The following is a 72,089-nucleotide window of genomic DNA, read 5'->3' as shown; positions in this document are numbered from 1 at the left end:
GCATTAAAGCTTTAGAAAAGTAATATTCATTAAAAGGTAAGAAAAATAGCAGATTATGAAAATAAACTGCATTCAAACTTACCATTAGGTTCCAAAAGAGTGAATTGAATAAATACACATAAAAATGCAAGATGAACTAAATATATTTCCCATCACTAATTGTTCTAGTACTAGCTAATCTTTTTCTGTCTCTCTCAGAAAAAAAAATTATCACATAACAGTGTGTGTAGTAACAAAAAATGTGCAATAATTTTATAAAAATTCAATTAGCTTACAACCCATATTTTGGGAGGTTTTTTCCCTAAATCTAAATTCCTTCCAAATCTGAAGATAAAAGCTACCAATTTGGTATCTTCTATATGCAGGTAATAACAGTGATACTTAGTCTATTTGTCCAGCTTGATCGTAAAATGTGCTACTGCTCTAATCTTCAAATCATGATGCCTGCTGGAGCTAATGTTGTTGCAGCACAACTGTCACATCCTGCAGTTACATTTTACACCACGGAGTGCTTCTATTACTCATTCTAATTTCAGTACTTGAAGCTTATTTCTATGTTTATGGACCTATCCCTCTCTCGCTTTTTCACAGATGTTTCCTATCTTTATAACTTATATAAAAAGAATGTTTTATGCTTTAAAAAAGATTACGGTAGATACCCACATTCAGAAAGACTGTGAAGTCAGTTTGATGGTGTGAACAGAAATGGTAAGTTAAGGTTTGTTTCTGTGCCTGAATCAGAAAAGCTTTAAATATTGTCCATTCTTTGCTGTTTTCTAGTTATAAATCCATGTACAATTTATACAACATGCATCAGTACTACAAGATTTCACACATATTGTTTGAAGGTAAAGTATACACCAAGGAACATATATAGCTGCAATAAACTACATCAGCAGAAAGACTGCAATAAGACTGTCAGCATGTAACAAGCTTATTAAGTATGTGATTTTATTATAAAGATATAAATTATACAGTAAAGCTTACATAAATTAAGGCTGTGTCAAAATTACTCTGAAGAAAAAATAATAATAATCCCCAACCTGTAATAAAAGGGTAAGCAACAATGATAGACAATATATAGAAGTCCATGGATTTATGACCAGGATAGACAATAAAAATAAGCAAATACAATTTCATTCCAACAGGAGACAGCTAGAGCTGTAAATTTATTACACATTCTACACAAATGAAAGTTTCAGCATTTCAGCTACTATATGTAAATTGAAACAAGAATGAGTTATTTTAGCTAAAAGACAAATTCTCATTTAATGTAGTTCATTACTTCAGTCTGTATATTATTCTGTGTAGTACCAGGGTATGCAAACTTCATTTTTACAGCCATATGGCCAGGATGCTTTATAGTAGTGGTACTCATCACTCTGTGGAAAAGGACAAAGAAAACTGGGACCTTAATTCAGTGTTCAGTTGATGTAACGATTATTTATACCATCCATTAGAGCACAGGTGTCAAACTTGCCATGTCATGAGACGTGTCGCTACATATCGCAACTTTTTTTGCATTGCCGGAGCTGGAGTGGGCACGGCCTCTGCATGATGCAACCGGCCCATGGGCTGGCAGTTTGCCACCCCTGCATTAGAGAAATCAGTCCAGAACTGATTTTATTTGTCTATTTATTGGTTTATTTATTTTTATCTTTCCTTTATTATTTGTATAAACAATCCCAGGCAGCCAATATACCTAACCTAAATCGAAATAAATAAATAAATAAATAAATAAAACAGTCCTTCCTCCTATTTTTCCCACAACAACTCTGTGAGGTAGGCTGGCCTACGAGACTGACCCATTGTAATGTGTAGCACAAAGTGACTATATTTTAATGCTTGGAACCATTTCCTTAAAACACTTTTTTATTTGCTGCCAAATACCAGTGGGATTATCAAAGACTTAATAACCTGTTTTATCACTTTTTGTTTTCAAAATAAAGACTTTTTTTAAAATGGTGGTGTGATCTTAGGTGAAACATCTTGGACTTTTAATAACCACTACTTACAGAGTTCAAAGTTTTCCTCTTTTTTTCCTATACTAAGTCTTTTCATGATCATCCAGTGCAAAAAGGGTATTTACATATAAAATAAACTTGCAAATTTGAACTCATCTTGCTAAGTTGTGATATCCACTGTAAGCTCTTAATGAGAAAATATTGCATGCTTAGTACTTAGGTGGAACACTTGTTTGCATAATTAGCAGGAATCAAGCTACACCTGAAGAAAGTTTAAAGTCATCACAATTACTAATAATTGAGTACAGAAATCAATTATAATGATCAATTGATTATGTGTCATCAAGTTGATGTCGATTCTTAGTGAGACAGATTTTTTCCATGATCGTCTGCCTATATTCTGATCTTTATGTATGCCGATTGGTGTACATTCAAAGTGACAATAAAGTTATTATTATTATTATTAAAGCCTTCCAATGGAATAGCCACTGATAGCCCCTGTAATGAAATTCATCCACCTTGATTTCAGTCATCTTCCCCTCTACCTTTCTTAGAATTACAGCTTTCCTCAGGCAGCTAGATCAGTCTAGGTTGATTTGTTCAGTGGTTCATTTGTTTGTTTCTTAACTGTCCATTATATTATTGGGAGTCTTCTTCATCAAGCACCACTATTCTTTCTATCCTCTTTCTTCAAGGTCTATTTTAGCAACTTTTGTTAAGATTTTTCTTGAAATGTTTTGTCATTCTTGAATTTGATTTCTTTTCACTTTTTGGCAGTTTCCACAATTCGTTGTTATATCCAGTTTGCATTCTTGTGTTTCTTCATCTTTGGAAATCTGTTCACACATTCATTCTTAACAACTTATTTAAGTTCATTCCACAGTTCTTATCAATTAGGTTCAGGACTTCAAAGTGATTTTTGATGTATTCTTTGAAAATGATGTGTATATGTTCAAGATCATATCATGGAAATTGACTGACTTTCTTCTTTAGCTCAACTTGGAGCTTGCATATGTGCAGCTCATGATGTCTTCAACAGTCAGTACTTGGCCATATTTTTGATATTACATTTAAACTTCTCAACAACCCTTTAGCAATACTATAATCAATTTGATTTCTGTATACTCCATCTGCTGATGTTCATCTATAAAAATATTGTTTTAAAATATTTTATTAAAAATTACAGTTAGAATCTATTGTTAACATGTTTATTCATTCTGTAGTAGCATGTCAGATCTGAGTATTCTTCTCCTTTAATTGTATTTTTTTAGTTTCTTCTGGTTTCCTCTAATAGCCAACATTCAAAGTCCCATCCTACCATGTTTTTGTCCCAAAAAATGAAATAATCAGTTTCCATGGGAAGGATCCCTATAATTAGTTTCAAATTCTTATTTTAAATCTATCTGAACCTTTAATCTGCTTTTATTTTTCCAAAATCAACATTCTAAACATCCTTTTACTGCTTATTCAAAAGTATTTTTCTAAATCCTTAAACTCATATTTAAAACTTCTTCTGTGATAAATAGATTCACTCAGTGAATGCAATAAAAATTTGCTGTTCCAAAAGTTCTTAATATTTCAAAATCAATAAGAAGTGATTCCAGTGGTGATTAAAACTCAGTTGAACTTTTTGTCCATAAAGATTGAGTTATGACTATGAGCTTAGACTGCCAGCCACTCAATTCACAAGCTACCTCCAAAATCTCTGTTCCTGCAGTCTACTCATAAGAAGAAGCTGTCAGGAATGTGCATGGATAATAATCTTGCTATATCCTTCATAGCTATAAAACATTCCTTCTTTGTTTTTTTCATATCCTGAGTAAAAACTGATGTGATTTTCTGGCTGCAAGTGTCCAATCCCATTCCACCTCAATACACCGATGTCTAACTTGTCAACTTGCAGTAGTTTCATTTCATCTTTCACTGTGTTGAACTTTCCTGTCTTCATGCTTCTTATATTCCATGTCCCTACTGTAATTCTGTCTTTGCAGTTTCAGATTTTCTTTTTCTGTCTAGGAACATCAGGAAAAAGCATCCTGAAGGCTTTAATCTAGACATGTGGTAAACTCCTTTATTATTCCAAAAATCATCCTAAACATATTGAATGTCATCTGACCTGAAAAGTCCATCACCCAGTATTATATTGTTTATCATTTTATATTTTCTATCCAGTTTTGGCAAAAATGCAAGAGTAGTTTAACATTGTCTTCTCCTGTGCACATGAATCAATGTCTTTGTCACTGACATTAAATCTGATTCTTGTATCTTCCTCTGTTGCTGCTGCCCAATATACAGTAGGCAGCTACTTGCTTTTATTGGGCAGTTGGGCTAACCTTCATTAGTTGGGTGACCCTGCCGGGAATATTTACTTTTGGCATACACTACCAACATTCTTCATTCATCCCTCTTCCCCATTATGAGGAAGCAGAACTAGATTGGGTGTGCAACCAAAAGACTCTTTTTAAATTTACCCTACATATGCACTGATTTAAATGGCCGTAGGATTTCAAGTGTATGCAATACAAATGTAATGTTTATTAGCCAGATAATTAAAAAAAACCAGACTATATGCAGGTTTCTATTCCAAATTAATAATGCATAAACTACACACACAAGCACACATACCACACACCATACAAATACTATTTACAAGTAAATACATATAGGTCTGCCTATATCTACGTTTTTCAAAGAATGTCCTGAGTAAAAATGCTACCAGTATAATTTGGGTTTCCAAAAAAAGAAAAAATCCTGGTAATTCACAAACTTATTTACTTGAAACAAGAAACTGATGTAGAAAGAATATTGCAGAAGCTTCTAAAATGAAGTGATTGATTGAGAATATAGCAGAAGAAAAAGGAGTACGATACTGCCACCTGTTGGTCAATAAAATATGTCCTTCATCTAATTAGATTGAAAGGGACTGGTTTATGGAAACTTTTAGTTCTGGCAGAATTGGAATTTGTCTCTCTCTTGACTGATACCTCCACACAGATCAAATTAAGTTTATGTTATTCCCAGGTAAAAGTAATAGGCCATATTGTCTGGAATTAAGCTTTAACACATATAGAATGTACAGCACTGAAAAAGTGAAATTCCATGTGTCCCTGGTCATTCAACTATCGTGTTTTATAAATGTCCTCCCATTCCACAAACTATTTTGTGTTCCTAGTGAAATTATTTTTTAAAAAAAAATTCTAAATGACAAAACTTGAAGAAATGAAAACTGTAGCAATAATATACATACTTATATGGATGCATTGAGTTACATAGATTTTATATACATTTGTTTAGTTATCTTTAAAGAGATAAAATATGAAAAAATAACCTTTGAAATTATATATTATTATACGCCCTTTTAAAACATAAAGATATAATATATAACTATTTGCCATCTTGGTACATATAAATCTGTTGATGACTAAATTCTTTAATTTTTATTTTTCTATTCATACCCAATTTTATAGCTTTGACTTAAAATCAATGATATATTTGTGTAATTAAAAGACTCCTATATTTTGCAAGCAGGCTGTCAAGCCCCGCCGGCCTCCCGTCCGCCCGGGCCTCGACAATGCCCGCGCCGCCGCAGCCGGAGCCCCGCCGGCCTCCCGTCCGCCCGGGCCTCGACAATGCCCGCGCCGCCGCAGCCGGAGCCCCGCCGAGCGGCCGGCCGGTCCCCAGCTGATCGGCGCGCCCGAGCAGCAGCCTCCTCGAGCCCTGGAGGGCGTGGCCCCGTATCCTGCCGGGGCAAGCCGCCGCAGCCCCGCCGAGCAGCTGGCCGGTCCCCAGCTGCTCGGCGCGCCCGAGCAGCCGCCTCCTCGAGCCCTGGAGGGCGTGGCTTCGTATCCTGCCGAGGCAAGCCGCCGCAGCCCCGCCGAGCAGCTGGCCGGTCCCCAGCTGATCGGCGCGCCCGGGTGGCACCTTCCCCGAGCCCCGGACGCTTTTTCGGAGGGCGTGGCTTCGCCCGGGCATCGCGGAGCACGCTGCCGCAATCCCGCCGGGCAGCTGGCCGGCGCTCAGCTGTTTGGCGCGTCCGATCCCGAACAGCCGCCGGGCGCGCGCTCGCCTCGTCACCGGGGACGGCGCCGGGCACCCACCGGTCCGGCGCTAACGTTTGATACTCGGCGGCTGGACCCTGGACTGCGGATGGCGCCCGGGCGGCAACAGGCTGCACCCAGCGAACAGGCGGACACGCCCCAGCAAACTGTGGAGGGGTGTGTGGCTGTGCCTGTTTTGCCACCCTCCGTTACTGGACTCGGGGGGAGCTTAACGTCTGCAACGCCAGCACGGACTGGGGCGCGCGAGGGAGCGGAAGGGCAGAACTCACCTGGGAGGGGGCTTGACAGGCTGCAGCAGCGCACACGTTGGGTGGTGGCTATGCACGGTGATGGGTGGGGTCTTTATGGGGAGGCGGGCGGATGCCGGTTTGCTTTGAAGGGGTGGGGTTAGGGTATGGTAACATGATAAAAGAGCGTTGAGGCTAGGTGCCTCAACGCTGACTTTACCGCGGTTTGCTTTGGAGAAGAAATAAACCTTGTTACCCGTTCCTTTTGAAGTGCTTTTGTTTCCTGGCAAAGGACGTCGTGACACAGGCATGATTGTGATATTCTAACCTCTAGAACAAAATCCACCAAAATTATTGAGGATCTCACCATTGATTTCCAGAGTATGGATATAGTTCAAAATCAACTGTATCACAGGGCGAAATGAATAAATAAAACTAGTCATCTTAAATATCTCCTTTTCTAACAGTATGTATTCTATTTATATATGTATATTTATATATACATATATATTTATATATGTGTGTGTGTATGATATTTTAAATTTATTCATTCAGCTGTAGCTTCTTTATTTTTTCCCAAGGAAGCCTATTAAGGAGCAGAAGATGGAATAGCTTTATAATAACTTTTTATTCATATTACTAGAACAATCAGTGAAAGTTGATTAGTGATTAGTGAAAGTTGAAAGTGGCAGTGAAAGTTGGACCATAAGAAAGGCCGAGCGCCAAAGAATTGAGGCCTTTGAGCTATGGTGCTGGAGAAGACTCCTGCGAGTCCCTTGGACTGCAAGGCGATCAAACCGGTCAGTCCTAGAGGAGATCAACCCTGACTGCTCTTTAGAAGGCCAGATCCTGAAGCTAAAACTCAAATACTTTGGCCACCTAATGAGAAGGAAGGACTCACTGGAGAAGAGCCTAATGCTGGGAAAGATTGAGGGCAAGAGAAGAAGGGGACGACAGAGAATGAGGTGGCTGGATGGAGTCACTGAAGCAGTAGGCATGAGCTTAAATGGACTCCAGAAGATGGTAGAAGACAGGAAGGCCTGGAGGAACATTGTCCATAGGGTCGCGATGGGTCGGACACGACTTCGCAGCTAACAACAACAACAACAACAACAGAACAATCCACCTAAAAGCAGGTTTTGCCCCAATTTGTTATTTGAACAGAATAAGGATGCCATTTAAAAGTCTAATCTAGAAAACTTTTCAGCTAGAGTGAAGTTATTATATCTTTTTAGTCCTAACATAAATGACTTTATATTAGCATCTAAATATACAGTAGCACAAAAATCATTCATATTTGACTCAAAATAGACGTTATCTATTTTGTACCAGAGAAAATAGATGTAGGTTTTCAGTATTCAGTTCTATATCTATATAGCCATGCTATTGGTTATATGATATATTTTTCAGCAGAAAGGGACCTAATCATTTCTTTCCAGAAAGTTGCAAAAGCTGCTTCTAGATAGTAACAACTCGCCACTTACCTATCCATCCTTTTCTTGACATCAATTCTACTAGCCTGCTAATTGGTAATAAATCCATTCAAAGGTAATGAATAAATAAGGCAAGAAATGTTAACTGTAATATCAATATTTATCATTCATGTTTTCATGTTTTATATTGTAATTTTATCTTGTTGTAAGCCATCTAGAGACACTTTATAATGACACGGGTGGTATACAAATTTAATAAATAAAATAAAGCTATTCCGTAAAACTCTATACTCCGTAAAACTTCCGTAAAACTCTACACTTACTATACCCTCACCTGAGCTGTCTATAATTTTTCATTGTGCAATGCTTCATATCATAAAGGAACCAAGTACATCTCTTTCATAACCTTGCATTATTCCATGTTCCACCATGATTCTTTATGGAAGAATTTGCACACGGTTAAATATATATCCAGAATCTAGTGTGTTATATTCAAAAATCTATCTTATATATCTTCAAAAAGGGGGAAAAAATAGATCTAGGAAACTACAAACCTATCAGCCTGACCTCAGTAGTTGGGAAAATTTTGGAAAAGATAATCAAGCAACGAATTAGTGAACATCTAGAGACAAACAAAGACTAGATCAAAATCCTTACCCTGCACTATCTTATTTTTATTTTATTTAGAAGGGACTAGGGAGCTTTTTTTTAACAAAAAGAAATGGTAAGTAAATTAACTTTATTTTAGTAAACTAACTTAACCTTTCCCATTTCTAATAAATTTGAGGGTTATTTTATTAACTTTATATAGCCACCATATCAGGCAGGTACTCTTGAACTGGATTTCAAAATAAAAATGGATAAACAGCAATTATTGGAGGTTTCTCTTTCTCTTAGAAACAATTTAACAGACTAGTCCAATTCTATCCCAGCATCCCCTCTGCCCCCCACCCCAATCATCATCTTTCAGTCCACTCCATTAGCTCCCTAAGGTAAGGATCGGAGAAGCTCTCTTAAATGAATACAGGTAAAACTCAAAAAATTAGAATATCGTGCAAAAGTTCATTTATTTCAGTAATGCAACTTAAAAGGGGAAACTAATATAGGAGATAGATTCATTACATGCAAAGCAAGATAGTTCAAGCCGTGATTTGTTATAATTGTGATGATTATGGCTTACAGCTCATGAGAACCCCAAATCCACAATCTCAGAAAATTAGAATATTACATGCAATCAATAAAACAAGGAGTGTACATAGTACAATATTGGACCTCTGAAAACTATAAGCATGCATATGTACTCAGTACTTGGTTTGGGCCCCTTTTGCAGCAATTACTGCCTCAATGCGGCGTGGCATGGAAGCTATCAGCCTGTGGCACTGTTGAGGTGTTATGGAAGACCAGGATGCTTCAATAGCGGCCTTCAGCTCTTCCACATTGTTCGGTCTCATGTCTCTCATCTTTCTCTTGGCAATGCCCCATAAATTCTCTATGGGGTTCAGGTCAGGCGAGTTTGCTGGCCAATCAAGCACAGTAATCCCACGGTCATTGAACCAGGTTTTGGTGCTTTTGGCAGTGTGGGCAAGTGCCAAGTCCTGCTGGAAAATGAAGTCAGCATTCCCATAAAGCTCGTCTGTGGAAGGAAGCATGAAGTGCTCCAAAATCTCCTGGTAGATGGCTGCATTGACCCTGGACTTAATGAAGCACAGTGGACCAACACCAGCAGATGACATGGCTCCCCAAATCAACACAGACTGTGGAAACTGTGGTTCAATGACCGTGGGATTACTATGCTTGATTGGCCAGCAAACTCGCCTGACCTGAACCCCATAGAGAATCTATGGGGCATTGCCAAGAGAAAGATGAGAGACATGAGACCGAACAATGTGGAAGAGCTGAAGGCCGCTATTGAAGCATCCTGGTCTTCCATGACACCTCAGCAGTGCCACAGGCTGATAGCTTCCATGCCACGCTGCATTGAGGCAGTAATTGCTGCAAAAGGGGCCCAAACCAAGTACTGAGTACATATGCATGCTTATAGTTTTCAGAGGTCCAATATTGTACTATGTACACTCCTTGTTTTATTGATTGCATGTAATATTCTAATTTTCTGAGATTGTGGATTTGGGGTTTTCATGAGCTGTACGCCATAATCATCACAATTATGACAAATCAGGGCTTGAACTATCTTTTTGCATGTAATGAGTCTATCTCATATATTAGTTTCCCCTTTTAAGTTGCATTACTGAAATAAATGAACTTTTGCACGATATACTAATTTTTTGAGTTTCACCTGTATATTGCAAACAATGTTTGTTCATAGTACAAGCTGTCATTTCAATGTTTGAGCAATTAGCCTTCATTAAAATAATCTGGATCTGTTAGAAAAGTGACTCCAATTTTTTATATAATAGCATATAGAAACACTTTCTGCTTTTACTGAAGCCCAGCCTGGATAACTTGGTAAAGTAGCATCTTTCCAAACTAAATGCCAAAAAAGGCCAATACATTTGTTAATGTAAAACTTACAGAGCAGTTAATAATGTTACCTTCTCAAAACTTACTTTCTCCCTACAATTAAATCAGGGAATCATACATCTTAAAACAGATTTAATTCCAGTTGCTGGGCCTCCAAAACAGTAAATGTCACTTCTTTGAGGCAGCTTCTTCACTGCCACTACCAGCAAGTAGATTTGTGCATGGTTTGGTGGTTCATAACCTCTCCTGGTAGCAAACACATCTTACTGACTTCTAAGCAATCCACTATACCTCACATGTCACTTAAAAATAAAGCCATTTGTTGGCAGCTTTGAAATTCTCTCAATCAGAATTTGTTTTACCATGGAAAGGAACACTTTGTTCTCTTCTGTTGCTATTTTTGAATTGCATGGTCCTCCAGATAATAAGCCTGTTGTTAATAATTATTCCCCCTCCCTTTTTGTCCTTGGCTAAGCTGGGCCATTAAACTCAAGATATGCAGAATAATGCCAGATTTGACATTGATGAAACTATACTTATCAGTGCCTTGGATTCTTGCCCAAGGTTGAGCAGAAAGATACTTTACAAAGGCTGGATAGCTTGTTCACCACTTTTGCTAATGTGGTCTCTCGTTGAGCTTGTGCCATGTAAAATTTTACATCATCAGCTTTAAATGGATGAGGAGTTGGATGGATTCATCTGGCAGATTAATGGGAAATGGTCACTATTTGGGTGATTTCCAACACAGAAATAAATTATTAAATGAGCATAATTGCATACAAATCATAATATAATCCATCACACTTGCTTTTTTGGTGCCTTAGAAGAGAAGTGAGAAACTATGGGGGAAACTGCAGGGATCCTCAGTGGACAAAAGATTGCTCCTTCTTATACAATCTCCTTATTCGAAGATTTCATTGAGAGTCAGATACTCCATTGGAGGTATCTTTCTGTATATGTTTCTATCAAAAGAGGGTTAAGGCAAGGTTGCATTCTAGTCCCCTTAATTTTCACTTTCTATATTAATACAATAATTCAGTCTCTTTCATCTTCTAATTATCACTCTCTGATTTTAGCTGATTGTGCAATTCCTTGCTATATGCAGATGATGTAGTAATTTTGTCTGTCGCCTTAGGAATAAAAAGGATATTGAAGGCATTGGCATCCCGTTGCCTAAAAGAACAACTTTATTGCTTGGTTTATGGTTAAAATGGATCCCCTATTGTTTTTCATATTTAAATCACCATTTTAAATCAACCTGACTAATAAGAGCTACAGTAATGGCAAACTCCAGTTCTTAGGTCTCTCTTTGGAAAGTCTGGGCTTTGAAAATGTCAGTAGTCATCTAAATCAGGGGTGTCAAACTGCCAGCCGGCGGGCCGGATGTGTCATCAGGAAACCACGCCCACTCCATTGCCGGCAATGGAGAAAAACCTCCAATACGTCGCACGACATCACGTCACATCGCAAGTTTGATTTGTCTGATCTAAATCATTGTATCTGGTACATTGATTTTGAAACCAGTGTCTAATTTTCAAGCCTAGTATCTAACTGTATAGTTCATAGATTTTTCTCAAATGGCATGTGCCCTCATCTCTCCTCAATTTTAATTCTGAAATGTTGTTGGGCCTTCACCTTAACTAGGTTGGATACATTATCCTCTGCAGTCCTATGAGGGTGGTATAAAACATTACTTTCCAGTATTGTTTTTCCCAGGTGGAGTACCTCTGTAGAGTTCCCTAAATCATATGCTATTTCTGGCTATCTTTATAGGGAATTTCAGAAGACATACACCTAGCTGATTTTAAAGACCTACCCTGGTGCTTATCTGTCACCTGTACCTTGGCGTATCTTTTCATATTGCCTGGTTTTATGTCACTGTTTGTGTCCCCTGTCCTACCTATGACTGAAGATTAGAGCAAATTTGAGTGGTTGCCATTGTTATTGGTATTACTGTTAATTTATTTTAGCTAATGTTGTTGTATTTTATGGCTACTGTTAAGTTTTATTAATTATATGTTTATGTATTTTACAATAGTGTTCTCTGGCTAAATGCAGTAATAAGGGTTTTGATTTGATTTGAATTATCTCCCCAGTGAAGCACAGCTTACACACATATCATTGTATTATGGCCAGCCTTTCAGCAGCCATCATGAATCAATTATTTTATTTTCAGTTGTTTAAGTAATCTCACTAGATAACAACAATAAGCATGCCTCCAGAGTATAGCTACAGTAAACGTTCCTATATCCATACCATTAATCTCTCTAATCACTTCTGTCCAGAATCTTTGTACAACTTCACAGGACCACTATACGTACATATAGGTGCCCTTACTTGTAACAGTTATATGGGTTTTATATGAGCGTTCTGTAATAGAAGGAGATCAAATCAAGAACTAGAAGAAACAGAAAATCCCTTCTCTTGCTGTCCTTAGTCAAAAGAAAGCAAAAGGTTTAAAAGCTCCAGCTGACAGAAGTAGAAGGAGCCACCCACAGAAAGGAATGTTATAAATAAGCAATTAATGCATCCCATTTCCAAGGGATAGGAAAGTATAGTGGGAGAGGTGGTTGAAGGGTTGAAGCTGCCCAGATAGGAACAATTATATAAGGATATCTCACTCAAAGTCACCCACGTGAATTTTTGAATTTACTCAGAAATCAAAAGTTTAAATTCTGGTACAGAAGTACACAAAGGATTTAATTTTTTTGCTCTGCAACTGGCAATCATTGATGTTTTTAAATGAATTGTCTGCAATACAGTTCAAATACATGCCTTGTTGTACAATTCAAATCTATCCCATGTCTGAGAGTTTCAAAACTCAATGTTGAATAAGGGGTTAAATGTTTGTTAAACCATGATTTACTGAGTCCTGGTAAGATTGTCATGATGTCCCTTAATTCACATGATTTATATAGAAGTCTAGCAAGTGAAACCTAGATAAAACTGGACCAGGATATCCGTACAACATAAATTTATTAACAGCAACATCAACCTCTTGGTGAGAATCCTTAGGGAGGGATCCCAGGTGACATTAACCACATTTATGATGAAATATATCAGTAAAGTTGTTTGAGGAAGAAATCCTTTAAAAGTCATAAACCTCCCAGAGTTGTTGGGAATTAGGTGGTTTATATAAATAAAAATAAATAACATTTTTTGTTAAAAACAAAGCTTATTGAGGGATGTGAGATATTAAAAATAAGCAAAAAGATTTTTTTAAAAAAATCAGAAGAGATCAAATAAAATTGGCTGCCCTGTAAAACAGTCCTGGTTCTGATGTGCCTTATGCTGTTCATTATTATTGTAACATTCTTAATACATATATGAAAAAGAATTCCGATCACTATTATATATAGCAAAAAACTATTTTGGAGCATGAGATATTACATGGTCAGTGAGTGTTTTCATTATAAATAGTAACTTTTAACAATTTGAGAAGAAGTAAATTGCTTTCTTATAGCAAAAATAAGCATTTGTTAATTTGGGAGCAGGTTTTTGTGTATTTTTCATCCTCAACCATCTATATAAAAAATTTTTGGAGTACAATAATTATAGGCAAGTAAAGTATAGAATAGAAAAAAGTTATTGTCATCATTATTATTTAAGATTTAATCTTCAGTTTGATTCTCAGTTTAGGAGTGGTAAAAACTCAACAGTTCAGGTCCTAACCAAGAACCTAGCTAAGGTAATCTCTACGTCAGGGGTGTCAAACTGCTGGCCCACAGGCCGGACGCGTCATCCGGAAGCTGCATCCACCCCATTGCCGGCAATGTCAAAACTCTCCTGATACGTTGCACGATGTCACGAGTTTGACATGTCTGATCCTATAGGAAGTTCCATTTTTTTGCAGTCAGAATATTCAGGTCTAATAAATTCAGAATTTCCTTATAATCTAGGCAGCCCTTTGGGAATTGCTCCAAGGGCTCCTATTACTATTGATACAACCATTGATTTCTTCCTCCGTAGTTGCTCAACTTCAATTTGCAAATCACAATATTTCGTTATTTTTTTTCTAGCTGTTTCTGTCAATTCATGCATCTATTATTGTTGTTGCTGTTGCTGTTGTTGTTGTTGTTATTATTATTATTATTTAACATTTAATATACACTTCCCTACCCAACACAAACTTTCCTACGGTGCTTAATAAAATGAATGTGTAGCCCTGGCACAAACCTCTAATCCCTCCATTAGATGGTATCATGAGCAAAACCAATTTATTTTCAAGAATTCCAAAGAATATTCTACACATGCTGTATATCTGCATATATTCTATTTCTATTGCATAATTATGCTATAAGTGGTTCTCAGATGTACAAAACCACCTCAGAGCAAGGGAGAAAAGAAAACCAGTAAGCCATAACTGGTTTTCTACTTTCATCACATCACTTTCCAAAGCTAATTTACAACACACTGTTTTTACTTTATGATGAGAAATGGTAATATTTTTCTTTGTGGACAAGATGAAATCTGAAGGGATGTCCTACTGAAGGACTAACTCTCCTTAATGCCCTTAGTCTTCCCTCATTATGCTTTCTGGTCCCATGATAGAAGCCTTAATTTGACACAGATGAGTAATGCTACCTATGTTTCTTGAGCAATACACTCAGCGCCTGAGGCAGGGCTTCCTCCGTTTGAAACCGAGGCCAGAAGACTATCCATAAATCCAGTGCTATACAAGCAGCAATTAAGCTACAAGTTTTCTTGCTGTGAGCAGTTTAGCAGATGTGCCTAATAAATTATTTTATTATATTTATTTCTTTTTGGCTTTAGATAATAGCATTGACTATGTTTTCAGGTAATTAATAGGTGCTAATTCTGTAATTCTAAAAACTATGTTGTATTCAAATACTCATACTCTCTGCATTAATCTTAATAATTTTCCTTTGACAAACAATGGCTTAAAGATGAAGAAGTAAACAAAGATTATGTTCACTTGCTCAGGTCATTCATCAATTCAGTAACATAAGGGAACTGGATAAAAGGGCATCCTGATCTCAGCCCACTTTTTGTGACTGACAAACTGTACTTTGTCAAAAGTTTGTTTTGTGTCCAGAATGACCTTAAATAATGTAAATTAAACAAATTGTTCAATGAAGGAATTTATTCATTTTATGAATAGCTGCTCCTTAATCTACAACAGTCCAAGTGTTGAACACTTTCAATTGTAAACTATTTTTGTGACCTGTGGGTTGGCCTGGAAAAGATATCTCTCTAATCAGAATTTAAAATGTTGTCAATGGTCATTTTTTAATTTTATTTTATTTTTGTATTTAAATATTACAGAACTTTAAGTTGCATGGAATTCAATTTCCCAGAATTCCCCAGCCAGCATGCATAAAGTTCTTGAGGTTAAGAAACACTGAAATATAGGAGAATACCTTATAGAATCATAGGATACAAAGGTATCTTGGTGGCCTTTTACTCCAACTTTTTGCCTACATTGTATCACAGACAAATCTATGTCCAATCTTCTCCTGAAAACGTCCAGAGATGGAGTACTCACAACTTCAGGAAATAGGCTATTCCACTACTTCATAGTTCTTCCAGGCAAGAAATTCTTCCATACAGGAATAAAACTTGCATCTCTTGATTTTTGTCTTATACTCAGAATACTACAGAAAATAAATTCCATTGTCCTGTGTCACCTCTTCATGTATTGGAAGATTGCTTTTAGTCTTCTCTTCTTTAGGCTAAGTTCCTTTAGTTATGCTTCATACTTTTCATAGGATTTAGCTTCCAAGGCTATCACCATCTTTCTTGCTCTTCACTGTACACTTTCCAACTCCTCAGCATACTTTTTCTATATATTGTGTTAGCCAGAATAAGACACAGAATTCTAGATCTGCTCAGTGTAGCATACTGCACTACTATCATTTCCTGTGATCTTTAGCCTGTTGATATAGCACAAAACATCATGGCAGTCCTGCATATTACTGACTCACACTTCTATAATATTTAAAATAAATATACTGTCAGAATCCATTTATATCATATTCATAAATGGAATGTTTCAAACATATCCCATGGATTCTGCCATCTCCCGAAGAGAAGAGGATAGATGTGTATTGAACCGGCAATAGGCATTTCAAAGGAAAGGAGAAGCCTTTTGAACTGGGGAAACAAAAGGGGGGGCTAGCATCTGGGTTTTGTCACGGTAGACAGCAATAAACAAAAGGGTCCTAACTTCCTTTTTCCCACGAGATGGATGATACGAGAGGAAGGATGGGGGACTGACCAAATGGGGATTAAGGGGGGTTAAACCGGGAACTCTTTATAAGGGTTTACATCGTGGAAATATTAAGCCCTGTCTCATTTCCTACAACCAAGCATGTCATAGTAAAGATTTCTTTTGGACTAAGATTTGGCTCCAAGAGTTTTTGTCTTCCTAAGACGTGGTTTGGGGTGGGTCCTGACATATACTTTTTAAAAAATCAAACATGAAAAGTCTTTGGTCTATGGGCCAGATGCTATATATGGAGATCTCCATTTACCAATTGAATTTACTGGAGGGTATAGGTAAGATGTTTTCCCAGTTCAGAAAACCTTATACTGCTAATCAGGATTTGATCAAAGATATGTTGGCATTTTTTCTTCATTTAGAAAAAGAGAGCAAACAGATAGAAGTAAGTTAGTCAGGATTGGCTAAGTGCTATTTCCTGTGGTGGAGGCTTTCCCTCTGACCAGCTTCAGCTGCATGCCTTCTCCACCCTGTGCTTCCAACAGGACCTCTGAGCTCTCCAGCTGCAGCTGTGTCTCACCTTTTTCTGTTCCAGCTAGTATTTGTCTGGTCACTCCTCCAGTGACCTTTCCAATGTACCTGGCCTCTCCACTCCTGGCTCAGAGCCCTCAACAACTTCCTGGAGCTCCTTCTCACCTCCACCTGAAGTCCCTGGAGCTGCGTTGGCTCTTCCTCATCATCCAAACTGTCATCCAGGGAAGCCATCACAATCGCTTCCCATATGAATTAATAAATACAGCAAAGTAAGAACCGTTTCAGAATTTCGCTAACCAAGCAAGTAGTAATGAACCTAATTAGGCAATTATCAACGAAAGAACTGGGTGAAATATCTTACTCAGCAGAAATGTGAATGAAATGTTTAGTTCCATTGCTGTAGTAGCACTACAAAACAGTTATTTTAGCCTTCTCCAAACTACTTTTATTTAGACTTAATTTCAAAAATCCCTAATGAAATCCAAATATTGGATATTGAATTAAAAACAAAGTCATATATATATATACAAATACTTAACATATATTTATTATATGTTTTTTTTATTATATTTATTTATTATAACATATATTTGCCTTGCCTTGGAGCTAATAAAAAGAGAGAAAGAACCTGTGGCTCAGCAAGTTAAAAACAACTGCCTAAGATACAATCAGCCCAGGTTCGAATCTCAGATAAAGGGTATGACTGACTGATGAGAACATAAAGAGTTCGAAATGGCCATCTCAGCCTCCCAAAATTCTTTATTAGCAACTTGAATAATTTGCACAAATAATGAGCTGTCATAGTTGACTATATCCTGTGGATAAGCCTTGAAGATAGGCCAAAACAGGAATGAAAGAGTTAATTAGCAAGGTGCTTTCAAAAAGCCTTGACAAATACTTAACATATATATATATATATATATATATATATATATATATATATATATATATATATATATATATATATATATATATATATATATATATATATATATATATATATATATATATATATATGTATATGTATATATATATATATATATATATATATATATATATATATATATATATATATATATATATATATATATATATATATCACAAAGCTACAGAAATAATACTCAAGGATCTATTTATTAATGTTTCTGCACTGCACAAATAATACATTTGTCATAAATTGTTTGATTCAGCCTACATGGACTTTTGGTGTCAAAAAAAAAACAAATCAAGATGGAGGAAAGCTGTATTTTATCATTCTTTAGGGTCCAATCCAATCCCAATAAAATTGCCTGATTTTCTGGTTCCCCATGCCATGGGAGCTTATGTTTAATGATTTTCAAGGCTTTATATCAAGTTTCCAGGCAGACATAGAGCATGTTATTGGACTAACTCTGTCAACTGGCTCTTTACTGTATACTCTTAATTGGCTGTAAAACTGACGAATATTAACCAATGTGATAGAACAAAGTTTTAAGGAACAGAAATAACAAAAAAATCCCTGTTGCTATTTTTTAAGTATTAATAATTCAAAGTCTGGGATGTTTAGCTGCAGTTTTCTAATTTGAATAAGCTAGCTTTTATTGCATTGAAGTATTGCTTTAATGGTTTATTTAATAACTATATTATCTAATCAGTACCTTCTGAATTAAGCTAAAATCCTACGCACAGTTATTTGAAGTATGATTCTATTATTAGGATTAGGATACTATTTTATATTCTAAGTATTCCATTAAATCTTGCATATTATAACAATTCCTTATATTATTTAAAACAAAAGTTCATATGGAAAGATTACTGGTAATTAAATAGATCTTAGAATAATACAAAGACATAATAGTTTTATATAGCTCGGAAGTAGCTTAAATAATTAAGGAAAAAAATAATGATATATTTAAACTAAATATCTACAGTGAAGATTAATGACATGGTCAGAGATGTAATGTCTGTTAAATATGATGATATGTACAAATGAAGCAAATGGGTAGAAATAAATGAATTTTACTTGAAAACAATTTCTTAAGTAATCTGTTAAAATGTAACATTGGACTATACTTTATTTCTAACACTTAACACAGAATATATTCATTCATATAGCATCAACTACTATACAAAATACAACATCTCCTAACTATCAAGGGTAATATATTTTGCATATTATTTCTGGGAATTCTTCCAATCCCAAACCATTTTTAGTGTGCAATTCTGTATAATTTATTAGACATGGTTGGGCAGAATTTGCTGTATAGCCAAAAATCTTCAATTTTGCATCTTCCATCCCCCATTATCTCTGCATATAAAAAGTCAAAAAGCTTGAGGCTAAAATTACTCAAGATTGGCTATTATATTTGTTAGAGCATTTAGGAGCAATCCCAGTTGACTCTGGAGTATATAATAATAAATAATTTCATCTAATTTATCTATATCATTTTTAAAAAATAAACCTTTGCCTTAAGGATATTTTGAAGCTGATGATGAAATACTAACAATATTTAGTTTCTGAAGTAGCTAGCCACCCCTGATATCTATTCTACCTTGGGCAAAGTCATTTAAAGATAGAAAGTTTGCAAGTTAAATGCCTTTAAAATATAAGCATCAGTTTTTATAAATGCCCTCAAGAAACATATTTCCCTACTTTCCTTGGTTGATGAAGCTAGACTTAGCTGAAAGCCTTAAACTACTTCTCTTTGGCAGGAACCATTTATTTCAGTGCAAACACAATATAGGGAAGATTGTGCAAATCTTGCTCACACAAATAATGCTGCCTTTTAAATGTATGTTTTAGGACTATATCTTCATATAGTTAGATGAAAGGTTATGTCAAGTACATTTCATAGCTTACTGTTTTTCTTCACTATAAATATTAAATGAGACATATATTAAACTTTGTATGCATAGAGAATGAAGGTAGTTTATAAAGAACATAAAAATAAACAACTTGTCTTCTGGTACATTTGTCTTGCCAACAACATTGTAAGCTCCTGCAGAAAATCAAGAAAGAATAATTGTTTTGGATATCATTTATTGTTTAAAATATTCTCATAGGATCCTAGACAAAAACCTTACCTATTTTTTTACCATTTCTAAAAAAGATTCTAGTAAGATTGTAGTAAGAAGTATAAAAAATATATATATTTGCTTCCATGCCTGTTAAAAAGGAAAAATATTGATTTAGATCTCCTATGAGTTTCTGGTATACAATTCAGAAATATTTTTTTAATGTGTTTGTTTTGTTTCCACATATCTATCCCAGTATAAGATTGTCGGAGTCCCATGGCAAACATGAAAAAAGTAAAATGCCTCCAGCAGTTATTGTTATCAAGATGGACATGTATGACCAAAGTAAAATGCTTTTCCCATTTTTTCTACCACTGTCCTCTCCCAAAGTCCTGTGAATTGCATTATGTATTTTTTAAGGATACATTTATTGTTATTTGTCTTTCAGAATTTATCTCACATATAAAAGAATTGTGAATAAGGTTAATCCTTCAAAGCCCAAAGCAGACCTTGCATAATTACATCTTTTTGTTATATAACAACAAATTAGTATCTGGAAGGAAAGTTTAATCTCCCCTTCATCATACTTTCAAGGGAAACCTTCCCTTTGTTACCAGAGAATTAGCCTGCACTTTCAAACAATCCCTGGTTCCAGAATGTTAAAAAAAATTTCTCAATTCTTATCCTATATGTACAATAAAAAAATATGCAAGTTAGTTACATTCAATTAATATTATGTAGAGTAATCAAGAGTCTACCAGGAGTTCAGGGACATGAAAACTGCACTTCTGGTTTTCCAAAATAACATGTTACGTTCAATCAACCAAAGTTTAACCTTTCCATTGACCAAAGAAAAAACTGTTAGGAGGTAACAAAAAAAAATCATTACATTCCAACCTATCTCCAACTTATCTTTACCTGTCTCCTCCACAATTGATCAGGCTCATGCTGCAGTCTGATCATTAGAAGAGGGATCAAGAACTACTTAATTGTATGCAAAAAACACCATGTTGCCAATTGTTTTTATGTTGCTTTGTTTGTATTTATTTTCATCTTTGCTTCAAAGAAGAACTATTTCAAAGGGAAAAAACATTTAGTCATTAGCATACATTATCAGCATCACTATTATATCAAATGACTGGAAAACATTAAAAATATACGAACAATTTAAGACATAGGCATGTATAACTCCTCCATTCTATTATGGGGTGATAACAAATTGAACAAACAAAAATGAAATAATTTAAAATCTGATTCCTCTGTCTTATAAAACTTACCCTATTCCCATTCCTTTTATAGTAAACATTAAACCTCCCTCGACACTCTAAATGGTAAAAGAAGAAGAAAAACAAGAAACATTAAATCAGTTAGTAGATGAATGCACCTCCACTGAATTAATTACATACTGCACTAATTGGCTGGCACAGAAAATTTAGCCTATAAACCATCAATCAGCTAAACACTGAGAATATATTTGGTATCATCTATCACAATTTAGCATATTTCAAATAACCAACTTGAGAAAAAAATTGTATTCAGGATAAAATGGTCATTACAAACTTTTTAAATTCCCCTTTGCAACATAAGGGCAAGGCAATGCTCATATTACGTTTTCAAGTATTTATCTATTAAAATTTCAATGGGATAGGTATTAAGAAGCCAAAATAAAAGTTTAACATTGTTTTAATTTGAACACATGGGACAAATAAATAAATACTATGAAGTTGTTCTTAACTCCAATCATTTTGCTTGCAACAACTTTTTTTAGTTAAATTCTCTTGATCATTATAAGACCAAGAAGCCTAAAATATTAAGAATATTTGCAATGGTAATTTTCAGATGCAATGGATAATGAATAATAGACATGATTTTTTTTACTTAGACACTTAGTGCATTTTAATATGTTTCTTTACAGTTCATGAGCCAAGAACAAAGTATGCCAGCAAACTTTGCAATGTTTTCATTGCCAAACCCTATTTGCCTCATTAATGAGACTGGCAACTGGTTCTCTCATTACAATTTAATATGGCACAAGCTAAGGAAAGGGGTTGTCACAATGAAGAGGGAGTCAAATCTATTCTCCAGATCCCCTGAAGGCAGGACAAGAAGCAATGGATGGACACTAATCAAGGAGAGAAGCAACCTAGGATTAAGGAGAAATTTCCTGACAGTTAGAACAATTAACCAGTGGAACAACCTGCCTCCAGAAACGGTGAATGCTCCAACACTGGAAGTTTTTAAGAAGAGACTGGACAACCATTTGCCTGAAATGGTATAGGGTTTCCTGCCTGAGCAGGGGGTTGTACCTTCCAACTCTGTTGCTGTTGTTGTTGTTGTTGTTGTTATGCTGGATTTCTGGCCTTGCTTCCCTTCCCTCAAAGCATCTTGTGCCAGGCTTCACTCTTCTGCTTTATTGGGAAGCACCTCAGCATTAGTTTGCAGCTGACTTGCAGGATGGTGAAATCTTCCTAGAAAAGCAAGAGAGCTCTCACCAAACTAGAGGAGTGAGAGATGAAAAGTGGAGAGCACTCTGTACCTATGACCTGTGATTTTGAGGATTCCTGACCATTTGTCTAACACTCTTGGGGCCGTAAACCAATATACAAAATAATTTCAGTGAGATGAAAGCTCTCTACAAAGAGTCCAGGGATTCTCTTTCAGAAAATGCTAGATTCATGTTCAGAAATAGCACCAGTGATAGGTCATAGAAGTTAGCATGACGGCTTTGAAGAATGGTTTGGAGATATTTGGGGGATTTCTTTGCTGCTTTATCTCATACTCCTCCCAAGTCCAGATGAGAGGCACAGGGTAAAAAAAAATAGGCAGTATTCAATAAACAGTGCAATTCTGAGAAAACAGGCTTCCTGAAGGTGTAACGAAAATCAATATGTAATGTTAATATGGAATATTAATAATTTTACATACTCATTTCAACCTTCAGGGCAGTTTACAAAGAGTTAAAACAAGGTAAAAACAACTAACAATATAACAATGTACAGAATACAGGTAGTCCTCGACTTACAACCATAACTGAGCCCAAAGTTGCTAAGCAAGACATTTGTTAAGTGAATTTTACCTTATTTTATGACTTTTCTTGCCACAGTTGTTACATGAATCACTGAATTTTTAAGTTAGTAACACGGTTGTTAAGTGAATCTGGCTTCCCCATTGACTTTACTTAATCAGGTCACAGAAGGGGGTTACATGACCCTGGGACACTGCAACCATCATAAATATTACTCAACTGCCAAGCGTCTGAATTTTGAACATGTGACTGTGGGATGCCTCAATGGTTGTAAGTGTGAAAAACAGTCATAAGTCACTTTTTTCAGTGCTGTTGTAACTTTGAATGCTTACTAAATCAACTGATGCAATTTGAGGACTACCTGTAAAAGACAATACATAAAAATCATAATAAAAAAACTCATAAAATCATAATAAACATCATTAAAAAACCCTCATAAAATTCCCAGCAAAGGTAGTCACACCTACTAATACTATTCAATAAAGCCATTGTGTCAACTCTGCCACATTCCCAAATATTTGTGCCTGTTGGCAGAAACCAGATGGGATAAATAGTTAAACAGTTTAAATTGTGTGAATCTGACTAGAATTTCTAGACATAGATGTGCTTCAGTAACTTTGTTCATTTTACACAGAGCATTCCTGAAGAGATGGCAAACATTTCCCGTCTCTATTTACAATACTGAGAATTTGCTATAATAATAGCATTGTGAATCTCTTATCAACTGGTCTGCCTTTTGAAGACACTTCATTCTAATTTTGCTAATGTGATTTACAAAGATCATTATTTTTCAGTGACCATTTGATATTTTTTCTGTATGCTTGCCTGATATAAACCTACCAGGCAAGTGAACTCACCATAAGCCCTCATGACAACTTTGTAAAATAAAAATTGCAGCATTTAGTTAGATTTTCACAAATTGCCACAAAAAACATATTTATGGTTTTCTCAAGCCACATTAAAAATATATATTTCAACGAGGTTTGAATTTCATTATACTTCTTAAGAGTTTCATTAAATAGGAAATGGTTATTATAAATCCTGTAATTTATACTATCACAAGTTCCATATTAGATTATTTTTAAAAAAAACTAATCAGAGAGGAAAAGAAGGGAAAAAACGTTAATGGAAATATATTTCACCTAAATGTTTTTCCTAATAGCTACATAATGTAATTCTAGTAATTTCAGCAAATATTGTGTGTTTTCTTCAAATAATAACTCTTAAACATCTTTGAATAAAAATATGCAGCTGCATGGAAACAAATCCGTAAGGAGATTGATATCAAGATATAAAAAGAAAAGCAGTTTTGCAAAAGCAATTTTGCAGTAATGTTCATACTCTCGCAAATTTGAACACTGAGTATGAAGAGTGTATACTTAAAAATCATGAGTTGATCACTATTAGAAATATACCTATTATCACTTATATTAGGCTATAAAACAATTAACACAATAGGATTAGCTTCTTTATAAATATTCAAGCTACTTACAAGGATTACAGATATCTATATATCTGCACTAATCCATATTTATCAATTAGTAGTCCTAATGTATACGTACAATTACCCTATGAAATAGATCTGTCACATGGCAAGTATTATAACCTAATAATTTCCAATATATTTTAAAATCAATTTGTATTACTGTATGTGGATTCAGAAACTTCAAATGTTTCTAGCCTGATACTATCTACTTGATTGCAAATTTGGAGTTTGCAGAGATACCTTATTTGCCAATTGCTGAGCAGAATGCCAACCAATCAATGCACTTCTTTTCTGTTTCAAGATAACTAACTGTTCTGTACATAGCTGCTCAGCCTCGGATTGGCTAATCCAACTGGCGGGAATCCCTGGACACCAGGTTGGGTGCCTGAGGCAAGGTGGGAGATTCCAGCCAGGGGTTTGGCTAGCGTCCAGCGGCTGCCGGACATATATAGTTTCCCAGGGCTTGCCAGCCCAGTCCTCTCCATGTGCAGTTAAATAAACAGTTCTAACCCGGATCCGTCTCCGTGTTATCTGTCGCCGGTCCGGACACAACACTAACTAGTAAGACGTACAGAACCACTCACATACAGAAACACATTTTAGTGCTCTATTGAATTAAGAAACAGATTTTTATGCTTTTTGACAAGAAAAGTAATACGTTTCTAGCATTCCTGACACTGTACACACAATATTCATGCATTATAATAATAGTTGCAATTTGTCCAGGTATATTTCTGCAGATTTGACTGGTAGTTTGCTAAATGACTCTACCAATAGGCCGGAAGGGGAATATCATTTTAAAAAGCAATTAAAAAAAACATATTCAGAAGCCACAGGAACTTTTCATACACCAGAGTGCCATTGTGCGGTAAAGCAACATTCTGACTAGTCCAGGGAACTACACACATATAGCAACCCATCAAGACTAACACAGCAGAAAAAAAATCAGGACTTTTCGCCAGGACCAAAAGTCCCAGCAGGATACTAAAATGGGCTATGTAAAACATAATCTATTTGTTGAGAAGAAGAGACACAGCATTAAGTATCTTCCAACTGGAAAACAGATGCCTATAAACCCAGGTTGAAACTGCTGGATATCAAGTTTCATTCATCTCGGAAGCAAGTCAGAAAAAATCAAAATAGATTATCTGAGGATGTTGGGGAATTGGAAATTTGCATCGCATCAAATCACCATCTGGAAATGTTCAGTACTTAGCCCAAGGGCTCCAATCAACTTCATGGCTAAGTACATTTGTACATAAGTTTCTGTGCTCCTAATAAAACACTACATTATTACAATATGCTAAGGAACAAAACAGCATAAAGCTCTCTCTATATAAGTGTTAGCATTATCTTGTAAAGAGATATCATTTCATCCTTGAATGTGAATATTCTGACTTTAAAATGTTTCACAATGATTAAATTTCCAAAATTCCTTTTTTCACACTACAGTAGAAGATTCAGGCAGAAGAAGAATTGTTTAGCAAGCACAGCTTAACTGCAAGAAAGTATGAATCTGTTGTAAGAACACTGAAAACATAAGAATGCAGGTATAGGTTATCTAACAGAATAAATGGTAAAATGTGGATAAAATGTTGGCATGGTATCTTTAAGACTAGAGTAAAGATTTAAGGTGCTGGTACTTACCTTTAAAGCCCTACATGGCCTAGGCCCGGGATATTTGCAGGACTGTCTGCTGCCGGGAACGACCTCCCATCGCCCAGTACGCTCACACAGAGAGGGCCTCCTCAGGGTGCCGTCGGCTAGACAATGTCGGCTGGCGACCCCCAGGGGGAGGGCCTTCTCTGTGGGAGCGCCAGTCCTATGGAACCAACTTCCCCTTGAGCTCTGGATGGCCCCGGATCTCCGGTCCTTTCGCCACGGCCTTAAAACATTCCTTTTCCATCAGGCTGACCTGGACTAAGGACAGGGATTTTAAAATGTTTTTTAATTTTTAATTTCAATTTTAATTTATTTTATTGGGGCTCTTAATTTAATTCTTTTTAACTTTTGTATTGCTGTATTTTATTGTTGTTAGCCACCCTGAGTCCTTCGGGAGATAGGGCGGCATATAAGTCCCAAAAATAAATAAATAATAAACAAATGAACTTGTGTCCCTTGATAAAATATTTGCTAACACTGGAGAAATTTTCAGATGCACAAACGCTAGTGGAAAAGTAGTGGGTAGTATATGGCATGTTGTGAGAGATTACTACTGGTCAGAAAAAATAAACATGGTTGCATGTGAGGATGCTTCTGCCCACATTGTAGCTGGAATACTTGGGTACATCACACACAAAAAAAGTCAAACAAAATGCAATGTTTTTTTGTAAAAACTTCTCATGGTGGAACAAAAAATTAAGGATCTTAATCCATGGATGCTTACTAAATGTAGTTTGAATATAAAAATATAAAAAAGTACATTACAGTGGCTTAGTCATATAAGAAAATGAGTGAAAATCAATCTCCAAAAACGAAAAAACAAAGTTGAGAGAAAAGAGAATAAAAAAGATGTGAGAAAATTAATAAGGGCAATGTATTAGTATGTGTATGGGCATAGTGGAAATGGAAGGTTTCCAAGGATAGCGAGGTTCCATTGTACTCAGGACTTGTCAGTTCTTTATAAGAGAACTGTAGAAACTATAGATTATAAAGATTGATTCAGAAAACACAACTTATTAAAGAGGATTTGACAAATGGAACACCAAAATGACACAAAAGCCTATGGTATTTCCTTTAAGTAAGAGCCTTGATTATCATGCATTAGCTCACTGTTGTTACGTAATAGCCTTTATTGTCACATGTGCAGCGTCACATCATGCAAAGCAATGGAGCTGAAATGAAGTAAGTATTAGCAACTCCTTTTTAAAGTAGTTGAGTTGGCAGTTCACACATTTTGAAAATTCAGGAAGTACAACAAGAAAATGCAAGTATAATTTGCGAAGCTAAAGAGTACTTCAGTGGTTAATACTTTAACTATCGTGAAATGGTTCCATGAGGCTGAGACATAATAGGAACTGAAAAAATATGAAGACTTGTCCTGCATATCTATTGGAGTAGCTGTCTTGGTGAATGCACTTCAGCATGTGTGGAGTTGGCAATACAAATCTTCAGGCTTACACGAAAGATTCAAAAATAGGATGACTATCTATTAGATATGAATGTTCAGAATAAAGCTATCTACATAGCTACAACCTCAGTCAGATGCTTTCAGAGGATGCTGCAAAATAATACGAAGAGTTCAACTTCAGTTACAGACGAGAACCAGAAATGTCATGAATTATCAAGAAAGCAGTCAGATATCGGAACAGGAAAAGACTACCTATTATTAAAGCTGACTTCAAACAATATATCTAATTCTAAGGTAATTGTGTTATTATTTGATTAAGAATAGAGTCTTGTTCTCAAGGTATTTGAAAACATGGCTAAATGCTTATTTAAAAAGATGAAAATTTGCAATGATTTTTAATATATAGATTTAAAAGTATATTTTTAAAAATAAAGTATGTTATATTTAAAAATTACTGCCTTTTTGGAATATGCCTGCATATCAGTGGATGTTACTCAAATGTGGTTGTAATTATTGCAGAAAATATGTATTACAGTGAAAATTATGATTCTCTTTAAGACTTTATATTTATTAGCTATTTAATAATAATAATAATAAGTTGGAAGGGACCTTGGAGGTCATCTAGTCCAACCCCCTGCTAAGGCAGGAATCCCTATACCATTTCAGACAAATGGTTGTCCAGTCTCTTCTTAAAAACTTCCAGTGTTGGAGCATTCACCACTTCTGGAGGCAGGAAATACAAAATATATTTATTTATGAACATACTGTCATTTAAAAATAATTATTTTCCTTTCCTCAAAAATACTGTATGATAATTTATATTTGACAATAATTTATATTAGGTGATCTTATAAATTCATCATGGCATTCACTTCATGATTCTTCAGTAACATATCATCCCAAAGTGTAACGTTTTTCCTTGGTTATAATTGATCTATTTGGATGAATTAAGTGACTGTATCATCACTTTAAATCAATTGGTTTGTTGAATACTATATTGTTTGTATAGATTCATGGAAGTATTTACACAAATCATTGCCAAAAAAGGTGGCAAAAGATAAACAAGAATCTTAATGCCTCTAGCAATAAAGTTGGCAATTCCCAGCATCATATAAACTGTATTCCTATTTATAAGTATAACAGAAGGATTTTTTTTAAAAAAAAAGTCCACCTAGCCATTTGTCAAATTCTTTTCTTTCAAGAATGTGTAGTCAATACAAGATTACCTAATGCACAAAATATTTATATCACCAGGCAGAATAGTTGCTTGGATTTTGCAGTCTGCATTACCATTATAATCAAGCTGTGCATAACTGTTACCTTCAAGTATCTTCTAAGCCTATGAATAACCATGAATAACCACATTTAAACATCTGGAAAAAAATTTATTATACAATCCTTCTCTTATGTAGCCAAAGCACCTGAGAGTACATTAAAAAAGAAAAGACAGTTTTGTATAGGTTAACTTCTAGTTCCTGGTAAACATGGAGCTGGAAAAGGCTATTTCTTGAAGCCATCATCTACCAGCTAACACTGCTATTTTTCTCAATCTTTAAGGTGTTGCTTGTTTTCTATCTTCAAGCTATTGCTTTAGAAGAAATTGCAAACAAGCCTGGCTTTACAGGTTGTGTTACATTTTCTTCCCTTGTACAAAACGGTCAGGCGAACGTGCCTTTCGATCCTTATTTCCTCTTCAGGACGGAGAGCGAAGTTAAAAGAGATGAGGGTGCTCGGGAGCTACCCAAATGCGGGTAGCCTTTCCCCACACGCGCTGCGCTGGTACAAGAAGCGGGTTGCCGCCGCTTCCCCTTCAGAGGTGACAGTTCTGGGGGGAACCAACAGCCGCCCGGCTGACGCTTCAGCGCGCTCTTATCACGCCAAACTGCGCGCAGCTGAAGCCGCAGCCCTGGGAAAGGCAGGCGAGAGGCGAAACGCCTCCCAGCCTAGCCCAACTCCAGCTCCACCTCCAGCGCTGCCGTTCGCTCGCTCGCTCCCAGTCGCTGCGGCCTTGGCGTTTTTCAGAGTAAGGGAGGCGGGAGGCGGGTTTTTTTTTTCTTCTCCTCGTTCCGTCTCTCTGCGCTGAAGCAGCTTCCTGGTCACCTGAGAACTAGGAAGGAGGCCGGTGGCTCGACTCGTTTCGGTGCTGGGACGCCGCCCGCCATGGCTTCGCTTTTCAAGAAGAAGACGGTGGACGGTGAGGCCGAAACCTGCTTTTTTATTATTATTATTATTATTGTTGTTATTATTTTGGGGGGGGGGGGTTGCCGCGCCTTTTGCAATAGAGGTTCCCTTAATTTCTCAAAGAAATTACCCCTTCTTAGAGCTCTCCCTTCGGTTAGGTAGCCCACTTCTGATGTTAAGAGACGCACAGGTCTCCAGGCTTTTCCTAGGAAATTCAGCTGCATTTGAACGAGTTGGATCTGCGAGTCCTGGCGAAACTGCCCGGTTTTTATTTTTATCGTCATTACTGTACGATTCTTGCGAAATTCTGTTTTGGTTCTCTCTCTCTCTCTCTCTCTCTCTCTCTCTCTCTCTCTCTCTCCTCTCTCTCTCTCTCCCCCCCCAAAAAATGACTGTCCATTCTACCCCTCCCGCTCAGCCCCGTGATTGTCAAAATATTCTGGATGTTAAATAGCAGTCATGATACTTTCTGAGTTGGGTTCCTTGCCCTTTGGTCTACATGTTTCTGACTTTCAGCTTGACCTGTAGTAAGATTTAAATAGGTAGGTGGCTTTGAGGGTTCATTTGCATAGTTTAAAAGGTAGAGTGGAAGTGGAATGACTCTTGTTATATAGATATTGTTGAAATAGTTTTGTAGAATTAGTGGAAACAAAAATATACCAGGTTATTTCATTTTGGGGTTTGTTTTATGAGTGTGAACCCTGTTGAGCAAATGAAAGTGAAATATTTATTTATTTATTTATTTATTTATTTATTTTAATCCCATTTATATCCCGCCCTTCTCCGAAGACTCAGGGCGGCCTACAATCTAAGCACAAATCAATGTACATTTGAAATATACATTTAGACTGGGGGAAAAAATTCTTACGGAAGCTAATTTAAATCTAAAGGAATTTGAGGAAGCTGTAATACCTTTCAGATAAATGCTGTATGCACTTTAAAGTAAATTTGATAGAAAACTAAGCTGCTCAAATGGAAAAGAGATTATTTAAAGGGATGGTGAGATACTCAAAAGTTGCTTTTTACAGCAAATTGAAAACATTGCTAGAAATAGTCTAAATAGAAGTATTTTTTTAAAAAAAACTGAAAAATGTTTCAAAGTGTTTTTTAAAAACAAAACAAAACAAAAACCCTTACTTTGGAATTTGATGGGCATAAAAAGTAGTTTTAGAAAAACTTTTTTCAAGACTCAAGAGAGATTAGTATCCCAAAAATAATGATTTGTATTAGCATTGCTATATATTTCTTGAAAAAAGAAAAAGTATATCTTCATTTTCTTCCAGATATTTTTATACGAAGAGAACACACAGATGCACACACATACACGGTGACAAGCTATTTATAGTTATATCACAACTCAAACAATCACAGGATCAAAAGGCAGAAGTCTCTGCATTTCAAATGAGGGTTTTTTTTTCTTCCTCTACAGAATAAGTAACTGCAGGAGAATGTTTTGAACTGCTTTGAAGCAGGAGATTTATTGTGGGCAAAAGGGAATTTTATTATGACTGAAGCAACTGTTGTTATAGTTATTGTGAACTGAGACTTAAATTATGATAGTGATGGAACTTTGGAATGTGTTTACTGAATGCTCAATATTTTTTACATACCACGACTATTTAAATCTAAGTTTTCTACTTTCCCCAATTTTCGTATTGAATTAATTTTAAAATATATTGTGGTGAAAGACTAGCATCTGTTTAACAATGTATGAATTCTTGTTAAAGATAACCTTTCAACTTGTACATTTAAGTCTATTGGAAAATATATTGACAGACAAATCCAAACTATCCCTGATAAACTCAAGTGGCTTCTGAAAGCTAGTGATTGTAAAAAATAAAAGTAGGGGAAGCAATGTTTTTCAGATTCCATTTTTTAATGTACTTGCTATCATTTCACTATACAGATATTATAAATGGTTCACAGAACACTTAAATTTTCTACCCAAGTTCTCTAGGAAATATAAATTTCTGTGATTGCTTATTAAAATTTAGGCCAGTCAGGTGATAAAGCTGTCCTATATTATGCATCCTTCTGGCATGCAAAACAGTTATGATAACAAAACAAACCCAATATTAAAGGTAAAAGTAGGAACGGTATAACAGTATCAGTAAGAATGAATAAGCAGAAAATCTGAAGACCAAGTAAAATTGCTGTGTTCTCATGAGAACTAATTAAAAAGATATAATAGTTGTCAAGACAATTTTCTTATTTTTAAATTTGTATTTAATGTAAACTTCACAACAATCAAACAGCTCTCAGAAATTTGCACAGGGGTATAATATTAGAAAATTAAAACATCAATACAGTTAAAATACAAATCATTGCTCTTGCTCCCCAAAACCATATCAATAACAAATGAAAATAGTGAAAAGTAAAATAAGGTACAGAGTTTAAGTCAGTAATTATATAGGCCATTGCATTTTGGAAAGATTACAATTTCCATTAAGACTTTAAAGATAGCTGTAGGAAGTGTACTCGGTTGTATGATTGGGTGGCATGTTAAGTCATAAAATGCATCCATGAAAATTACACAAAGGTCCCACTAGTCATAGCATCTTCCTGGTCAAGCATGATTCATATGTTCAGAAGGATCTCTAAATCACAATTTACCTTCTTCCTGGCATTGCTCGCCCATATAGAAATAGTGCTGGTGTTGACAGGTTTCAACATACAATGAACAATTCTATGTTTCATGTTCAGTCTGTTCTCCAGGAGTTGAGATGTGATGTATCCCTCCTTCATCCAAAGATGGTAATATAAAGTTCTGTATCATAGTATTATAGGGTTATAAGGGACCTGAGAGGTCTTCTAGTCTTTGGTCATTTTTTTCTCACTTGCAAATATATTACTTGCAGGACCACCTCCCATCCTATCAGATCAGTCAAGAAAAATATGCTCTGAGTCCCTTGGGTAAAGCATCTGTCTATCTAGGTCAGGGGTCTTCAAACTTGGCCCTTTTATGACTTGTGGACTACAATTCCCAGAATTCCTCAAGCAGCGTACCTGGCTGAGGAATTCTGGGAGTTGAAGTCCACAAGTCATAAAAGGGCCAAGTTTGAAGACCCCTGATCTAGGTAGACAGGGGAGAGATGCCCTCTCTATCACAGCTTTTAAACAGCTTTCATCCCAGATGGCCTTAAAGTTCCCCCAACCCCAGACCTTATGGCCAGATTATTAGTGTAACTTGACATGTGTGTTGTGACTTGGTTCATAAAGTGCCATAACTGTACAACATTTTTTGTTTGTCTTATGTTTTTTATTTGTGGGCCATCCAGAGTCATTTGCTTAAAACATACATAATTTTCTAACTAAATTAAGAAATAAGCAGTTTTGATGTATATTTGGCCAGAATATATAAGTCTACTTTTAGAATGTACATAGAACAGAACATAGATTCGTAGAGCAGGAAGGGACCTCAGAGGGACCTCAAGGCAGCAGACCTTACACCATCCTGGTCAAATGGTTGTCCAGTCTATTCTTGTGGAACAGCCACAATTCTGGCAAGAAAGCTATTCCACTGATTCTTATGTCCAGTTTTGATATCCCTTTGATGAGCTTCTAGACATTGCCTTTTGTCCTTCCCTCAAGTGCTCTGGAGAATAAATTGACCCCCTCTTGCCCATGATAGCCCTTCAAGTATTGGAAGACCTGTATCATGTCTCCCCTAACTTTTTCTTTGCTACACTAAACATATTTAGTTCCCTTAGTTGTTCATCAAAGAATTTAGCTTGGGGACTTCTTATTATCTTCATTGCTCTTCTCTGTTGTCTTTCTAGGGCTTCGGCATCATTTTGTATCATGGTAACCAGAACTGGGTGCAGTTTCCAAATGTGCAATATAGAACAGTACTATCTCTTTCAGTGATCTTAATGCTATCCTTCTGTTGATACAGCCTAGAACTGTGTTGGCATTTTAGCAGCTACAGCACACTGCTTACATGTCACCTACATCCTCTCAAGGGGATTGTTGAGCCAGGTACTACGTATCCTGTACATGTGCATCTGGGTTTTTTTCTGAGTAAGTTCAGGACCTTATTTTTCTCACCACTGAAATGCATCTTGTTGGATATCATACTGGATAGCCAACAAAAGCATTCTGATGGTACCACATCCTGAACTTCCCAGTAGTTTCATATAAAAGTTGAAGAGTAGAGGAAGTAAGACCATTTATTGTGGCATCCCTGGTAAAAGGGGCAAGAAGCTAACCTCTCACTTTCTCCATCAAACTGAAACCATCCACTGAGAAATAGCACCTCCAACTCCTGTTCCTAATAGTTTTGGTATCAAAAGCTGCTGAGAAATCCAATAAGACCAGGAGAGGCATCCTTTTCCCCCATTGTCTTGGTATATGTTTCTAATTAATTTTGTCTTGTCACTCTGAATTTGTTTACAATGGTTTCTTTAATATATCAATATAATAAAATCTTGATTTCATCTCTCCTTCTTTTAATAGAATAGAAAAGACTTTGTGTCAGATTTAAGATCATGTCAAAAACAGGATACTTTTGTTCTAATGAATTCAAGGCTTCCCATGAAAACCTCATTTAATAGCCAACCACCAGCATGATTTCCTAACCTAAACCTAGTCAGTTTTCAATAGGAGTTTAATTGATTTTATAGTTTGCAAAATCAGAAGTTAGCGTGGTAATACTTGTTTAACTTTGACTAATATAAATTAAATTGAACTGCAGGTTTTAAGATGATTGGTTTTATGTTTGTCCATGTTTGTTTTCAATCTGGAATATGTTGCTTTTAAAACCCTTACTTTATTTTGTAGCACCTGTTTGTTCTCATTGTTTTATGACAGGCCACCTGTTTGTCTTTTAATTGTTTAAATGTTTTACTTATTTTTATGAATTTTGTAAGACCTAGAATCTTCGGAGTTAGACGGCCATGCTAAATTGAATAAATGAAGTTACTGTATCTTGGAAAATAAGTTTCTTGGAGAGAAAGATGGATGCCATCACTCCTAAAACTAAGTCCAATCATTGCAAGCTAGAAATATTTATTTACACATTATTATTGAAATAATTTTATTCTGGACTATTTTAGAAATGTTACTGATGTGGAAAACCATATTTCAAGAAGGATTAATATAAGCCCTAAAATAAATCTGTGACTACAATCCATACTTTATTCATTTTTCACAATCTAGCTTGGGGGAAGCAGGAGCACTTCCTATCATTATTGATTGTCCTTTTCCTTAGATTGTGAAACCAAGATGGAACTTACTTTGGAAATATTTCATTTTCAAAAGAAATGGGATTTTTAATAGAAAAAGACTGCCCTTTTCTCTGTAGAAGAGGAAGAAATTGTCTGTCTCTTGAACAGCTGCAAATGAATTATTTTGGTTTTATTGTGTGTTACTTTGAAATAGCCTTAGGGATAAAAAGAAACCTCCACAAACTATTTTTACAAAGAAATAGATAAATGTAATCATTGACTGGCAGCTGTATAATTTAAAAACTTGATTTTCTTTAGAAGCTGAACCTCTGCTTCTAATCTGTGAGACTGTCACTTGATTTTATTTTAGTCAAAGAAGATACAGTTTTCAGTCAAAGTGTAACAAGTGATAACACTGTAGGGTTTTTTTTTTTAAAAAATCTTTGTTTAAAAATAAATCATTGCCAGTATTCTTACCTATTCTATGTTTATAATTAATAAAATACCACCTCATCTAATTGACAGTTACAAATGAGTTTCCAGTAGCATCTCTAAATGAATATATATATTCTGACAAAATTTTTCATAAATATTAGGTTAATATTGCATTAATTTCAGAAAACAAATCTGTTTAGAAGTAACGAGTTATTTACATAGTAAAATTACTGTAATAGCATAAATTAATCCATGTAATTCATTAATTTGCAAATAAAAACAGGGAAGAAAGTTATATTTCTATGTTTAGTATATAGTATTTAATATACTGCCATATTCCACATGGATTCATAATGATGTATGTGAAAACCTAAAGTATTTTTATTTATTTTTAAGATTTTATTTTATTTTTAAGTTTTATCAGCTGCCTTACTTCAGAGGCTCTAGACAAAATACAAAATCAAGCACAAAATAAAGCTTATTATAATGAAACAATGGAACTCTTATAATACAGGACAATAATAGTGTGTGTACCTTACCAGCTTAGTCACAAAAAGACAGGTTTTCATTGTTCTCCAGAATACCATAAGAATAGGGATAGACTATTCCAAAGACCTCAAGTCCATCTTTGTGACACCCCCCCCCAATTATATATTCTGTTAAGAGGAAACTTCACCAGGTATTTCCTATTTATCTTAGTTAGTGGGCATAATAGACCACCAAGCCCCAAGTAATTGGCAATAACCAAAGAAGCAAGAATGATATGGATTCCATTAAAGTAATAGCCAATTTGTGACCGACTGAGTCATTGTTTCAGAGAGAAGAGATCTTTACTTATCTAAACAGAGAAACAGAATGACACACGCAAGCAAAAAAGCAGTGGAAGTAGGAACAACTTCCGGCTTCCCCATTGACTTTCCTTGTAGGAAGCAGGCAAAGAGGGTCATCGCAGGAGCCACAAATTTGTTAAATTTCAATCCCATACGATTCATGGTACCAAATTTTGGATGCATTATGTAAAAAAGAAGCAGAAGTGAGTGTTTTTTTTCCATCTTAGCACTTGGACTGTTTCCTATTCTAAGACAAATATCTAGATCAGACATGTCGAACACAAGGCCCGGGGGCCGGATGCGGCCCGTGAAGTGGTTTCATGTGGCCCGCGAAGCCATCCTGGAAACAGTGAGGGAACGGCCCCCACTGCCTTGGCCCTGGCCCAGAGACCCTCCTCCTGCCAGAGACCCTCAGATCTGTCCCACTCCTGCCCAGGCCCCCATAGGCACCCTTGATGCGAACGAGGTAGAGCTGGCCACGCCCACCCAGTAGGCCATACGCACTCTAACCACGCCCACCCAGTAGGCCATACGCACTCTAACCACGCCCACCCAGTAGGCCACGCCCACCCAGGACACACCCACCCGGCCCCCTGAGGGCAACTGCAATGCTGATGCGGCCCTCAGTGAAATTGAGTTTGACACCCCTGATCTAGATGCCTCTTTTTTAGCTTTTCCATAATCTCTCACCTAGTCTTACAATGGGATACACTGATCCTAAGTCATATAGGATGATGATGGTGACAATAGGTTTAATTGTACTCCAGAGCCAAATAGTAAGCAATGTAGTTTTTGTAGCAGCAATGTTGCATGGCAACACATGGGCAGTTAAATTTTGCACCAGTTTAAATTTCTGTGTGGTTTGCAAGGGCAGGCCCATATAATACAAATTGAAGTATTCCAGGCGACAACGACATCATCTTCAGCTCAGGTTTTCCCAGTGAAAAATGGTTTGGTCACAGATTTCACCTACTTTTCCAGTAGGAGCCATGGGTCCGAGAGGAGCCCCAGACCTTCTCTTTCAGGGAGATTACAACCCCATTAAAATTATCTACATACCAGAATTCGTAGGTTTTAGAATCAATAGGCATGCTATCTTGCCTCGGTTGAGCTTGAGCCTTCAGGTAGCCCAGTTACTAGATCCTGCTGGGACGCCTAAGAGCACCAGAAGTGACGTATTTGCTACCTTGAGAACCAGTTTCAAATCCACCAGTATGACCAGCGCTATTTCTACCCATGCCCAAGCTTGAACCTGATTAAAAATGATCCATGTACTTTAGAGTGCTTTATATGTGAAGATCACTATCCTTTCAACTGTCTTACTCATAACTAAAACTGTATGGCAATAGCACTTAGATTTATATACTGCTTCATAGTGCTTTACAGCCTGCTCTAAGCAATTTACAGAATTTACATATTGCCCCCAACAATCTGGGTCCTCATTTTACCGACCCCAGAAGGATAGAAGGCAGAGGTCAGAATTGAACTCCTGGAGTGAGAGTGAGTTAGCCTGTAGTACTGCATTCTAACCACTGTGCCACCCCAGCTATGATAGTTATTTTACATAGCTGGGTCTAGGAAAATCCTGTTCAAGAGAGCAAACACCACTGTGTCTTTCAAGTCAGATGGTATTACCCATTTCCAGATGCAGAGAGATGGATGTATATATGTTGTGACCTCGGTTACGATATATAAAAATTGTAAAAATTGAGAACCTCCTTCCCCCAAGCTTATGAAAAGGAAGATGGACTGTATCTATAATTCTAAAATTAGTCTTCCTGTTGCTGAAATACTATTCTTATCTAAATTATTATTTAATCTATTGCGACATAGTCTGACTATTCTATTGAAAAAAATTATTTGTTTACAGACATTAGCCAATTATAGCAAATATAAATAGTTAATATTTCATTGGGGTTATTTATATACGTAATTATGTTGTACTTGAGCAACAACAGAATAAGGAGGCTGAAAAGATATCTGCTGACTCCTTACATCCTGTACATAAACTGCTTCAACTCCTCCCCACAGGATGGCGCTACAGGGTATTGCAAACCAAACAAGTTGATATAGGAACCGGGCCATCACTCTGCTGAACACCTAATTTTCAACTCTGCTGTCTAATGTCTATGTGTATTTTCCCATGTAGTAATAGCTGTAGTATTATTACTTATCCTTATTATCTTTATTTCCCCTTCTTATTAGGATGATGATGATGATGATGATGATGATGATGATGATGATCATTATTCTGTAATTTTTCATGTATACATGAGAGCTGCTGCACTGGAGACAAATTCCTTGTGCGTCTAATTACATGGCCAAATAAAGTATTCAATTCAATGTATCATTTTAAAAAGAAAAAAGAAAAAAAGCATCCTTGATTAGATAGACTGAGTGGAATCCTATTCCTTGCTTTGAATCCACTATATAATTTTAATTTTAATTTTAATGTTTACTTTGTTTTAAAGGATGTCTATAATTATATGAGTGTATGCCAAATATGTTTTTTTTTTAATTTCACCGATCTTAATGCAAGAGAAGTTGTGCTTGCCTGTTTTATGGTGAGTTGTCTTATTCTGGTTAAGGTTTACTGTATGAAAATTTGTTATACTAATTTAAATTGTATCTTGTAAAACATTCTTGTAAATTTTGAATCTGAAGACATAAAAACATGATATGCATGCTAGTTGCTATTCACAACTTCAAACTTAAACAGATACACCCCACATATATATACAACTCCTGTATTAGAAAAATCACTACTTTTAAAAAAATTAATTGGTTTGTTATTCAGTTGAATATACTAAAATTACTGGGAATAAATTGAATATTCAGTTTTAACTCTTTCATCAAAATACATTAGAACATGTTTTCTGGCAACAGTCATATTTTGCTCAGCAGTCAGTTGGATTATTATAATACTCTTATTTAGGGCTGTTATTGGGGGTAACTAGAAACTGCAGCTGCTACAAAATCTGATAGCCAGATCTCCTGAGGGTAACCCTCCCAGGCTAGAAAAAAACTTACTTTGAAATCTGTTTTAAAATACCGTATATACTTGAGTATAAGCCGAATTTTTCAGCCCACTTTTTGGGCTGAAAAACTCCACTTCGGCTTATACTCCAGTCAACAAAAAAAAAGAACTGTCCCTTCGTTCGGAACAGGCTGCTGAGAGAAGGGAGCGGCAGAGCCTTGCAGAGGTGGCGGCAGTCCAGCGTTGTTTCTCCCCCTCGTGCGTGCGTGTGTGTGTCAGACCCACGGGAATGGCTGGTAGGGAAGCGGCATTCCGGCATTCCCCCCCTTCCTGTGTGTCGAGCCCACGGGGCTTGACACACGGAGAAACGCAACTAGCCATTCCTGCGGGTCTCACACACACACACACACGCCGCCGGGCTCGGCTCCTCGGCAGGAGGGGCAGCCCCCGCCGCGCCCCCCTCCCGGCCCGCAGCGCCGCGCCGCCGCCGCTTCCTCCAGGCAAGTCGGGGGGGCTTGCGGGGCGAAGGCACCGGCCAGGGGGCAGGCAGGGCGGGAGGGCACGAACTCACCGCCGCCGCCGCTTTCCCCCCCATCTCTCGCTCGCCCGCTGCGCCCCCAACTCACCGCCGCCGGCGCTTCCCCCCCCATCTCTCGCTTGCCCGCTGCCTCGCCCGTTGCGCCCGCAACTCACCGCCGCCGGCGCTTCCCCCCCCATCTCTCGCTTGCCCGCTGCCTCGCCCGTTGCGCCCCCAACTCACCGCCGCCGGCGCTTCCCCCCCCATCTCTCGCTTGCCCGCTGCCTCGCCCGTTGCGCCCCCAACTCACCGCCGCCGGCGCTTCCCCCCCCATCTCTCGCTTGCCCGCTGCCTCGCCCGTTGCACCCCCAACTCACCGCCGCCGGCGCTTCCCCCCCCATCTCTCGCTTGCCCGCTGCCTCGCCCGTTGCGCCCGCAACTCACCGCCGCCGGCGCTTCCCCCCATCTCTCGCTTGCCCGCTGCCTCGCCCGTTGCGCCCGCAACTCACCGCCGCCGGCGCTTCCCCCCCATCTCTCGCTTGCCCGCTGCCTCGCCCGTTGCGCCCCCAACTCACCGCCGCCGGCGCTTCCCCCCCCATCTCTCGCCCGCTGCCTCGCCCGTTGCGCCCCCAACTCACCGCCGCCGGCGCTTCCCCCCCATCTCTCGCTTGCCCGCTGCCTCGCCCGTTGCGCCCGCAACTCACCGCCACCGGCGCTTCCCCCCCATCTCTCGCTTGCCCGCTGCCTCGCCCGTTGCGCCCCCAACTCACCGCCGCTGGCGCTTCCCCCCCATCTCTCGCTTGCCCGCTGCCTCGCCCGTTGCGCCCCCAACTCACCGCCGCCGGCGCTTCCCCCCCCCCATCTCTCGCTTGCCCGCTGCCTCGCCCGTTGCGCCCGCAACTCACCGCCGCCGGCGCTTCCCCCCCCATCTCTCGCTTGCCCGCTGCCTCGCCCGTTGCGCCCCCAACTCACCGCCGCCGGCGCTTCCCCCCCCATCTCTCGCTTGCCCGCTGCCTCGCCCGTTGCGCCCCCAACTCACCGGCGCTTCCCCCCCCACCGCCACTCCGTCCGGTCAAGCTTAGGAAAAACACCCGGCGCTACGATTGCGCTGCCGGGCGGGCGACCGGGCAAGCCGGGCGCAATACCTAGCTAGCTCTCAGGGTTTCCGAAAGAAAGGCGGCTGCTTACCGTAAGTAAAGGCCGGGAAGGAAAGCGAAACGTAAGGCGCTAGAGCGCATGAAGGAGGCAGGCGCGCGCCCAGTCCCGACGGGAGCCCAAGACACGTGAGGTCAGCAGTCAGCACGAAGCCATCCCGGGGCCAAGGGGGAGGGGACCAGCAGCCGCCCAGGGCTGCGCGGCGGGCGAGTGGGAAGCCAGCGCGCCTCACGCTCCGAGAAAGCCTCAGCTCAGACGCCGCCGCTTCGCTGCCCAGAGCCCCAGCCTCCAGGTTGGGCCGTCTTCCCGGGCTCTCCCACGCCTTCGGGGGGCGATTCCCGGGACCCGCCGGAGTCCGGCCCGCCAGACTCGACGCTCGTCCTTCGCCGGTGGGGAGCCGCTGCCATGTTCAGCCGGAGCTCTCGGAAGCGCTTCTCCAGCAGATCGGTGAGGGGACTTTAACCCCCCCACACACACACACAGACTCCCCCCGGCGCTCGTTGAGGGGAGGCGCGGAGGGGAGGCGCGGCGGGAGGGCCGGGTGGAATCGAGCGGCAGGGTTGCGAGGTGGCGGGGAATCAATCCCCCTTTCCCGGAGCCGCGCGTCCCGTTTGGCAGCTCGGCTCCCTTTTTCAGACCCCAGCGTTGCGTCTGGGCACCTTCGGGACAGGACGCTGCCCTGCCCTGCCCTGCCCTGCCCTTCCCCCTCCTCCCGCCCCGCCAATGCCTAAAGTCATTCGCTCGCCCGCTGCCTCGCCCGGGACCAGCGGTGGCGCAGCAGCCCAGCCAGCCAGCGGGCGGACGGGCGGAGAGAAGCCCGGCCGGAGGGGAGGGGAGGGAGCGGAGTCGCCGGGGCCCACGTGGAAACAAGGCTTTACTGCCACACACACACACACACACACACACACACACAGAGACGGAGGGAAACAAGCTTGACTGAGGAGGGAAACAAGCCCCTCCCCCCCTACACACACACACACGCACGAGGAGGGAAACAAGCTTGACTGAGGAGGGAAACAAGCCCCTCCCCCCCACACACACGCAGGAGGAGGGAAACAAGCTTGACTGAGGAGGGAAACAAGCCCCTCCCCCCACATACACACACACACACACGAGGAGGGAAACAAGCTTGACTGAGGAGGGAAACAACGCTTGACTGCCACCCCCCCACACACACACACCCACGAGGAGGGAAACAACGCTTGACTGCCGCCTTCCTAGCAGACCTCCCCATTCCTGTTAGAAATGGAACCCAGTACTTCTAGTACTCCTGCACCAATGGAGGCCAGTACTTCTAGTACTCCTGCACCAATGGAGGCCAGTACTTCTAGTACTCCTGCACCAATGGAGCCCAGTACTTCTAGTACTCCTGTACCAAAACAAAGACGCAGGTCATACGAAGCTGCTTTCAAACTAAAGGTTGTGTCAAGAGCAGAAAAAAGCAATAACAGTATTGCAAGTAGGGAATTTGGTGTTGATGAAAAACAAGTGAGGGAGTGGCGGAAAATGAAAGCTGAGTTGGAAAAGATTCCAAAGGCAAAAAAAGCTCGACGTGGTTTAACAACTCCATATGTGGCTCTAGAGACTGAATTGCATGAATGGGTTATGGAGTGTCGTCAAAATGGTTACTGCGTAACACGCATGGGAATTCGCTTACGTGCCCTTCAAATGGCTAAAGATGACAAATTAAAAGTACCAGGCATTGAAAATTTTGTTGCGTCAGCAGGATGGTGTACTGGCTTCATGAATAGGTATGGCCTATGTTTGCGGCAAAGAACAAAGATTTCACAGAAGTTGCCAAAAGACCTTGATGAAAAAGTGATGTCATTCCATTCATTCATCATAAAACAAAGAAAGATCCATAACTATGACCTGGGAGATATTGGGAATATGGATGAAACACCTATGACCTTTGATCTTCCAAGCAACAGAACCGTGGCAAGTTTGGGAGACAAAACTGTTTTACTCAGAACCACAGGTAATGAGAAAAACCATTTTACAGTTGTTCTGTCATGTTTGGCTAATGGAACTAAGCTGCGGCCTGTCATTATTTTTAAAAGAAAGACCTTGCCTAAAAAGGTCAAATTCCCACCACGAATTACAGTGCGCCCACATGTTAAAGGCTGGATGGATGAAGATGGAACAAAAAAGTGGCTGGAAGAAGTTTGGAATGGACGACCAGGAGCAGCCTTAAAGAAAAAACCATCATTGCTAGTTTGGGATATGTTCAGAGCCCACACATCTGATGACATAAAAACATTGGCAAAGTCTTCTCAAGTTACTTTAGCCGTTATTCCAGGTGGGCTTACATCTGTATTACAGCCCTTAGATGTGTGTTTAAATAAACCTTTCAAAGACCGTGTGCGAAAGATGTGGTGCGAATGGATGTCATCTGGTCAAGCCCGACTAACAAAAGGTGGAATTATGATGAAGCCTGACATAGAACTGATAGCAAAGTGGGTTCGTGATGCATGGGAAGAGATTCCAGAGGACATGGTGAAGCACGCCTTCAGGAAATGTGGCATAAGTAATGCTATGGATGGCAGTGAAGACACTGCTTTGCATGAGGAGGACAACTGTGATAGTGATGACAGCGAACTCTGTGACAATGTATATGATGATAACCTCACACCAGCTACAGCTGAAGCTCTGTTTGCAGATACAGATGAGGAGGAGGAATCCAGTTTTGAAGGATTTTGATGCTTGTGTTTTAGCTTGGTTGCTTATTGAGTTAAGGTTTTTGTACATTTAAAGTTATTGTTAATACTTTAATATTATATATTGTTTTTGTTGAATATACTGATAATATATTGTTTTTGTTGAATATACTGATAATATATTGTTTTTGTTGAATATACTGATAATATATTGTTTTTGTTGACCCTCTTTTCCACATGCCTCAATTAAAGCAATTTTATTGTTATCTACCTGTATTTTTATTTTTGAAATTTACCGTGAGCTGCTGCATTTCCCAGCCTCGGCTTATACTCGAGTCACCAACTTTTTCCAATTTTTGGGGGTAAAATTAGGGGTCTCGGCTTATAATCGAGTCGGCTTATACTCAAGTATATACGGTAACTTTGGTTACATTGGTTGCCAGCAGGCTTCTGGACTCAAGTTAGAGTGCGAGTCATTACTTTTAAAGTCCTTTGGGGTACAATGCTACATATAACAAAGTAATGCTATGCCAAGTCAAATCTACCCATCCAATCTGACCATGAAAAGAGTCCATATAGTAATTTGTAAAGTACAGGAGGCATGGAATAGTCAATAGTTTTGACCCCTATTCTGTTGAATACCTTCCCTCCACAGAAATCTGCCTGGTCTTCATACTATTTCACAAACTAGTCATAGCAGTACTATTTCAGCAGTTGTTTAGCCTTTAAGGTAGTTTATGTTACTCAGTGCTTATGAGGGTTTTTTATGTTGTTGTTTCCTGGGGTTTTGAAAAATTGTATGTTGTATCTTTTTTTTGCTTTCCCTTTTTTCTCTATTCCACCCCATCACCAATAATGTTATTATGTGCTGCCATTTAATATGAACATTGGACGAGAATTGTCATCTATCTACTATGTAAAACCTATTTGGGTTACTGCTCCTATTTATCTGGGAGGCAGGGGAAGGTAGATAGCAGTTGATCAGTTGACAAGTTTTCATAATGGTAACGACACCCAACAGAATTTTCTGTCGATGTATCAGAGTACAGGGCTATTTGAACCTTTAGAGATTGGTGAGCATTAAATGTTGCCGCAAATTAAAATTTAAAAAAAATGTAAAAGGAAGATTTATATTTGTGGTGAATGTCATGCCAGAGCAAATGGGACCAGAAGTTGGATAAGAAGTTGGTCTCTTTTCCTTTCTGGAAATCTAAGAAAAATTGTTGAGGTTCTGTAATGAGTAGGAAGAGCAACCCAGCTAAGAATACTCTCTCACTGTTAGAAAATCTATGTCTTATTCATGTCGTTAATGTCTGTGAATAAATGTTTTGGTTTTAGATATAATTAAAGAACAAAATAAGGAATTAAGAGGTACACAGAGGGCTATAGGAAGAGATCGAGCAGCTTTGGAGAGACAAGAAAAGCAACTGGTAAGTGTATCATATAATTGTTCATTGTTCACAAAAGCCAATTTATAAAATGATATTTTCTACTTTCCTAAAGTTTTCAAATACAGTTGCTAGTTAGGCGTCCGTGGCTATTTATTATAATAATTATATTGATAGTTGATAAAATATAAATACAAACAAATTTTAAAATCAGCTTTGTTTTCAATCAATAGGAATTAGAAATAAAGAAAATGGCTAAAACAGGAAACAAGGAAGCTTGTAAGGTTCTAGCAAAACAGCTTGTGCAATTGAGAAAACAGAAAACTCGAACCTACGCTGTTAGCTCAAAAGTTACATCCATGTCAACTCAGACAAAACTGATGAATTCTCAGATGAAGATGGCAGGAGCAATGTCAACAACAGCAAAGGTAGGCAATTGATCCTAACTCACCCAAGTTCTGGGAGTCTGGTATTTAGGAAAAACCTCTGTCTGAAAATTTAGTGCAGTGTTTGTTTGTTTTTAATCTTTTTCATCTCAGAGCACACATGTTATAGTCAGGACTTTAGATTGGTTAGCAGAGGTCCAGTGACATCACAGGTTGTTGGGACCCAGAAATTAAAATGGAAGCAGTTTAGCCAAGTGATGTAATGGAAGTGGGATTCTGACTGTGCAGCTGCACAACAGCACAGCACTTCCTGTCATTTATTTTGCCTTGCTGACGGAGCATGGCAACTGACCTTTCACGGCATACAAATGTGCTGTGGCACAGAAGTTGAAAACTGTTGATCTTGAGTATTTTGGTTGATTGGAACAAAGTGGTACAGAAAACAATTGCCTAATAAGTTTAAAGGCATTTTTTTCAGCTGGCAACTAATTAAAAAAAAATCTAAAACTTTTCTGGCTTTTTGCTATTCCGTTATTTTGTAAGACCTGTACATTAAAAATACTATGTGAAAGCTTCACTCATGCCACAATGTCTCTTAATGCTTATTAGTTTACTGTGGGCTGCCATTACATATCCTTAAACTTGCCATTTTCCAGCTCCTGAACAAACAATGGCTATTCTTATACATACTTGAAACAAGCCAACCATCAGCCATTGTTTGAAGTTGGATCATTTCAGTAACCATAATCAAAATTAATGCAATTTTACAATCAAAGTGAAATTCTCTACCCCAGAAAGAATATATGAAGGAGATGGTTGATGAATCCAGTATTTGATCAGGTAATATTATGCTGTAGCATTGATTAGAGTACCCTGATTACTGTGTCCAAAACTTTAAAAATGACAAACTTCATCAGGCCAATAAAGATGTTCAGTGTCTGGAAACAAAATCATGTTTAAAAAAAAAGAAAAGGAAGGAAATATATATTTTTGCCATGAAAATGGTAATTTTATGACAATATGCTAAGATTCTCATATGCCTGAAGTGATGTCACAAGGAAAAAGGCCGTGACCTGTTCTCAAACATCCTAGTAGGATATGGAATGATAGTCCTCAATTCAGGGCAGCAGATTCCAGATGGATGCTCGGAAAACCTCTTGTCAATAAGAGCAGTAAAACCAATTCATTAAGGAGAAAGCAAGTTCTCCTTTGCTGAGTAAGAGGCATAAATGGACATTTGTCAGGTATATTTTAATCTGAATTTGTATACTGACTAAACATTGGACTTTGTATTCTGAGTAGTCTACTCCAAATTTGTGAATCTGTCATTCTAATTTATTGTTAGATCAAGCCAGATCAAAATTAGAAATAGGTATTGTTAAAATCTGGTTTGCAGATCTAACAACTCTTTATGATGCTGAAACTGGGATTACAAACAAGACAAGACTTTTTTAAAACGTATAAAATTGTAATGATGGGGTGATCTTTATATGATATTAGACCAAAATATGTTTTAATATGAAATGGCCTTTTCTCTGTACTGGTAGACAATGCTGGCTGTCAATAAAAAGATGGATCCACAGAAGACTTTGCAAACTATGCAGAATTTCCAGAAAGAAAATATGAAAATGGAAATGACCGAAGAAATGAGTAAGCTGTTTTTTCATACTGGGCTAAACCTTTTTCTTAGTTCTACTAAGAAAAATCTATAATTGATTTCATAGATTTTAAACTGATTTTGATTGAAGTTATTAAACTCATCATCATCCATGCTTTGAGAGAGAATGATAACATTCTGGAAAAGATTTATGCAGCACGTTGAAATGAAAACTTTCACTGTCCTTTCAGGAGGATGAAATGGGAATAATTGAAACATTTAGTATATTCCTGACATTAGCTTTAAACATTCTGTGACATAAAAGTGAAAAGTTATGCTGAAGTTGTCTAGTTACTATGCTCAGTCTTGGCTTTGACTTCTCTTTCAAGTCAGCGATACCCTAGATGATATCTTCAATGATTCTGATGAAGAACAAGAAAGCCAGGATATTGTTAACCAAGTTCTTGATGAAATTGGAATTGAAATATCTGGAAAGGTATGAAGAAATCTCCTCCCCCTACCCATTTTAATTTACATTGTAATAGCAGTTTTTTTATGGATGTATGCTTGCAGTTGATAAATGTTATCTCGGTTACATAAATTTAACTTTTCATATTATTTTTTTATTAGATGGCAAAGGCTCCTTCAGCTGCGATAGGCATGCCGTCTGCATCTACATCAAAAAATGCTACAATTTCAGATGAAGAGATTGAGCGGCAGCTTAAAGCCTTAGGAGTAGATTAGCTTTATGCTAATATGAAGCCTGACTTCTACAGCAGTTCCAACATTGGCATATGCACAAACCTCCAGTACAGGTTTCAATAAAAAACCAGATTTCATTGCAAATCTCGCCTAAGCCATTATTGGTAATGGTCATTTCTAAAGACAGCTGGAAGAACTAAACTTGAGAGAGAAAGAGAACAGAACAAATATATGTGATGAAGAATTTGTATATCTTTTATTAAATTGGGATGTTTTATTAACAGACCATTTATTACATATGGTTTAAATTTTGATTTCTTCAGTTTAGTTTTTGGACAAAAAGTATTTAGCTTGATAACTATTCCATTCATCTTTAGATTTCCACATTTTGTAAATTATTACAAGCAGCCTTTCTGAAAACATTTCAGCTCTGCTTCAATTGTAAACACTTCTTAAGAAATAACATGACTTAAAATGAAACCTTGTTTTTTTCTGAATGGGAAGAGACAGTTGTCATCTTCAGGAGAATGATTACAAAAATTTCAGTAAAAATTTAGTGAATCTTTCGATAAATACTTTTTAACAATTTAGTTCAGTTTAATGTTAAAATGATACATGTGTTCCCATTATAGATTCTGGAATAGTATTGATATCCAACTAGTGAAACTTCTGGAGACAGGGCTATGGTCTAAAATAATTTTCTGTTAGCAAAGATGTTGGAAAGGAAAATATTGAATAATTTCCATTGTACTGTAATATAGCTGACTTGAAGAGGAGTCTGTGCCTTTGTGTATATAATGCTTGGTTTCTTTTAATTAAGTTTTGAATTGTGAAAAAAGTAATGTAAGCCATTAACTTAAGTTAGCACTGAAATTATGTGAACTCCATGATTGGTGTGGAGTATATAACACCTGAAAAAGATAATCTTTTTCCTGCAATAGCATTTGTACATAAATACCATGCAGCATTTTTCATTAAACAAATGTTACTTTGCAAAATATGTTTTATTGTCCAATATAACATGCTCTATATCCATTTTTACACTTGAATGTTGTACACTGGCTTAACTGAAGTTAATGAATTTATTTGAATTTAAATTGAGCCTAACATGGTTAAGTAACACATGCTATATGTATTATAGCAAAGGTCCTCAACCGTTTGGGCACCAGGGACCGGTTAAGTGGAGAGAGGTTTTTCCGCGGACCAGAGGGTGCTGTCTGCATCCTGCAGATGGGGATTTGCTTGTTTGTGCAGCCCGGTTGCTGGCATGCCACGGCTCGGTACTGGTCCACGGCCCGGAGGTTGGGGACCCCTGTGTTATAGGACAGATAATTCACTTGAATTGTGTAGCAATAGAAAAGCAGGTTGTAAGAGTATTTTGTATTTTTTCAAACTGCATTGTAGATTTGGCACTAATCTTACAAATGCAAAGGATGAGTCAATGAATAACATAACAAAATAATTGCTGAGGCTATATTATTTGACCAACAATTATATGAAAATAGAAAGTTAACAGCAATGAGAATGTAGCATTCAATTTTAAAAGGAACCAATTATTTAATTATGCATTGTGTCAAAGCGTCACATCACTTAATTATCATGAAATTGGATTTTATAACTACAACAATGTTTAGTACAGTATATCCACTATGATAAGGTTGTGTAAGCTTTCATGGTTTAAAAATAAAAGTCTTTAACTATTGCCAATTAAATCTGATAGATTTAATTTGTATTACTGCATAATAAGGATCTAAAATCTATCAATTAGTTACTTTGGCTGCAATTTACGTACTAGTACCTAAAAGTAAGCTCCATTTAACTTAATGGAACTTCAGTGCAGGCATGAGCAGAATTGTGTTATACAACATGTGAAAACTAGATGTGACCTTTTTAAAAAAAAATATATTGTTAATCTCATCTGTACTTCCCTATATTCAGATGCTTGATATTAGTTAAATTACGGTAATAATACATTAATTTTTTGAAAAACAAAGCAGTTTTTAAAAATCTGTTTTTTTGCTTTGAAAACATCTGTAATAATTTGAATAGAATAAACTTAGTTACTAGGAGAAATAATTCATCTGGTGAAAAAAAATCTTAAAAATACTACCTCAGCTGAAATATTGAAAATTATGTTTAAAAATTAATTATTCTATAACTGCAGATTGCTGAAAGGGAACATCTGAAAGAAGTAGACAGGAAAAATGCACCCAATATGAGACAGAATTTAACTTGGCAACTTTTCAATTTCAGTTTGTTGTTTTCTCATCTCTCAGTTCCTGCTTTAGGAATTTCTGCAATTTTTTTTAGCCCTCCTTCAAAATCTCACTCTCATAGGAGAGCGAAATACTTAGTGTTAAAATGTACTACACTAATTTATATTACTATAAATGGTGCTAATAAAGTATTGGATTAAACAACTAAGGTATAAGATACCATCATCACATTCCCACTTTGTTTTGTTTTACCTGATTTGGGGTTGGGATCAGGGTGATGTAGTTTTCTGATAGCCATTTTGTGAATGAGATGGAGACTCCCAGGTTAACCATCTGCTAATAACTGGATGTCCAAATTCCAAATGAGACCTGGCATAATGCTTCCTATTTAATCACCAATATGCCATTTTCAAAAAAATCTCTGCTTAATTAAATATAAAAACATATTATTTAATTTATTGGTATATTTAATTGATATTTTTAACAAATGTTTACCTTTTCAGCACCAAAAATTACTCCTTGCAAAAACTAAAAATGCAGGCAATAAAGCAACCAAGCAGTCTTCATAACAGGAAAAAAAATGCCTGTTTTTGAATTTTCCAAATATCTTGTCTTTCTGCACTAATATGGTGAGATTTCCAGAGCAATAGACCCTTCACCAATGAATTTGAAGAATGCCCTAGAAGTTGCACAAGCCCTGATAATTCAAAGTTGATACTACCTTTAAATAGCTAGACTTCTTTTTCCAGCTGGTGTAGAATCCTGAAGAGACAGGAGTTTCTTAATGAATAGCAGGGAGGTGTGAAGTGTTCCTGAAGTGTTTGAAGCATGCAGTTTTAATGCCTTCTATTAAGTAAAGGTACTTACGGAAATACATAAAGTTAAACTTCCATTATTAAATACATTTATAAAGGTAATATGCTACTTTCTTTGTTGGTATGGTGGGGCAAGAAGTTTTTCAAACAGTTAAAGCTAAGAAATCCATTTGTCTGAGGAAAGAATTCTACTAGCACTCTTGATGGTCCTTAATAATGGAATTAAAGGTGTTCTGGTGTAAACTTGTCTTCACTCTCTTTTCTCTTTGTCTTCGATTGCAGAACCAAACTCTGACCACTTCCTTTTCCAGATTCAGCCCCTCTGCCATCCTCATGATCTCCTGAGATGAAGGCTTGCTTTGTTCTGTAAAATGGCTTTCCAAAGCTTCTTTCGCGGCAATACTGAAAAGAAAAATACCACATTGCAATCATAGTCCTTTCTTCATGCTGTCTTCATGCTACGTTAAAACAGTGGGCAGCTTATCATGTATACTCATTATCTCAGTTTTCGAAAGGACATGAAATCATGTAACTTTTATATGTCTAGGTACATAACAAATAAACTATAAAACGACTTCTGGGCGAGAACCCTTCCATGTTCATCCCAATCAATGCCTAAAGTAGCTTAAAAAGAAATTAGCAAGGAAGAACCACACCATCTACAAAAGAAAAGGACATGACCAGCCTCAAAATGATACTGATAAATGAGAACACGTCTGTTATGTACTGGGCTCATTAGTAATACCACGTGGGTTGCTGGAGCAGCTAACGGCTCTCCAGCAACCCAGACTACAAGTCTCCAGTGCTATAATTGGCTATCCCTAGGCGGCAATGGTTGCTTCAAACCTATTGGCTGCCGCCTAGGGGGTAGACTATATATTGCGGCTAGTTGCAGCCATTTGCCAGTACAGATTCTGCACGAAATAAAATATGAGTTTCCCTGTACTCAGTTACCTCGTCTTCATTCCTGCACCAAAGAACCTGCTATTTAACAACTTCAATAAAATCTCCCTTTTGATTTATGACACTCTTAAATGTGTACTTGGTAACATCAAAAGTACTATGGTTGCCGCATCAACTTAAGTTGGATCAGAATTCAATAATTATAAACAGCATTCTGAAATAACATGGACATGGCATACATGTCTAGTTGGGTAAGCCAGGTGGACATACATTGTGTGCATTATCTCATTCACTGAAAACAATTGGTGGAAATCTAATACCCTATGTTGCCATTTGTCCCCTTACCAGATTGTATTCATTAGAGTGGCATTAGATTTAAAATTGTAATTCAGTAAAGTTGCAGGAGGGACGTGGTGGCTCAGTGGGTTAGGGTTAGGGTTAGGGTTAGAGCTTGTCGATCAGAAGGTCGGCAGTTTGCCAGGTCGAATCCCAAGTGCCGTGTAACAGAGTGAGCGCCTGTTACTCATCCCAGCTTCTGCTAACCTAGCAGTTCAAAAGCACGTAAAAATGCAAGTAGAAAAATAGGGACCACTACGGTGGGAAGGTAACAGCGTTCCGTGTGCCTTTGGCGTCTAGTCATGCCAGCCACATGACCACGGAGACGTCCTCGGACAAACGCTGGCTCTTCGGCTTGGAAACACTGGCCCCTAGAGTCAGAAATGCAGGGCTTTTTTTCTCATAGAATGCTCAGAATGGCATTCCGGCACCTTTTTTTGCAAAAAAAAAAAAAAAGCTCCGTCTGAAAGCCTATTGCAGGGCTAGGCAACCTTGGTCCTTTTTTATGACTCATGGACTTCAACTCCCAGAAATCCTGAGCCAGCCATGCTGAGGGGAAAGAGAGGTTTCCAAGCTGAGCCATGCTAGCTCAGGAATTCTGGGAGTTGAAGTCCTTGAGTCATAAAAGAGCCAAGGTTGCCTACCCAGCCCTAGAGGAGGAGATTAAAATTATTTACAGGGTTACTTCTTTAGGAACTAAACTTTTAGAATCAAAACTAATTCAAAAAAGTCAACAGGAAAGAACCTCACATTTTTCGTCTGCTTCTGTCTTTTGGAAGGTAAAATTAGATAACAAAATAATCTGTTTCCTATGTTAACATGTCTGCAATGAAATCAATTAAAGGTAACAGGAAAGAAATGAGAAACATTTTTCTCAATGTAATATGTTAGCTGATGCTAGAAAAAAATAGTATCTTTTGTACATACTTTATTACAACTAAATCACTTTAAACATTTCTTAAGAATGAAATATTCTTAATTTGGACTTTACTTTTACTGTTTGGACTGTTGTGTGTTTTGAAAAATAGATTATTTAGAATCTAGTTATGTTGCACTTCAGTCTTTAAATAATTAACCTAGTATATACATAACAATATATGATGTTTTCCATGGTGAGCTTAACATCAATAACAACATTTATTAAAAAGGCTAAAATAATTTATGGTGGTATTATCTGTACATTAAAATTTTGTTTAGTCACAATCTTTCACTTTTCACATTCTGGACAAGCAACCTAGCAAAAGATGTTACATATGTGCATAAACGTAGTCAGTAGCATATGCCTTTTTAATAATATCAAACATGCAAAAAAACAAAAATAAGTCCAAAATATCTGTATTACATCCAGAAATGCCAACTTTGCAACCAATATTTCTCATCCATAACTATGGCAGCCTAAGGATACCTGCATACATGCAAATGCTTCTCTGGTATCAGTAACGCAGCAGGGATTGCTTTTTTCCTTCCAGTAACAGATTGCTGGGAAATACCAAACATGGCCTTAAGAATTCCAATGTTTGTTACAAATTTTTCTGGATGTGGTTGGAAAGAGGCCTAGAAATGCCAGCACAAATACATCACACTTGTTGAACATGCACACACAACTAATTACAATCTTCAATTATATGTGATACAGTATATCTAAAATGAGATGTCTCAACTGCAACTTGCAAACTTCTGTTTTGCGGCAAAACAATCCAGGACAAGCTGATCAGCTGAGCTTAGGGAGGGCTCATTAATTTCATACAATTTCTGGGAAGGAAAGAAACAGAAGGACAGTTTAACATCTTCCAGTTGATGTTATGTTATGTAACATCTTCTGGGAGTTGAAGTCCATGAGCCATAAGAGCCAAGGTTGCCTACGCCTGGCCTATTGGCTTGCTGCTGAGCATGCCAAAAGACCTGGCTGACAAACATTGCACAGGCAAGTTGTCTGCAGCGAAGGCAGGAACTTTGCACCCCTTCCTGCTGCCCAACTACACCATCTTAACTAGGTAAGTAAGAGAGGACAAGGAGTGGGAAGTGGGTTCTGCTGAGTCCACGTGCACTCCTTCCTTGTGCTCACCCATGTCAGCCAGGCTGGTGGCCTACCCAGTGCTGGACCTGCACCACCGTCGCCTCGCCCTGCGCACCTAAGTGGCTGCCCTGCATCGCCTGGTCCGCACTGCCTCCACTGCCCACCGCACGCAGTCTCGCCATATAGAGTGGGCCTTGCTGCTCCCACAGCACCAGCCGCGCTGGCTCCTGCCCCGGGGGGCAGCACGCCGCCAACACCGCTCACACCCATGACCCCAGCAGCTCCAACCCCACACCTCCTGTGCCCACCAAGGTGAGAGTTCCGGAACCTTTTTTTTTTTTTTTTAGAAAAAAAGCCCTGCGGAAACGACTAGCACGCATGTGAGGGGGAACCTTTACCTTTACCTAAAGTTGCAGGCAGCTTTTCCATAAAGAACTAAAATTCTAGTACATAAGTTTGAATAGAAGATTAATTGGATATGATTTGGATAATGTGCTTATATTACTACTGCCCAAATTTTAAGAAGATTGCTAGTGCTAATGGCAATTGTAAGCATTATTGGACATAGTTGAGAGCTTTAGTACTAAGGTGCCCGCTGCTGCCCTGCTCTTGGCTGCTGCTTAACTTTGTCAGTTCTTGTTTAGCAAGCTTCAGTGACAACAGAAGTCTTCACATGCCATATGTTCCCCCTTATGCATAAAGAAAGAAAAAGTGACAAATTACAGGAACCAAAGAGAAGACCTTTCTGGGCAGTCTGAGGAGCCAAGACTTATGGTTATTTCAGTACTTCTAAATGGTGTATATTTAGATCATCATTCTTTGCTGCTGTTCCTTCCCTCTGCTTTTGCTTTCATATCATTATTGACCCATTTTCTGAGTTATCTTCCTGGGAATAATGACTATGAACAGTTCCGTTTATTCAAGGAATAGTAAGGACAAATAAGAATGAGGAAAATGTCTTAAATCCAATAAGCAAATACTTCTGCTTCCTATTGTGTCAGTTTGGTTCACAAGGATCCTTTTCAGCTTTAATTATAGTTGTCTTGATATTGCTTATAAATGCTATAAAAGATTCTATACAGTTATACATTTTTATTTTTAGTTTCAACAATTTCAAAATGCAATATAGGTTTAATCAATAATTCTGATCACAAGAGGGCAGCACAGTACTTGAGTTTTGATATCAAAGCAGTATTCTGTTAAATATTAGTGACAATGATGTTGAAGTTTGGGGTGATCAGATAAACTGCGCCCATTTTGTGCAGTTTATAATCTGATAAAATTACATACTCCATTCAGATATTACAAAAATAAATATGGATATAATGTAAGCAACATTTGTGGCTTTTGTTTTGATTGTTGAAAAGATTTAGTTGTTTAGAGTCCCCTGATTAAAATATGTCTTTCAATGTATCCTTCAGAGAACACTTGATATAATCTCAGTAAGGTACAAAATAAACAAGACACTTTTCTAAGAACATGAACAAATATTTAAGTGTAGTTGTTTAGAAACTCAAAATTTGAAAAATATGGTAAGTAGAGAAGTTTGGACATTCTCCAGTCAGTATCAAGTAACTTTTTTTTGTAATTATGAACAAAATAAATATTTTTCAACCATCCGTAACCATCTAAGTCTTTCCATTCTTGCTTTGCTATTTTTCCCACCCTGCCTTGCAGAAATTTTGTAGATCCGAAATATTCTCAGGTGCCCTCAGGATATTTGAGATCTCCTAACATATTTTTAATAATATCCAGAGTTAGGAAATAGTTACAAACCTTCTGCCTGCCTAGCTGCCTGCTGAGCACTTCATAGTTTATTTATTTTATTTATTTGGATTTGTATACCGCCCTTTCCCGAAGGACTCAGGGCAGTTAACAGGGTAATTAAAACAAGAAATACAAAAATTAAAAACAATTAAAAAGATTATAACAGTCCCTGAAAAAGTAAAAAAAAGTAAAAAAAAAAAGTAAAAAAAAAGTAAAAAAGTAAAAAGTAAAAAAAAATTCCAATTAAAATTAGAATTAAAATTCTCAGCCTGGGCCAGAGAGCTCGAAGAGCCAGGTCTTCAGGTCCCAGCGGAATGAACGGAGGTCATTGAATTGGAAGTACATTTTGGATTGTTGTATTGCTGCAAAATCCAACTTTTTAACTTCAATTGTTCATAGTTTTAACACCTCATAGAAGTGTCAGCCTCTGTTTATTTAGAACACGCATGTCACACTGCTGGCCACGGGCCAGAGGCGTCACGCTGAAACTGTGCCCACCCCATTGCCGGCAATGGGGAAAAAGTCCCGATAAATCGCACAACGTCACATGATGTCGCAAGTTTGACATGCCTGATTTAGAAATACATTGAAACCTACAGTTTAATCAGACATGCTAAAATAGTTGCATACAAGTTGTAAACCATTATGAGAAGATACAGTAGAGAAGTCTAATAGAATCCCTATCACTCATGAGGACCATACATGTGAAAAAGGTGCATTACTTATTACCTAATGGTGGTTCTGCGTTTTCTTTTCCGTTCATTCATGCCAACTTTTTCATTGTATAGAGCTATACAGTGGGAAAAAAATAATTAAAAAATAATTTCTGGTAGTTAATGATAATGTTGCAAAACATCTCATGTCACATATTGTATTTAATATTTGTGTTTTGGTTTGTATTTGGTATTTTATAAAATGTATGCTTGTATGTGATAGTGAGAGAGAAGTGCAATAAAGTTTGTTAAAATTCAAGCTAAACTATTTTCTTATGACAGATATTATACATTAGTTGGCAAGCTGCTATGCTCTTGTACAATAAAAGCTAAATTGCTTAGAATTATTTTGTGCATTATGACTGTAAGAGGAGAACCCATGTGAATCCATCAGGAGCATATAACACGTCCGGTTTGTATATTTTGTGATAATGATAAGTTGGCATTTGGTCTCTGTACACTACCACATTGAATTTGATATAAAACAGTCAAAATGTGAGTGGAATGAGGACTTTTAGCTTTAATTCAAGGGGCTTAACAAAAGTGTCGTCAACCATTAACCACTGAGGAATTACAGCCATTTTAATAAACCCACCCTTATTTCTGGTGGCTCATAAATGATGGGACAAACTAAAATAATTATAAATATAAGGATTATTTTTAGTACTTGGACAAAAAAAATGGTAGTCAGTGAAGTCTGGAACCCATGGATATGACCAAATGCAGAGTTTCCTCCTTTGTCACACCTGTATTGCAGCCTTCAACTGTTGCTTGTTTGTGGGTCTTTCTGCCTTCAGTAAATAAACAGCATGCTCTATTAGACTGAGATCAGTGACTGACTTGGCCAATGAAGAATATTCCATTTCTTTGTCTTGATTTCTTTGCCTTTTATCAGCATTCAAGTCATCAATAAACACCAGTGACTCAGTTTCATTGATAGCCATACATGCTGATGCCATGACATTGCCTCCTCCATGTTTGACAGATGATTTGGTATGCTTTGATCATGAGCTATGCCTTCCCTTTTCCATACTTTTTCCATCATTATAGTATAGGTTGATCTTGGTTTCATCAGTCCAAAGAATATTATTTCAGAATTGGGCAGGCTGTTATAGGTGCTTTCTGGAAAAGCCTAATCTGATCTTTCTGTTAGGGAGTGTTACCAATGCTTTGAACCTTGTTGTGAAGCCTCTGTATTTACATTCATGAAGCTGTCTCTTCACTGTAGGCTTTTATAATGGCATGCCTACCTCCTCAAGAGTGTTCTAGACTTGGCCAGAATTGTGAGAGGTTTTTTTGTTTTCACCAATGAGAAAATTCCATGGTCTTCCAGGCCTTTTGGTGTTGCTGAGCTGCTAGTTAATTCCTTCTTTTAAGAATGTTCCAAATTGTTCTTTTGGCTACTTACATTGTTTTTGCTATCTGTCTGATGGCTTTATTTTTTCTTTCTTTCAGTCCAATGGTGGCCTCTTTCACTTGCATAGATACCTCTTTGGACCTCATGTTGAGTGTTCCAATGAACAGCTATCAAGTGCAAATGTTAACATCAAAACCAAATCCAGATCTTTATCTGCTTGATTTGCCATGAACTAATCAGGGAACAAGGAACACCTGTAACTGTCAGCCATTTGTGCCATTATTTATGAGTCACCAAAAATAGAGGTGGGTGTAATAAAATGCTGTAATTTCTCAATGTGTAATGCCACACTTTTGTTAAACCCCTTGAGTTAAAGCTAAAAGTCTTCACTTTGCTCACATGTTGACTGTTTCATTTCAAATTCAGTGTGGTGGTGTACAGAGGCCAAATGCCCAAAAATGTATTATTGTCCCAATATATGTGAATCTGACTGTATTTGGCCAAGAACATTTGTTCTGCTGACTCTTTCTGCAACCTTCGCAGTTGTGGAAATCTACATATCCATAGTCTTCTGAAGAAATGCTTCCCAATTTGCCTTCACATATGTTATGAAGCAAATAAAAAGTGTTGTCTGCATGTATTCTCAAATTAAAAATGTGTAAACAGTATTACTTCTTAAAGTAGCTTTATAATTGCCTGAGGTGATAGAGTTCAGGAACATGTTTAGCATTACTGGTATAAGTTATAGATATTACTTTACTATTTCTGTCAGGCTCTGGAAATATTATTTGATTGTGTTTATATGCACTTTTCCTGTACATTCAGTGAACATGTATAGTGCGAGAGGAATCACACTGCTTCCATAACATCAATGTATTTACAATGCACATTATAGATCAGTGTGAAGGGGCTGTTCATATATAGATACACATATACATACAAACAAACATAACATTTGTTATAATGTTAGCTTTCTACAGGTATGTAGCACTAGACTTGGACATGGATTGTGAGAATAATCCAGGTCTTCCTTTAAGAAATAAGGGAATTATTGTCTGAAAACAACCATGTTTCTTGTATATTTTCACTGCTCCATGTACAGTCTTAAACATGCAATGTAGCTGTGTACTGCTTCAGTTTTGAAAGGAAAGAAGTTCTTTGGAGCACAAAGAATACTACATTCTTGCCCTGTTAAAATAGCTGCATCTCTTCCTTAAATTCCATGGCTGTACTCCACAATTACAGCACAACCCTGGGAAAATGTTCATTCGGTTTAGCAAGTTGCTGACGAGTGCTACTTGTGTATCCATGTGTGTTCAAAACTTTTCAGGTTCAGAATGCTGCACAGTCTTAACTTGCACATAAACACAAATAGTTTTGACATTTTTTTAAAAAAAAGTCTGTGATACCTCCTACTTGTTCTGCTTCCTCCAGCCACTTGGTTAATATGGATTTCAGTTTGCAGGCATTCTTGAAACTCAGTTGCAAGTTTTCAAACCGGCAAATAGTAGTCTGGCTGAATTCAGAGCCATGCACTGCAGCTAGAGCTTCTCCAACATTTGTTTGTGTATAACCTAACAAAAGGAAATAGGCCTACAAAATCAAACTAAAAATCCAAGGTCAAAGAAGAGACAAAGAGAGTGGTGATGTAATTATATCCAAACACTATATATGATAGTTTAGAATAAAACAAAATATATTTAAGTTGGTCTAGTTGCATGAATCACATACCTAGCTTAATTCTTCTCAACTTGAACTCATTGGCAAATTTCTCCAACTCTCTAATTTCTGGAGAATCCATATCTATTGGTTCATCAAGTGACTTGGCCTTCTTCCGAAATTCCTGCTTAAAATCAGCGGTAGGATCAGCTCCAAGTAGAGATGGGTGCATGGAAGTAAAGCTGTGGCCTAGAGCACATGAACTGGCACTTAGAGCATGTTCAGGGAATTTATACAGGCAAGGAGTAAGACCACCTATCCAGAAACAAAACACATACAACTTTCTGTTTAGAAACCAATTTTAAGGAGATAAAATATTTTATTTTGTTAAGTGTATATCAATCATTGGTAAAGAATGGGTAATGATCGCTTAAATTGTTTGTTATTTGAATTCAGCCTCAATTAGTAATGGTATTCAAAGCCCTACATGGCAGGGGCCCGGAGTACCTGAGGGAACACCTGCTGCCGGCATCGACTTCCCTCCGCCCTGTGCGTTCCCACAGAGAGGGCCTCCTCAGGGTGCCACCGGTCAGAGAATGTCGACTGGTGGCCCCCAGGGGGAGGGCCTTCTCTGTGGGCGCCCCGGAGCTATGGAATCAGCTACCGGTTGAGCTCCGGACGGCGCCCGACCTTCGCTCCTTTCGCCGCGAGCTAAAAACATACTTTTTTGAACAAGCTGGCCTGGCCTGATGAAGGGATTGGGGGGGGGGTTGTTATGGTTATTTTATTGAGTTTTAAAGATGTATTTTAGTATGTGGGCATTTATTTAATCTTGTTTTAACTTTTGTAATCTGTATTTTTATTCTTGCCCTGTTCACCGCCCTGAGTCCTTCGGGAGAAGGGCGGTATAGAAATAGTATTAAATAAATAAATAAATAAAAATTGTTGTTAGAGAATATGTGCCTGAATATTAACAGCAGTATTACAATGATATCTGTAATGACACTGAAGATGGAAACAGAAAAGAAGGAAAGTCATTCAAAAGATCTCTGAACTCAGAAGGCTGTTGTTATCTCAGTATGGGAAGCCAGCAGTGGACAAATAGTAACTGACTGGAAAAAAAATCCATCTTTATTGTATAGTGAAATACTATATAGTAGACATGTTGACATCAAAGAAATCATAGCAGATATTCCATAATTACAAGAACTCTTAGTAATAGAACATTAGGGTAGCTCAGCACTCCGGGTAGAATTTGAAAGACTGCAAGTATTAATGGATTATTCACAAAAATATGGTAAGGAACTGAAGAAGAGTAAATGTTCCAACCAAGTTATTATAGCAGATCTGGAGAACAACATGGCAGTCAACAGAAAGGAGATTTAAAAAGGGTACAAATTATACCATACCCTTAATTTCACAAGCTGGCAAAACAATACTTAGGATCATTTGATTCAGATTACAACTTTATGTAAAGGGGAAATATCAGGTGTTCAAGCAGGTTTCAGAATAGACATAATTGCTAATTCACATTGGATAATTGAGAGATCCAGAAAATACAAAAATAAATCAATATGGGCTTCATTGATTGTAGAAAAATGCTTGGTTGGATAAACAAAGTCAAATTATGGAATGTGTTTAGGAGAATGGCATTCACAATGCAGGTCATTGTCATCATGAAAATTTATATATAGGACAAAGAAAAACCACATTCCAAACAAGAATAGGGTGAAATGCACTAGCTCTAAGTTGGAAAAGTTAAACAAGGTTTTTAATATTTATTCAATTTGTAAGCTGAATATATATTAAGGGAAGCTGGACTAAAAGAAGATGAGTAGTGCTGGGCTTCAAGGTTTAGTGACCATGGCCTGGACAGAAGATTTCCTGATGTTTTTCCAGAAGTTGTAGCTGGCATCTTCAGACACAGGTGGTTTTGCTATGCACATCACAAGCAATTGACCAGGGACTGATTAGAGTCTTGTCTTTATAGCCTAATATCCTAACTTCTCATTGGTCTTTAGCAAAGTCAAATCTGTAGATATGAACAGTCCACTAAACACTGAAGCCCAACACTGCCCAACGGATAATGGCCATGAAGGCAATATCAGTATAAGGATCAGCATGGTTTTAAAATTGGTGAAAGAAACATCAGTAACCTGCACTGTGTCTATAATAATATTCTGATAATGCAAATTATATGGAAGCTTTACTAATAAAAATCTAAGAACATAGTGAAACAATGGGACTAAGATTAAATATTAAAAAACATATTTAATTGCAACTGTACATTTTAGCAATATAAAACAAATATTTTAAATATAAAATATAACAAATATCAAATTAATGGCAATCAAATTAGTGGCAATTAGCCTTAGAATTGACAGTGAAGATTATGAAATACTAGACAGCTTCTGCCTATCTACAGTATTAAAAAGGATGAACCACTAACTGTAAAAATACAAGCAGACAGTCAAAAAATATGCTATAGACTAGCACTTGATAAGATAGCAATAAAGCCTTGGAAGGATATTTGGATGCATTTATTTATTTAGAACATTTATATAGTTGCCAACTCACTTTAAATAACTCTAGGTGGCTAATTAAAAAACCCCAATATTAAAAGAGTAAAAACAATAAACCCACACCCCACTGGAATGAAACAAGGCATTTAATGGACTCTATTCTACTCTGGGTTCCCCCTATCCCATTCTTCATGATGAGTTTACCCATAGAAATATCACTATCATTCAGGCAATGATTTTCTCTGTGATATTGTAGGGAAGTGAAGGTGAAACACCTTTGAGGAAACTGGACAAAAAGAATATTTTTGAAAGTCAGTATTAGAGAACTCCATTGAAAATACTTTAGATAACCTCAAACAACAGTATCTGAATCACAGAACAAACTGATCAAAAGTTCTTATTTGAGGCACAAATGAACAGGCTGAAAATATAACGTTTTCAGCACTTTATGAAAAGCACCTACCTTTATTAAGAAGTTTATAATGCTGGAAAAAGTAGAAGGAAATAGAAAAAGAGTGCAAGAAGCAGAAAGGTTGATGGACATGATTAAGTATCAAGAAGGAAACTACAAACTGCACAGAAAACTGTAGACCAATAAAAAATCAATATCTGGGAAAATCCCAGAATCATCAAGCAATGAGTTTGCAAGCACTTAGAAAGAATCATGGAGAAGATACAAAATATGTAAACCTCAGTAAGGCATTTGAAAAAGTTGGCTATACCCATATACACTGTTTTAGACAAAACAGCGGAGGATGGATAATTCACCAGCCATATAGATTCATAGTAGATTGAACAACCATGCCCAGTGTATCATCCTTAATGGATCTATGACTACACGAAAGGAGGTATGAATGAGGGTAACTGAAATTACTGTCCTTGGCACAGAGCTCCTCAGTATTTTTGTAAATGACTTAAGGTTCTAAAAATACATTCAGAAAATTTGCAAATGATACAAAAGTGAGAGATATTATAACACATCAGAATGCAGGCTCAAGGTTCAAAAAATATTGATAGGTTGTATGTATCTAACAAAATTCTGTTCAATAGTGATAAACGTAAGGTCTCATTTTGTAGGATAACCAGGTGCGCAAGTACAAGATAGATAGAATCTGACTTTGTAGAGCAAAGTCAGATTAAACATGAGGCAGCAGTGGCTGTAGCTGCAAAAGAGACAATGAGACCCTATCAAGAGCACAGGAAGAGAATATGTAGTTTAAATAACAGATAGTTAAGAGGAACTTCACTAGAGTGGAGAGACTTGCCTTGTAAAGTGCCAACTCCATTCACAACATTGGGATGAGACATACTGCAGGTCTGCAAAATACGGCTTTGAGAGAGGCTTGCTGCCAGCACATCAGGAGCTGTAGGCTTGATACCTATTAGAGATGGGCGGGAGGGAGAGGAGACTGCAAGAATAGCAATTGAGAGATGAAGAATTCCACCTTAGTTTTAGCCCATAATAGCATTAATAAATGAGAACCATTCCTGCAAATCTTTCTTTTTTTAAAAAAAGCCTTATATCATATCCACCTAGTACAGCCTTTGTCAGTCTGGAGCCCCCTAGATATTTAATCTAATATTTAAGAAATATTTCAGTTTAAAATACTGTTGCTTATTCTGTAGGTAAATTTAAGAAAAAAAGGAAGCAAATGAAAGACAGGGAATTAGATGCTTGTATGGACAAATGCTTGCTATCTTGACTTATCTGCAGCAATATCTTGTGCTCCTTCAAGAACCATCTTGTAGTTTCTTTCATCCCCTCTAGATGAACTGGGTTTCTCCTCCTTTTTCTCTCCACTTCTCTTGACATGGGCAGCAGGAAAAATGAGGAGAGAGAAAAGCACCAGAAAATGGATGACTGATAGCAAGAAACCAAATGGTCTTCTGCTCACAGTAATTGTCAACTAAGAAGGGATTTCAGATCACACCTATCTATTCCCCTGTGGCTCTTAATATGGACATCTTTGAGCCAGCATATTTTGTGGCACCTAGTCCACTTGACAACCTTACTTTGTGCTGTGGTGAGGAAGAACCTGTACTTTTAAAAACTTTATTAATATGTCCTATGTAATTGATATCAATAAGTCATGATCTTTTTTTGTAATCTGCATTGGGAAACATCTCGACTAACTTGATATGTCCACAGGTAAGATTTGCATTCCTGTTGCTTGAAGTAGATGTTGAAAATACCCTCATCCAAATCTTTCTGTAATTTCCAGTTCCTACCTTTCTACAGATTTTACATTCTCATCACCTGTCCCAAAGGTGCTTTTTCAAAGGCAACTGGACTTTCTTTGTTTTCCTTGAAGATGTTTTGCTTCTTAGTCAAGAGGTTTTTTCAGTCCTGACTAAATGGTGGGAAATGGAAGGATTTACATTGCATGCAGTCATCTGGTTGTTAGCACTCTCATGACCAGATGACTGCAAGCAATATAAATCCTTTTATTCTCCGCCATTCAGTCAGAACTGAAGAAGCTTCTTGGATGAGAAGCGAAAGATATCCTCAAGGAAAAACAAAGCAAGTCCAGTTTCCGAGAATCTCCATAGACATAGTATTATTAACAGGTGATTGGAATGTGTTTTTTCTTGTTTATTTAGAACCTCTTGCAGTTTTCTGCAGAATACTTTTTCTTTTTAATGGATGCCAAGATTATTTTTAGGAAGTTTAATTATTTCACATAGAGAATAGCCATGATAGATAAAGTAGGTGAATTATGAGAAGTACTATAAACTGTTCTACAAATAACAGCTCATTCTACAAAATACTGTTTTACTTCAGTATTTTTCAACTCTGGCAAATTTCAAGGTGCGTGGAATTCAGTACTGGCCAGGGAAATCCATTCATCTTAAAGTTGCCAAGGTTGAAAAACACTTGTCTACAAAGTGTTCTATATGCAACATAAAAAGTCTAGGGAAATTGAATGTATACTTCTCAACCTTCCTATAGCTCCCTTTTCTTTTGTTGCTCCTATTTTTTCGTAAAAATAAATCAATTAATTATAATAAAGCAAAGTTTTTTTTTTAACTGAAGTGTGCAATATGTCTTGGAACAAATCTAAGGAAGTAGCAGTAACTGTGCTGGAAAGTTAAACCAAGCCAAGCCTAGTTAGTATCTGGATGAGAATTCTCTAAAGAAAAGCAGATCTATAAACTAGTATGCGAAATTGAAGAAAAAAGAAAACCACTCCTGAAGTGAAGCCATTTCTGGCACATTGTCAAGAAAGGTACATAAATAAATTATGAAGTTATTTGGATTTCAGCTTCAACTTAAAGGGGAATTTATTTCTATAATAATGGCACAAGAGCAAAGAAAGGCCTTTATCAAGATACTTCTCATGGATCAGACCTCTTCATGTAAGCATTTCCAAATCTTTAATGGAGAGACAATCCAGATAATCGTTCTTACATTTGTTATATTTAGTACCCATGCTTTCTATATATGCTAACACTTTGCAATAACACTTAGCACATGACAATATTAGCTAGAGGACCAAAAAATAATTCCAAGTAGCTATGATTATGAGATTTTTTCAGGTTTTTAGACTGGCACTCAGTTTGGTAGTAGGTTTTGGCAATGCCACAGGTAAGTTATAGATTAAATGAACAATCGCTTGGAATTATCTTTAGTCAAAATGCTATAGATTCTGTTTCAGAAAGTATTTCTTACCTGCCATCATCCCATATGCAGTTTGTTGGTTTCCATAATGACAAGAAGGAACAGAATAATGCAGACCTGATGGCATATTTTCCATAGTAGCCATGGAAAAGCATATATGGGCATATTTAAGAGTTGGGTTCAAAGACAAACAGATGAGACCAGTAAGAATATATACACTGATTCATAAAATATTATGTCTATCAAAATATATGAAAATTATCTTTTGGATTTGTCATGAGCTGAACTCTACACACTGAATATCTTAAGAATACGATATTGTTTGATTGTTACATGTAGCAATTCATTCATCCAATTTAATGATTACTGACCCATTTACTCTGCCTAGTAAGTTATAGGTTGAAACCTAGAGTAAACTGGGCAGATGGTGAAACATTTAATGCATGTTGAATTATCTATGTTTCCATTCATGTCATATATTTAAGTATCAATTTAGTAAACTCATTTCAACCTGATTTTTATAAAAAAGGTTATTAAATAATAACAGCACTATTATTATTACAGAGTTTTTGAATAAGCCAGAATATAATTTTACTAAAGTATTATAAGTATTACTATTGTTATTCAGTATATTGTAAATATTTTTTTAAAAAAACAATCCCTTAGTTTTCAAATATAACGTAAGTATTTTACTGCATTAGAAAGATCAATATCAGCTGCATTTAGTTTTCTGTGATTAACATTTGAAGTCTGCTGAAAATTCTGTACTCATACTCTGAAATACAGCACAATATGAAATAAAATCTTTGAAAGTATTCATATAATATAGAAAGAAGAAAGAGATCAGCCAAATAATTGCCCATCACCTCTTTGACTTAAAGATCATTTTTTGTAAATAGGATAAGTAAACCCGCATGGAACCCTCTGAGCAATTTGTATCCTACAATATGATGTTTCAGTGTTAATATATTGTTTTCTGTATAAATGGCATCTTGAATGGCTAAAGATTAGGAATGGTCATGATAAGTATGTATAAGAATGAATAAATAAATAAATAAATAAATAAATAAATAAATAAATAAATAAATAAATAAATAAATAAATAAACAAACAAACAAACAAACCCTTCTTCCTGTGAATGTGTGCTGAGAAGCACCATTCAAAAAGGCTAAAATATCTTGCTGTCAATTGATGTACAAAGCAAGAAAATTATATATAGTTTACTTTTCAGTGGCAAAATTAAAATACTACTACAGAAAACAAGGCTATGGTCTATATATGCTTACTTGGAATTTAGTCTCTTTGAATACATTGGGATTTATTAAGTAAACAAGTACTCAGAAATAAAGCTATTGATTAATAAAATAAAACACAAGTTCAATTAAAATCTTCCAGCAAGAAAATATGTATATTATGTATATTATAATACACACACACACACACACACACACACACACACACACACACACACGTATATATATATACATAGCTTTATTTCTGAGTGCTTGTTTACTTAATAAATCCCAATGTATTCAAAGAGACTAATGTATGAATCAATATGAAAATATTTCACTAATGAACACTACATTGAGGTAGGATCTCCCGTTTAGTACCATATGAAATATTGGATAACAATTCCTATTTTTTGAAGTGAAATGCAATTTCAAAGTTTGTAGTTCCATTCAGTTAGAAGTAAAAGACTTCATTCAAGTACAACCATTAGCTGCCAGATTAAATTGATGTGAAATATTATATAAAACATATTAAAATAACATATCATCCTTTCTCATTCCTTTTGAAGAATCAGTAGAAGATAGAAACCAAAAGCATTTCCCTGAATACATGTATAGAATACAAAGCCATAAAAATTTGTACATACTTTAATAATGTTTAATAATTGAAAGGTTGTTTTAGAGGTAATTACAAGCACTGATATTATTACTTTACTTCCTCAAGTTTTATTTTTTATCATGCTTGTTATTAAGGTGGACACTGATAGAGGATCAGCAATGGGAAAAAATTTTTTTAAAAAAATCATAAAACAGGATGGGAAGAGGTAAAAAGTGATTTTTTTTCCAATGCATTGGAATTAAATTACAGTCTTTCATAAAAAGATTCGATGTTTTTATATGAACAGCAAGACAGTTTGCTTTCTTTACAAATGATTTTTTACAATATTAATAGTGTTCCATACTTTGTGGATTTAATTTCAACTATTTGAGAAAGGAGTATAATGAAAATCAGATGAAAGTCATTTCATATAACCTGAAATAAACTAATTTTGCATAATTAGCATCAAAATAAATTACTTCAGGATTGGAGCAGTGACAGATACCCACCACTCATTTAAGTCATTACCTGTCATTTCATAAAATGTAAAGTTTCCATTCTTTCCATTCTGTGCCAGAAATTTTTAGAAGGAAAATAAAGCAAAAAGGTTGTATTCTTTTCAATTTAATGAATTCAAATCGTTAAATATTGAGTAGAATGGCATCAGTTTGATGGTCGAATATTGATTACAAGATCAGCCTCAAAAAGCAATGTGAAATCAACATAATTAAAAGATATTATAAGCTAATTAAATACAAATTTTGCTTGAAGAATTTCTTGAAGTATTTGTATAGCATAGCAAAGATGCTAAACTGAAGCCAGTAAAATGGCACACTGATAAAAGTAGCAATTTTATAATAAGAGAAACAATACCTGTAGAAACCACATTAGTGGCATGATTGGAGACGGGTAAACACTCTGCAGCACTATGATGCATTATCAGAGGCAGAGTGGGAGACGAGTCAGAAGTCAAGGGGATGAAGGTGTCAGCTGAAGAAAAGACTTGACAACTCATTCCCACCAAAAAAGAAGGAAACCCACACACAAAAAAACCCCAAGAAAATAGAATGAGAGTGGAAGAGAGGAATGAAGATATGCTGTGCCTTGCTTTTCTCCCAAGACTATCCTATACAGTTCACAGCAACTCAAATTCAGTTGGCCAACATCATTACTTGCATATATACATAATGTGGGTTATGGTGCACTATGAGTTGTGTGCAGGTATTTATACCACCAGGAAATCCTTTTATCCATGTTAATGGGCTTTGCTAGGCTGTGTTGCTTAATCACTCTGGAAACTCCTTCTTTCCCGCCCAAAGGCAACAGATACCCAATTAATGAGGGGAAACAAGAGAGCGAGTTTTTCAAATTCTTTCAAGCTGGCTTTTGTGAAGGAAACAATATTGGATAAAGCTATATGAGGGAGTCATTTTACTCCAGTTTCTGCTCATGAGGAGGAGGAAAGCTCCTCAGCATTATTCATTCTTATGAACACCTGTCTGGGCTTTCCCTGTCCCAGTATATATTGAGAAATTAAAATGTTATACGTGATATTAAATCACAGGCTGCAGTTATCTCATTTATTTGTTTATATCTGGAAAATATAAATATGAATTATTAATTGAAAGAATCTTAAATGTATTTTAGAGTCTGGGGAAAACCAGGTGGGATATATTGTTTTATGTATCAGTGTTTATTATTTTTAGGACACAAGAAAACATTGATTTCCTCAGTTCACTGTTTTAGAAATCCCAAAATCCCAACCTCAGGAAATCTCAAAAGAAGCATGATGAGAACAGGCCAGGACAAAGAGATGAGAAAGGATGATAATTTAGATCCAAATTCATCCGATCCTAAAATAACAGTCCAATCCATCGTCCAAGATTAGACTATCTAGTTTGCTGGAACACATTTTTTTATTTAACTTGCCCATGGGATATCCAGATGATGGAGTGTTTAGATTACAACACCAGAGATGGAGTGATTTGGATATGAATTTACTTCAGTGATGAAAACTCAGTGAATTGTTTAGGACCAATCTCTCTATCTTTATAACTACCTTGTTGATGAAGTTGTTTGCAATTATGCTCATCCAAGGCATGAGCTTTTAACTCTGCTGCCTTTATTCCTTATTTCACAGCCTCATCATTGTCATTGCCATCATCATCATCATCATCACACTTATGGGAGGAACAGAATTGGAAGAATAGTACTGTGAATGATACTATGCAAAAACATGGATTATGAATCTAACAACCAAGCAAGCAGTCAGAAGGATTTTGTTTATTTTTAAATAAACATTGCTCCTTGCTCCCTCTCTCTCTGGTGTCAAGAGTTGAGGCTTTTCAAATCACTTTACATTGGAATGCTCCAACTGAAGAACAAAATTACTGCATTAAGATCTTAGTGGAACAATATCAATTGTTCTCTTGATCTATTTTTTATGTGCATTTAATTTTATTTAATAACATTATGCCTTGGGCATGGCATTATCACAGACCAAAAGTTCTGCCAGTAAAAGGACTATGCTTGCAAACAAAGGGAGGAAATATATTTATACAGTATAACTCGTGATGGTGCAAATAATATTGCTGATGATTCCCACATCTTGTCAGCTTCATCTCCAGTCATGGAAGAAGAGACATAAATAATCCTACACTCTCTAGGATACTTTTCAAGAGACCATAAGATCTTTATGTTCCCTCCCACACCTTTTCAAGAAAAAAAAAGAGATTCGTACACAATAGGCCTCGTGAAATGTTCAAAGACTTCTCCTGAGAAAGATATACTTTAATGCTGGTTTAAAGTATATGGGCTGGTAAAAAAAAACCTAGAGCATTATTTATAGATGGATGGATGGATGGATGGTCTTCTTTTATTAGGAGCTCTGGATCTTTGCATTCTTTCTCCAAGGAAGGTTAGGCTGAGAGCATAGAAATATGAAGTATCAAGCTAGAAATGGACAAAACCAGGTCTGAAGATGGGGCATTAGATATAAATGCAAACAAATTATTATTTGGGGGAGGGATGTGAAGGGATAAAAGCAGAATTCTGGAAGCCTGTTATGGAGCCAAGGATAATAGCCATCTAGAAAATGAATAGTGTATTAAGGTTTCATTGGTAACCTTGATTAAGCAATAGTAAAACAATATTCATGAACTACCAGAATAAAATCAAGACAAGACAAGACAAGATAATCTTTACTGTCATTTTTCTCTATACACAATGAAATTCCGATGCCTGCTCTTGAAAGAAAAAATGCCACTCACCAAACAATGTCACTATCCCAAGGATAACAATAATAATATAAATAATATATTATAATAATATAAATAATATAAGTAATATAATAATAATATAAATAATTTAGATTTATTAAATTAATCCCAAAATAAAAGGCTGATAGTTTATTATACACATTCAGACTACTGTACTTAACAATTTTCATTATTGGGACAAAAAAATAAAAGATTTTCTCAACAAATCATATCAAAGGCAGGTACCTTCAGTGTAGCCTAGAAAACTGATAAAGAGATAGGATTAAGAGACTTTATGGGAAAACACTTTCCCATCTATGAAAAGCAGTGTAGATAGCTCTTAAAGACATATAGAAGGCATATTAATTGCTGTTGCCAAGCCTTGGTTCATTTGGTTTGGACTATAACCAGGATAATTGTATTATAGTTGACAATAGTTTTAAAGCCTGATTGAGATAAGCTGTGGCCTACTTGCTGAAGGATCAAAATGTAAGATAATTTGTTTTCCCAAGACACCTGTTTCACACAAGATTGATGAAAAACAATCTTTGAATGTATGTCGCAGCTTCAATATTAGTCAAGAAAAGGGTGTTCCCACGCTTCTCACACCACAAATGAATTGGGAACAAGTATATAATTTTGGCAATGGCACATACCATTTTTTTTCAGATATGCTGCTATTTAGATAACCAAGCAGCCCAATTAAATTTTTAATTCAGATTGTTAGAAACTATTGACCTTGCTTATTCAAATACCTGCTTTGCAGAATCCCTAGAAACCTAATATTGTATCTTTATAATGTATCTGCCACTCTTTTGTTTATTGCAGGAAAAAAAATCAAATTACACATAATTAATATGAAAGTTATTGTAGTTTGAATACAAATACAAAATCTACAGTGGATACAAGGTAATATACTTAATTTTATGGAAATTCATGGTAAAATTTGTCAGTATCATTTGTGGCATTTCTTATCTTGCAATTAATATGTTTTCCTTTTCCATTACTTATTCAGAACAAATCATATAGCATAAAGAATAAAGAAAGCATAATCATTTGAAAATGTTAACAAACAACATTCAAAAAAATGCAAAATAAATGTCTATTGAATAAACTTTTTTTCTTGAAAAAATGTACATACAATTACAAACACATAGTAGTATATGCATCAGGCTTCATTGAATGATGTTTATCTGCTAACTAAATTGCTTTGGCCAGATGAACAGATGTTCTTCTGTCCTCTGAAGTCTATGAAAAATTGGACTACATGCAAGTGCAGAAGAATAAGAAGAAATAGAACTAACAGCAAATGTCTTTTGCAAAACATGGATCCCTTATTATCTAAATATCCTTATTAGCACTATTTGTTAATTTGTTAGTTTATATATTCATGTGTATCATTTATGGAAAAAAGCATCTTTCCTATTAGCTAGTCTACCTCATGTCCTCTATCTTCCTATGTATTCATCAAGGAAGTTGTATACCTTTTGTTTCAACTTATCATCAAATAGATCTGGCAGAATCTTTTTACCACAAGGAAAGAGAGATAGAACAAAATCATAACAAAACTCCATGCTTGCCTACAATGAATTCAATATATACAATAACATATCATAAAATAGGTTTTGAGGTAAGGTA

At 37.0% G+C, this 72,089-nt stretch overlaps 2 protein-coding genes across 4 annotated transcripts; one reads left to right on the top strand and one right to left on the bottom strand.

Moving 5' to 3' along the window:
- The first annotated feature begins 29,116 nt into the window (after window positions 1–29,116).
- CHMP2B (charged multivesicular body protein 2B) lies at window positions 29,117–51,416 on the top strand. The gene is made up of 7 exons (XM_081327518.1): window positions 29,117–29,644; window positions 44,706–44,797; window positions 44,989–45,183; window positions 46,689–46,791; window positions 47,128–47,234; window positions 47,369–50,515; window positions 50,754–51,416. Exons 1-6 carry the CDS (start codon window positions 29,611–29,613, stop codon window positions 47,480–47,482), a joined length of 645 nt encoding a protein of 214 aa, XP_081183644.1. The 5' UTR covers window positions 29,117–29,610; the 3' UTR covers window positions 47,483–50,515; window positions 50,754–51,416.
- On the bottom strand, window positions 50,509–68,209 carry POU1F1 (POU class 1 homeobox 1; the record flags this gene model as incomplete). 3 transcript variants are annotated; one of them, XM_081327515.1, is made up of 7 exons in its annotated part: window positions 50,509–50,873; window positions 56,224–56,284; window positions 58,974–59,138; window positions 59,296–59,538; window positions 63,011–63,124; window positions 65,416–65,565; window positions 68,068–68,209. In XM_081327515.1, the coding sequence occupies 7 exons, from the start codon at window positions 68,207–68,209 to the stop codon at window positions 50,663–50,665; spliced, it is 1,086 nt and encodes a 361-aa protein (XP_081183641.1). In that variant the 3' UTR covers window positions 50,509–50,662. The 3 variants fall into 3 exon arrangements, with proteins under 3 accessions (XP_081183641.1, XP_081183642.1, XP_081183643.1); XM_081327516.1 differs by having other exon boundaries at window positions 65,416–65,481; XM_081327517.1 differs by lacking the exon at window positions 63,011–63,124 and having other exon boundaries at window positions 65,416–65,481.
- Window positions 68,210–72,089: the final 3,880 nt, after the last annotated feature.

The sequence above is a fragment of the Vipera berus genome (genome assembly GCF_964194415.1).
Source record: "Vipera berus genome assembly, chromosome: 4".
Classification (NCBI taxonomy): Eukaryota; Metazoa; Chordata; class Lepidosauria; order Squamata; family Viperidae; genus Vipera; species Vipera berus.
The sequence above is the reverse complement of the archived record's forward strand: the minus strand, read 5'-3'. Positions and strand labels throughout refer to the sequence as shown.

Excerpts from the sequence above, each read along its gene's own strand:
- CHMP2B (XM_081327518.1), top strand. The coding sequence starts at position 29,611 with ATGGCTTCGCTTTTCAAGAAGAAGACGGTGGACG. Across the intron at positions 46,792-47,127 it reads GGAAATGACCGAAGAAATGA|TCAGCGATACCCTAGATGAT; the intron begins GTAAGCTGTTTT and ends TTCTCTTTCAAG. Across the intron at positions 47,235-47,368 it reads GAATTGAAATATCTGGAAAG|ATGGCAAAGGCTCCTTCAGC; the intron begins GTATGAAGAAAT and ends TTTTTTTATTAG.